Below are 71,866 nucleotides of genomic sequence, written 5' to 3' on the forward strand. Positions count from 1 at the left end.
ATTCACTGTGTACTTAGTGGGTGCTTAGCGAATAAAACAAAGTCACCGACCAGCCTAACATTATATCCTAGAGCTACACATTCCAATATGGCAGCCACAAGTCACACGTGGCCGCTGAGCACTTGAAATGTGGCTCGTCGGGTTGAGGTGTGCTAGGAGTGTAAAATAGACACCAGATTTTGAAGACCTGGCCCAAAAAATAAATACCAAAATATCTCATTAACAGTCATTTCATGGCGATTTGACGTTCCAATGACAATGACACATGGAGTTGAATAAAACATGCTATTATAATGAAGTTCATTGGTTTCTTTTCACCTTTTTGATGGGATCCCTAAAAAGTTTTGAATTCCGTGGGGCGCCTGGGTGGCGCAGTCGGTTGAGCGTCCGACTTCGGCCAGGTCACGATCTCACGGTCCGTGAGTTCGAGCCCCGCGTCAGGCTCTGGGCTGATGGCTCGGAGCCTGGAGCCTGTTTCCGATTCTGTGTCTCCCTCTCTCTCTGCCCCTCCCCCGTTCATGCTCTGTCTCTCTCTGTCCCCAAAATAAATAAACGTTGAAAAAAAAAAATTAAAAAAAAAAAAGTTTTGAATTTCGTATGTGGCTTGCACTGTATCTCTCTTGGGTGGTGCTGTTCTAGAAGTGAATGCTTTGAAGGAAAACACAGCAGGTCAAGAAAATGGGGAGAGATGGGAGGTGGGGTCCTGGCAATCTTTCACGGAGGTTGTTCAGGATAGGTCTCTCTGAGGAAGTAGTATTTGATTATCCTAAGAAGTAGACAAATCTCGATTCCTAGAAAACCTGCTTAGAGCCTGCTGTTTCGTTGCATTATCAGCCAAAATATTGCCCGAAAACTCATAAGGAGCCTGCGGGGATAAAAACGGTTGAAGTGCGTTGTACTTCCTTGTGTGATCGTCTTCTAGACGTAAGAGCCAAGAATAATGGTTTTCTCCTACAAACAGTCAGCAAATGATCAGAGAACAATCTTCTTTAGGCACAAGTAATAAAGATGTTGCAGATAGATTTTCTCTTCTCTGGAGTTCTTTGCAACCACATCATCCATTTTTATTTAATTCTGATACAACTCATGTCCGATGCAACCAACAGTGGCGGCGGGGGGGGGGGGGGGGGGTGCGGCCGGCAGGTGTTGGCGGGGGGGAGGGACTGAACAGAGCTTCATGTCCCTCAGGGTCTAGTTCAATGCCAAACAATAATTGTGTTTCCTGGATCTACGGAATAAATGTACTGTAGGGGCAATTCTGTTTAAAGTGAGCAGAGGCACTTAACAAAATCTGCCGTAGTAAGAGGACTGCTGTTACTGGAACGGGGTAATTTGAGCACCTCTCAAAAGTATGGGATAAAAACTTAAGCCCAGATTAGAAAGTTCTGCCCAGGGGAAATGAAAGTAAACAAAAACTGAAGCAGTGGCACTGTTGAAACAATAAACTATGGCCGAACTTTGATCATCAGGAAGCCCTTAAAATGTCAGCAGTGCACAATCCAAGAGCTGTTATTAGGTGGTGGGTTCCATCACAGACCGTTGCCACGGGCTCACCGCCTTTTAATTGAACTTGACACTGGACACAGGCCTGATCGCAGAACAATGCGATTTTGTACATGATTCAAGGGCTGTATTTAGTGAATTCAAACCCAATAAAATAAATCATTTCAGCGCTTTTGCTTTCATATTTAGGGAAGCCCAGGTACACCGCAGATCGTAGTGTGTTGTTGACACAAAGCCAACACACTGAAACCTTGATGTAGACCAGATCCCGAAGCTGTGGGAAGCCGGGCCGTGTCTACCACTTAGGAGAGAATTCTACTGTATTTGTCTTACTCCTAGATCTTGGCCGTACTTGAATCAAAGACTCTGTCTCTCCTCATCCCCCAAAAGAACAGGGCGGGGGGGAGAAAAGACAGGACAAAGAGTATTTCCTTTATTTTCTGAAATTATTTCCAGTGATTCCCAGTGATTCTGAAAAAATACAAGTGTGGCCAGTGGCTTAATGGTCAGCTCCTGAGACTGACTCATACATTTGAGACATTTTTTCGGGAGGCATTATCTCAGGGAGCCCTGGGAAAGAATTTTATTCGAGTTACGAATACGTTCTGCTTTTAAAAATAAGGTTGTGGCCAAAGTTCTCAGATATCCTTGAATAAGAGGAATGATTTGGGTTATTTTTTTCTGTTGGCTGTCATGTCAAAAAGCCCAGAAGCAGTTGGAATAACCGGTTCTACACTCCACTCCGGGTGTAGACGGCTATGTGCGTTTGAGGACCTATTTGGAAAAGCAGAAGTGATGACTTCCTCCCCGCCCCCCCCCCCCCTTCCACGCACTGATCCTCAGTGTATCCCCAATGTCTGCAGAAGTCCACAAAGGATCAGCTCTCAGGTCAAGGTGACAATGCCAGTAAAGGAAACCACTCCCCCCCCACCACTCCATCCAAGGACCCAGAAACAAACTATCAAACCAAAAGGTCCTACCTAAATTTCATTAGAAAGGAAATGGGTCCTTACAACAAAACAGAAACTGGTGACAGAGGTAGAGAGGAGGAGTGTGCTTAACTCGAAAATGATTAATCAGTTCCCTTGCTTCCTTAATTTCCAGCTGTAGAAATAATCCGGGGGGGGGGGGGGAGGGGGCGGTAAAAAAAAAAAAATTAATAAGTGTAGGAAGAGTGTTATTTTGACTCCGAGGCTGTGGATGGGGGTGGGGGGTGGGACGGGAATGTGGGCCCTCCCTAACAACAGCAGAAAGGCTTTTGCTGTATCCGTTCCCAGACTATAAACATTGTGAGACTCCTCGCCAAGCACATAATAAAATTTTCCTCTCTTTCTCTCTCCCTCTCTCTCCTGCGCCCCCCCTTCTCTCCTCTCTCTCTCTCTCTCTCTCTCTCTCTCTCTCAATCTCTCTCTGATTTCCTGTAGTTTGTACTATTCACATGTAAATCGTGACGAGGATCAGCGTGGTCTCCTACTTCAAAACTGCTGAATTTTTCCGGAAGTATCCAAAGCTTCCTGCTGAGAAGAAAGCATCTTTTAGGAGATATTTTACTGGCTGAGAAATGTATGTGTTCATTTCAGCAATTGTTAGATCTGAAACCAGAATATGAAAAACGATCCACCGATAAATGATCACAAGAGATGTTACCCAGGAAAAGCCTGTTTCTACAACAGAAAAGGAACAAACACAGCATTCTTAACTGAAAACTCAAAGGAGGGTCTTGCATAATAAATCATGAATCTAATCCAAAAGTCAAACAATGTTTGCTCCAAAAGGTGACACTCTGAAATTTTTCTACAACTGGTTTAGATCAAGAAGCAAATTTTCTCTCGTTCACTTGGGAAGTAAACATTGAGTCTAAGTGTCTTTTAAGAGATGAATCATTTAGCCCCTGCATCTGACATGGGATGAGGTCATTTGTTTGTTTCTGGGATATATTCTACCCTTGACTCTAACTGGGCTCCACGATTTGTTCAAACATTTTCTAGCAATTTCTGATTTGTTCAGACAAAGACCAGAAGCTTAAATCCCACGGAATTAACCGGTTGGGTTATTACCCAGGTGGAACAGAGCCAGAAAACAGAGAACATACCTACCATGCAGTGTTGGGACATAATGTCTGCCTTCATAGGGATAGTATCTTTTCTGGGACTCTTACCCACAGTTAGCTCAATGAACTGGAATTTTTTTTTCCTTTTTTTTTTTTTAACAGGAAGAACAGGAAAGAATTGTCAATAACCAGGTGAGCAATTCTTTTGCCTCTTGGAATATACTAGAAAAAAAAATAGCTATCCTCTTTCTCATAGCTTCGACATCTCTACGTTAACCAACAAACCAAAAAGAAGGTGGGGGAGGAGAAAGAGAGGGAGAGAAGGAAGAAAAGAAAGAAAGAAGGAAATTAAAAAAAACAACTATGACGCTGAGCAGTTACAGAAGAAATAACATGTGGATGGACTATTCTCGAAAATCAGAAATCACCCAAGTAGCTTCCGTTTCAATGAATTGAAGAGTACGGGTTTCCTCCTCGAACCCTCCATTTGCACGACATTGACAGCTTAGCCAAGGCTCTCACATACATTATCGATTGGTTTGTCTGAAACCACTCATCCTCTTTTATATTGAAGGAAGCCAATGATTAAGGAGATTGAGGAATTTAAGGAAGATCCCACACCTAGCACTAGAACGAACCAAAATAAACCTTGCTGTTTCAGTCTTGGATTAAAGTCCTCACCACGACACTGTGGCGTGTTCACCTCGTCTGCTTCTGCTCTGACCTTCGTGTATGTAGCGTCACAGGGGTCCCCAGCCCTTTATGAACCTCTTCCCAAAATGACTTTGTGAGGCAAAAGCAGCACACTGAACGGTGACCTCCACGATGGTCTGTGGTGTGGTTCCAGATGCCGGGTGCAGTCTACCTCCTACTGCTGTCAGCAAACACGCCGGGTTGGGCGGGAGCCTGTATGTCTACCCAGCGTCCCTTCCTATAGAAAATTCCTCTCCCGCCATAGAAGTGGTTTTCCACGGGGCCGATTTTGCCCTCCAGAGGACATCTGGCAACATCTGGAGACAGTTTGGGTTGTCACAATGGGTGAAGGGGGTAGGAAGTACCCGTGTCTGGTGGGTAGACACCAGGGAAACTTCTAGACATCTGCAGCGCACAGGACGGCCCCACAACAACGAATTACAAGACCCAGGAGATCTGTGCTGCCAAGAATGAGAAAGCTTTCTCCCCAGGAGCCTGGCTCAAGTCCCATGACCCTGTGGGCCTGACCTCCTGACCCAACACCAAGGGTGGGCATGAAACCCAAGCCTGGCCAGCTGGGGTATCCCTCCACATAGGACTTTGGCCGGAGATATCAGAAAAAGTGTTCTCTCTTCCTTTATGAAATCAAAACCTTAGGGCCAACAAAAACTTGGTCTTGCCAGGCTGGTAATGAAGACGGGGAGAGACAGCTAAGAACTAAGCGGAGGTGTAGACAGGAATCTGAAGACTTTGTTTGACTTAAGCCCTACCTCCCTATCGCTAAAGCTTTTGAGCTAAGCAAGCCTATAAATTCCATTTTTGTAGTGGGGAGGAGGTCTGTTTAAAGAGTTTTGCTTAAGCTAGTTTGAATTGGACTTCCACTTTTAGCAAGCAAGAGTCTTGGCTAATCCAGAAGCTGGCAAGCGAGGGTGATATTATTACAAGAATCCCTTAAATGTGTTCTAATATCTCTGGAAGCATATCATCTGCCAATGCCTCTACTTGAGCTCCCGTGAGTAAAAACAGCCCTGCAGCCCCTCAGCCAAAAGTAAAATCTCTTTCATGTATTTTTTCTTATATATTTTCTCGTGTTTATTTATTTATTTTGAGAGAGAGGAGAGAACATGAACAGAGGAGGGGCAGAGACAGAGGGAAAGAGAGAATCCCAAGCAGGCTCTGTAAGAGCCTGATGTAGGGTTCGATCTCACAAGCCAGGAGATTATGACCTGAGCAGAAATCAAGAGTCAGGTGCTTAACCGACTGAGCCACCCAGGCGCCCCTCTTCCATGTTTATTATTTTCTTTCATGTTGATTTCTTTTTGAGAGAGACAGAGACAGAGCAGGGGAGGGACAGAGAGACAGGGAGACACAGAATCCGAAGCAAGCTCCAGGCTCTGAGCCATCAGCACAGAGCCCGACGCAGGACTCGAACTCATGAACCATGAGACCATGACCTGGGCGGAAGTCGTCGCTTAACCGACCGAGCCACCCAGGCGCCCTTCCATGTTTTGTTTTGTTTTTAAACAAAGGATTACCAGAGGCACCAATCTACTGTTTTCCTTCAGCTGAACAAAGAAGAGACAAAGCTCAGTGGCCCAATCAAAGACCTAATACTTGAACTATAAGCAGTTACAGATGCCAGCTTAATCCCAATGTCAGATTCCCAAATGTCAAGGCAATCACGTGGTAGGCAGCATCACATTCCAGAGGAGACCCACCGGAGTCTTTGACTCATCTGGAACGTTAGCAATCTGGGTGTTGCAAGGACCCTCTTCCAGACAAATTGCAAGCAACCTCCGGGGGGGGGGGGGGGGGTGGTAGGTGGGAGGGGATGGTTAAGAGGCATCTCACACTCAGTGTGTGCGGGGAGGGGAAACCCAGCAAGAGGAGGACAGGCTCTCTTGGGTTGAAGACACAGAACTAAGAGGCCTGGAGTCACTGGCCTTCAGCCACCAGGGACTGGGAGAGCAGAATGCCAAGAGAGAACGCCAGACATCCACAAAGGGCCCACCTGAGGTCTTCCGCTGAGTACCCATCGCACACAGGCCAGAAGAAACTTCTGAGGTTGCACAAGGACCCGCCGTGGGTTACAGCCAACCGCACTGGAGCTCCCCCAGCCAGCCTGGACAACCTCACAGCTCACGGAGCCCCGAGCCGGGACCTCAGAAGGGTCCTGCCTCAGTGGCGGGGTGGGTGGGTGGCGGGGGGGGGGGGTGGGGGGTGTAATGCCCCCAGGCACTAAGCGCAGCTCTGGGCACATCTAACAAAATCTTAAAAGCAAGACCCGAGAGCACCAAACCGTGTCTGGGTAACTGAACTCCCGGCCCCACGGAGCCATGTGACTTTAGCAGGATGCCTGTGGAGAAGGGTTTCATCCTCAGCAGCCACTGAGCAAAGCTTGAGAATATTAAGAACAAAGCTTGAGACTAGTCACAGAAACACAAAAACATCCTGCAGCAAAGTAAAGTGCACGTCTGGCAACCAATAAAAAAAAATTAGTAGGCATGCAAAAATGGAGGAAAATACGACCCAGCCGATACTTGCGAAGCAGAACTGCCCAGGAGGCCCGCAGAGCCCCCGGGAAAGAACAAACCATTGATGTTTTCAGCCACAAGTTTGGGGATGGTTTCTTAAACAATAAATAGCTGGGGGAAAAAGCATCTTCCCTCACCTGGATGGTTATACTCACCTCCAGACTGGTTTTCCTGATTCCATTCTTCCCTCCCGTAAATACCTCAATAGCAGTCAAAGTGGTTTTGTGATCTAAACCAGGTCTTGTGCTCCGGAGCCTCCCATGGCTCACCATTTCCCCCAGAGTAGATGCAAAATCCCAAGACAACCTAGAAGGGCCTCCGCGGTCTGGGTCACCACCTGCCTCCACACACACCTGCCCCCCCCCCCCCCCCCGTTTAACCCCATCTTCAGGCTCCTCCTCCGGCTCATCTGGACCCTCTGGCTCCCACCATGTGGGTCCCATTCTCCTTCCTCAGACACGGCCCGCCTCTTCTTGGGCTGCTCGTCATGCTACCCAAGACCTCCTTGTACGGAGCCCTCTCTGACCACCTGTAGAAAATAGGGCCTTTCACGTGGACTCACTGGTATTCCTGTCCCCTCCAAATACTCCCAACATTTTAGGTAGCACTAGGCCCACCTAGCATGCAGTATGTCTTTCTTATTCATTTGTTTGTCTGTGCCTGAGGGCAGGCGCTTTATCGATTTCGATTCCGGCTCTATCTCCCCAGCACCCAAATTGTCTATATGATACAGGAAATCAATCAAAATATGTGTTGGATGGGAGCACCTGGGTGGTTAAGTCAGTTAAGCATCCCACTCTCGATTTTGGCTCAGGTCATGATCTCAAGGTTCGTGGGATCGAGCCCCACCTCGGGCCCCGTGCTGACAGCGTGGAGCCTGCTTGGGATTCTCTCTCCTTCTCTCTCTTCCCCTCCCCTCTCTCGAAAACAAACAAATAAACTTTAAAACTATATGTGTGTTGGATGGAACGAAAGAAGGAAAATGAACTGAATGTATGATCGATTGCTAAATACCGAACGAGATAATGCCGAGTATGAATTTTCCCACGGGGGTGTATACCAAGAGGTTAGAAGGATGACATTTTTGTAGGTGTTCTCAGCCTCCAACTGCATACCATCAGGTGTTCTAAACGGCTGAAGTTTTGTTGGATTTTTGTCTCCTTCCATTTGCATCAACAGCCCCCCTTATCTGCCCAGAGCAACTTTTCCCAGCAACAGACCGGTAGGAGAGCTTGCTCTCCAAGGCTGTGGGCAAGATTCCATCTGCAAAGGCTGAATCTGAAAAAGAAAGGAGAAGAAAAAGAAAAGGCACCTACGATGACCACAAAAGAAAACCGAGTGAAACCAAGCAGAAATGTACGCATGGACTATAGGGGAGTACACGCGAGTTTCTGGAAAGCTAGACTATTTTAGCTCTCTCCCTTAGCTGGTCACTCAGGCTTGTTTCAGGTCTGTTGGAACATGTCTGTTTCCAAATGTATGTATGCATAATAAAAATTTTAAATAAGGTCAACATCGTTCTCTTAATAATCTACTTCTTTTATTTATTTATTTTTAATTTTTATTTATTATTTTTGAGAGAGAGAGAGAGAGAGAGAGTGCAGGCAAGGGAGGGGCAGGGGGAGGGGAGGACAGCAGGCCTGACAGCAGCCAGCCCGATGTGGGGTTCGAACTCACAAACCAGGAGATGAATACCTGAGTCGAAGTCGGACGCTCAGCCGACTGAGCCACTTAGGTGCCCCTACTTCCTTTTTTTTTTTTTTAACAACTTTATTTTTTTCTTATTTATTTGTTTTAAATAACCTATACCCAACAGGGGCCTGGCACTCACAACCCAGAGATCAAGAGTCGTGTGCCCTACCGACTAAGCCCACCCGATGCCCCAATCTAGTTCTTAATTAAAAAGGCAACAGGCTGCGATCAATGTTATCAAGAGGCTTTAACAATCAGGGGCGACCTGTCACCGCTTCCCGTCTGATGTCTCCGCAGAGCGGCCACACGTGTTCAAGGGTGCGTCCACGTGTACTCAGAGTGGTACAGGGTAGGGAGACCTCGAGGCAGGAATGAGGAACTGTCTTCGCCCTCAGAGTCCTTCCTATGGGGTCAGGGCCAAGAGAGCGACGCACTCAGATAAGCTAACGGTGACAATGCAAATAACAAAAACATGAAAACCTTACATTTCCACATGGCTTTTCCCAAACACTATTTCATTTGGTAAGTAGGTATTTTTATTTTTATTTTTATTTTTTTTAGTACTCTCCACACCCAACATGGGACTTGAACTCACAACCCCGAGATCGAGAGCTCCAGGCTCCACCGACTGAGCCAGCCAGGCACCCCAGTAAGTAGATATTTTTAAATGCCGGACTGGACCGTAATAAATGGTGACAAACGGGAAACAACCTGCATAGTTCACTGTGGAGCAATATTACTTTATAGTCCCACATGAAGCAGAATACAAGATAGCCGTAAGAACGGGGGGAGTTGAAGTATATTTCATGGCATGAAAAAGTGCTCCTAGGGGCGCCTGGGTGGCTCAGTCGGTTAAGCGGCCGACTTCGGCTCAGGTCACCATCTCGCGGTCTGTGAGTTCGAGCCCCGCGTCAGGCTCTGTGCTGACCGCTCGGAGCCTGGAGCCTGTTTCGGATTCTGTGTCTCCCTCTCTCTCTGATCCTCCCCCATTCATGCTCTGTCTCTTTCTGTGTCAAAAATAAATAAACGTTAAAAAAAATTTTTTTTAATAAAAAAAAAGAAAAGGTGTTCCTAATGTGTTTGACTAGAATGTGAGGGAAATCATGTGAACAACATGATGCCACACACACACACACACACACATATACACAAACACAGAATTTTTTCAATTTATTCTTTGGGTTTTTTTTTAAGTTTATTTATTATTTATTTTGAGAGTGAGAGAGAATGCGCAGGGGAAGGGCAGAGAGAGAGAGGGAGAGAGGGAGAATCCCAAGCAGGCTCGGAGCCTTCCAGGCTGAGCCCTAGCAGGGGCTCAGACTCGAGAGCCATGAGATCATGACCTGAGCCGAAATCAAGAGCGGGTCGCCCAACCGGCTGAGCCACCCAGGCGCCCCCGCAGAGAACGATTCCCAAGAAAATGCACAGCCACGTTGTCAGCAGTTATTTCTGGACGGTGAGCACAGTATGAATTTTGTTTTCTAGAGCTGAGTTCTGACATCTGCTGCTTCTTTGTCCCGCTTCTTTCCGTCTGGAGTAGGTTTTACTCCCCGGTGCATTTGCCCATTCACACATAGAAAGATGGAAACGCCACTGACACCCACGGAAGACGCTGACGATTCTCCCAAGCCAGGAAAGTCCTTGGATCTCTGTCCCCTCTCTTGTGGATGAACACACATCCGCTCACCAGCCTCAGATGCCTTTGCTCACTCTCGCCCACGCACTCTCACACATCCAGCACGAGCCCTCCTCCGCTTCCCCAAGGCTTCCTGGATGTCGTCTGCCTATGAGACCATCGGGACCGATTTCAGGATGCCACCGCACATCAAATATTTGAGAAATAAAGCAAGATGCCTGTTTGCACGCCTTGCGAGAAGCAGTGGTGATGAGGACGCGGGAAGAAATCTGCGTGCCTAACAACGTGATTGAAACTTGGGTTTCTGTGTCCCAGCCACTGGGCGAATGACTTCTAGGGTCTGGGTACCATATGGCGAAGCCCTGAGCGGTATTAACCAGCACTGTTGTTCCCGTTTCCCTAGATCTTTTCTGGCAAGAACTCCAGCGGTGGGGCCAGTGCTCGGTGCGGGGTGAACACGCATAATGCTGGACATTTGCACAACTCTTGTCACGGGATATACGGTGCGTGGTCGAAGATATGCCCGTGGAGGGACACGTTCCCAGTTCAGTCCTTCACTCGCCCCTTCCCAGACTTCCCATGGAGCACGGAGGCACACACGTGCTGCCTTTGGGTGCCATATCAAGGGAAAGCCACACAGGTCTGCCCCCGACTTTACCAAGTGCACCCTGAGTCTATCCATGCCGAGTACCTGCCTTAGATATTAAGGACATAGTTCGGGTCACAAAACGCGGCTGGCTGCCTTCATGTGGTGCATAGACCGAGGTGGGGAGAGATGACCAGGCAGAACGTGCGGACTTGTCTTTCAGGCAAGGAGCGTAGATAGCGAGGGCGGCGAGGGCCACCAAGAGGTTTTAATCCAAGGACGGAAGTGGTTCCTGTTGTGTCCCGGGAAGGCCACGCGGGCTGCAGTTTGGGGAAGAGACTGGGGGTGGGGGTGGAGGCGGGAGGCGGTACCACTTTAGCGGTGTGTACGTTGTGATGGAATATTTGGGGCCATTTTCAAGCACATAAATATAAGTGCCAAAGGTTAACCGTAGACTGCATTCAGTCAACTTTCACTTTTGCCCTTGTAAAACGTCATCATGTTTTCTGAATGTTTTTCCGAGTACATAAGAATTTGTTATCGAATTGGGGAAACAAACGTTTGGACTGGTATTAGTGTGACTGGCGGCTGGCAGAGGGCATCGTTGGATGGGACGATCCTTCAAGGACCATCTTCCTCCTCGGTTATGGTTTTATGACATTATGTCCTTGGAAGTGTAAGGGGAGGCCCTTGGGATTGCACACAGACCTAAGAGTAACCGTGAGTTGTCCTGTGGGGCCACAGGCATCTCATATGTGTTAACTTAATTCAGGTCAGTGGCTCTGCTGGATCAGACTGCTGTCCCCATTTCCTGAGGCGCAGGAAGGTCAAGTCTATGTCACCGGTGTTGGACGTGCCCTTCATTAGGCCACCAATTCCCGTTGAATGCGACTGGCATTTGTCTCGTTCTTTTGTCTATTTTGTCATCCCGGGCTTCACCCCAGCTTCCTGCCTCCATCTACCTCAGAGCAGGTGCACACGCGCCTGTTCGCGGAAGCTGCGAGCCTCCCTTTCATCTTGTCATGTTCCACCGGGATTTAGAAAGTCCATAGAACGGCAGCCGCCGGGCGCTGGGGAAACAGGCTCGAATCCCACCATGGCTTTGGAGTCTCACTTTCCCCATCTGTAAAATGGGAGTGACAAAAGTTCCTGTCCTGTAGCACCTCGGGAAAGATGGCAGGCTGCGTGATCCAGGAAGCACTCAGCTGGGACTTAGCTCTCGTAAATGCCATTATGGTTTTTTTTATTCCCCACCAAAAAAAAAAAAAAAAAAAAGACTCCAAGGAAGAGTTTGCTAATAGGCCAATTGAAATGAAAAGAGTTCATACCATTTGTCCCAGGAATTCCAGGATTCGAAACCTGTGGATATACTCAAATAGGGCCAATATTCGAGAAGGATGGGCAGGAGGACCATCATGGTGGTGGAAACATAGGAAGGTTTCCACACCAGTTGGCCAACAGCTGCTTCCCCGAGCCGGTTCATCCTGGGCCGCCACCCAGGCTGCCTTCACCTCTCCCCGGAACCATCCGGAACTTCCAGCATCTGGGGATTGAAGGGTTATCTTGGGCTTCACGGGGGACCCCAAGACCCTGCCCCCACCCCCACCAACTGCCAGCCACCATCGGATCGGTGTTGATGAGAGCCCTGACCTGCCCTCACCTTGAAGCTGTGTCCCCACAAACTCAAGGGCGTTTCCACATTTCCTTTGCCTCTTTGCATGTTATTTGCTTCCTGGCACAAATCTGGAAGTGGCCTAAAGGCTTCATTAAATAAATTATGACATGTCCCTCCTCATCAAATATCGTGCGGCCTTATAAAAAACAATGAGTCGGCTCTAACGTGCAGAGAGTAAAGGCGGCCGGGATGTATGTTCAGCGACCAAGGCGGGTCACCTCTGGGTGTACCTTGTGTAATTCCCTTTATGCAAAATCAACTGTGCAGACATTTACGGGTGACCATATCTACATAGAACACGCAACGGGCTTCAAGTGAATGTACATCAGCATTCAACTTCGGTCGTGTGCAATTATTCAGAAAAACAAAGTATCGCTAGAACAAAGACCGTATTTCCCAATCTGGTGCTGTACATCAAAAATTTAAATACATCCCGCATATGCACATAGGCTTACAGACTTCATATTTGCATCGACGGTTGGTGCGTAGAACATTCCTGTGTTTTTGAGAAACTGGGAACAACTGGGACCTTCCAGGGAGTAGAGCTGAGATGCAGGTGACCAGCGTTCCGGCAACCCCTGGGTCTCACGTTACACTTGGTCCTTTTTAACCTTCTTGGCCCCGAGTATGTGTTGCTGTTATTATCACTCCACTGTTGCTGTCGTTGTCGTCTTGTAAAAAGCAGACTCAGGACAGGCGAGTGTGTTTTCGCCACTCCAAGGGAACGACTTGGCAGACAGGCCCCATGGGACGCTGGGAGGCTGGGACGGGCCTGGGGAGCTCGGGGTTAATACCCCTTCCCAAAGGGGCCTGCTGCCCCAAGCCTGCAATCCTGCAATTAGGCTAATTAAGCAGTAGTTTCACGAGGAGGATGGAAATGTAATGGGTAGCGGACACCTGAGCTCTCAAAGGTAGACGCTAGAAGCCTGGAGGGGTCCCGCTGGGGAGAGGCACTCGCTGCAGGGACTTATCTAAAAGTATTCTCTTTCCAGGCTTCAGAGAAGATTGCAACCAACCGCCCCTGTGCATTCAGGGGCTGCAGCCGTGAACGCGTCAGCGCAGAAAAGGAGGGGAGGTCTCTATTGGATGAATAAATACCGGATTCTTTCAGGATGAGCAGGCCCGCACCAAGCCCGGGGGGGTGGAAAGGTGAGCCCTCAAGGAGCTCCAGGCTGGTACAAGTGGGTCTGTTAAACTGGCTCAAGCTACGGGCACCTGGGTGGCTCAGCGGGTTAAGCACCCAACTCTTGATGTGGCTCAGATCATGCGAGGGCTTGTGAGTTCGAGCAGCCACGTCGGGCTCTGAACTTACAGCGCAGAACCTTCTTGGGATTCCCTCTCTCTCTCCCTGTCTCTCTGCCCCTCCCCTGCTTGCATGCACATGGTCTCTCTCTCTCTCTCTCTCTCTCTCTCAAAATAAACAAACAAAAAAGTGTACAAGCTGTCTTATAACAACCCCTACTTTGTATCGAACACCTACTCTGTTCCAGACCCAGATCTAAGGCTTTTCCTCCATTAATTCACCCCCAACCACACCTTCCAGTGAGACAGACACTACGGTATTTCACTGAGTCTAGGATATATATTTTTGGCTTTGTAACTAGAGTTAGCAGACAAAATGCAGGACTTCAATTGAATTGGAAATGCAGATAAAAGTTGCGAAATTGTTTAGTGTAGGTATGCACCAAGTAGCATGCCCCAAATGGGATTAATTTATCCTAAAACATTGTTCGTTTCTTTATCTGAAACTCAAATTTAATTGGATGTCCCATATTTTACCTGGCCACTCTACTGATAACACTTCTAAAGTCTATATAACTCTTAGAATCAGTGGGCTGTTTATAATCAGTAACATTGTTTTCTTTCTTTGCGGTTCATACAATAACGTTGCTTTTCAGTGGCTTCTCGGATTGGGGGACATGTGACATCGTTATCCCCAGTTGACAGATGCTCAGACTGAAACTCGCGGAAGTTCACTCACTTCTGCAATGGCACAACCTCCACAAAGCCAACGGTGCAGCCGGGACTTGAACACGGGTTCTAGGAGCCACATGTAACTACTGTGCTTCTAAGCAGGGAGCCAGTAGGAGCCTAATGTCAAAGAGCAGGTAACACTGGATGGTTAGGAGCGCTTTGTTACATTTCTGATATCTTTCTTTTTGCTCAAAATTCCATAGGGCAATTTTTGACCTGTACCTTTATTTATTTTTCAGTTTATTTATTTTGAGAGAGAGAGAGAGAGAGAGAGAGAGAGAGAGAGAACACGAGTGGGGGAGGGACAGAGAGAGAATCCCAAGCAGGCTCCATGCCAGCTCAGGGCTTGAACCCACAAACTGCGAGATCATGACCTGAGCTGAAATTAAGAGTCAGACACTCAGGGCACCTGTGTGGCTCAGTCAGTTCAGCGTCCGACTTCGGCTCAGGTCATGATCTCGCAGTCTGTGAGTTCGAGTCCCGCCACGGGCTCTGTGCTGACAGCTCGGAGCCTGGAGCCTGCTTCGGATTCTCTCCCTCTCTCTCTGCCCCTCTCTCGCTCACATTCTGTCTCTCTCAAAATAAATAAATATTAAAACAAATCTTAAGCGGCACCTGGGTGGCTCAGCCGGTTAAGCGTCAGACTTCGGCTCAGGTCACGATCTCACAATTCGAGCCCCGCATCAGGCTCTGTCCTGACGGCTCAGAGCCTGGAACGTGCTTCGGATTCCGTGTCACCCTCTCTCTCTCTCTCTTTCTCTGCCCCTCCCCTGCTCAGCCTCTGTCTCTCTCTCTCAAAATAAATAAACACAAAAATAATTTTAAAAAAAAGGGGAGAGAGAGTCAGACACTTAACCGACTGAGCCACCCAGGTGCCCCAATTTTTTCTCTGTATCTTTAGCTTCTCGGCCGTGGAGAGTTGGGATCCAAGTTCCATTCAGAGGTTACAATCTTTAGGAGCTTCTCTGTCATTAGAACATGAACTCTGTGAGGCACGCCCACAGCCTCTGAGTGGATTCAAAAGGCGCCAGAACCCGCAGGTCAATCCAGAGCACAGACGCGCGGCATGAACCACGCTGCCCCTACTTGAGTCAGCAAGGGTTGGTGGTTAAGGAAACAAGTTTTTAAATCATCGGTCAACACCTAACAAGTGCTCAAACCCCAGCGTTCACTCATCCAACAAATATTTCCTGAGGCCTCCCCTAAGCCAGGCATAGTTCTGGAACTAGAGACATGGCAGGGAGGGAAACAGGAAAAAAAAAAACAAAAACAAAAAAACAAAAAAACAAGTCCTTGCCCCCATAGAAAGTAGCCTTATAGTGATAAAGACAGAAAATGAAAAATCAAATTATAGTGTATTTAGGAGATGATTAAAACTATGCAGAAAGGTAAAACAAGCAGGAGAGAGAAATGGGAAGTGATGGGAAGTGGCCATTTTAAATGGGCAGGGCGTCCAGAAGAGATCTCAAGGTAAAGCCATATGAAGATCTTAGAGGAGAGCATCCCCTGCAGAGCCAATGCAAAGGCCCTGAGGCCAGCAGACATTTGTGGTATCTGAGGATGCCGGTGAAGCAGCTCTAAGGATACGAGACAGGAGCTGCCGTGGGAAGGGCCATGCAGAGGGAAAAGTGATCTGTGGGACCAGAACAGACTTTGGCTTCTCCCTTGATGGAGACAGGACATTTGCCAACCATATGGCTTCAGGCAGGTGGCTTGATCTCTCTAAGCTTTACACATGTGGCTTCTTTTTAAAAACAGAGCTGAGGGCCACTGGCATGGCCCAGTCCATTAAGTTTCCAACTCTCGATTTTGGCTCGGGTCATGATCTTGACGTTCGTGAGACTGAGCCCCGTGTCGGGCTCTGCCCTTCACGTGGGCCTGCTTGTGATTCTCTCTCTCTCTCTCTCTCTCTCTGTCCCTCCCCCACTCACGTTCTCTCTCTCTCTCTCAAAATAAATAACTAAATGAACATTTTTTAAAAATTGAAAAATGGAGCTGATAACGGAACCCACCTCTTGGAGTAGTTCTATGAAGTAGGCATTACAGTGATCCGTACGAGGGGAAAGCCTGTGCCGTGGTGCTGGGCTTACTGGTGAGCAAATACACAGCCTCTTGGCCCCTTGGCAAGTGCCTGCTTTTGTTCGCGCACCCAAGGGAAAGCAGATAGATTGAGATGGTGTATGTAGGATGGACAGAATTTTAATCTCCTGATGGATGCGTTTGTTCGTTGAGTCATTCAGCAAACGTTTCCTAGATGCCTCCTCGTGCGAGGTTCCGTGCTGAGCGCTGGGGACTTGAGGATGAAAAGGCCGCTCTTCAGACTCAGCAGAGTTTCACCTTGAACTGGTAGCCTGTCTGTCGGGGGTCTTTTTACAATCTGGAACAATTGCCGCATCGAAGGATAGAAATCTGGCCCCCAAATCCAGATTTCCGGTTCTCTTTATTTAAAAAAAAAAAAAGTTTATATATTTTGAGAGAGAGAAAGGAAGAGAAAGCGTGCGAGCGGAAGACAGGCAACGAGAAAGGGAGAGAGAATCCAAGCAGGCTCTGTGCTGTCAGCGCAGAGCCCGATGTGGAACTCGATCTCACCAAACCGTGAGATCATGATGCGAGCTGAAATCGAGAGTGAGAAGCTTAACTGACTAAGCGCCACCCCCCCCATCGCCAGGCGCCCCAGTTCTCTTTAAAGATCAGGAGTTTTGGCTACACGGGGCCCCGGTCCCACATGGCAAGCAACAACCGGCCTGAGCAGCACCGTGGGACCCAGGTGGGTCCCTGTTCCCTGTTGTTCATACCAAGTGCCCTTGGTTCTTTTTTTTTTTTTTTTTTTAACCTTCTGGGGACACCACCCATCTCGGACGTATTTTGACCTCTAGGAGACGTGTCACGCAGGAGGCAAGGATGACCCTGGCCGGCTTCACGGTGGTGGTAAGCTGGAGCTAGGACTCGTCAGACACTGGACAAGAGGGAGTCCTTCGTGCAAAGCAGGGGATTCATCCACCGCCCCACAAGGACGCCACAGGCGGGCGATTTCCAAGCTGGTAGCTTCCACGAGTGCTGGGCTCAGGGGCCATCAGTTTGCAAGCCAAAGCACAATCAGGAAGATGGTAGGCATTAGAATCAGAAAATGTGCTTGAACTAAATGACACGAGCTCCGGGTGGAGCAGGAGGAGAGAGGGAGAGCCGCTTGGGTCTGAATCATTCTGTCCGCCGTTGTGAGCCCAGGAATGAGCCCGAGTTTCCTTGACGGGTCCCGGGTCCTTCCTACCTCTTGTGACCGGAACACCTCGCCTCCCTGAGTGTGATGCCGGTGAAGGTTCGGAAAATTTGAATGAGGCGGCCCCGAAATACAACCCGCCTTCTCCATCCAGCGCCAAATGGAAGAAATCGTGAGGTTGCGCAAAATAGGGGACAAAATGGCCGTGTCAGACACCGGGATCGTATCTCTGGCGCCGGAAGGAGCGTAAGTCACCTCGACTTTGCGCCCAGGATGAGTTAGTCACTTGAAGGACCCTAATCAGGAGCTCACCTGCCAGCAGCAGGCCCTTCAGTACTTCCGGTGTTGTTCTAGAATTCTACACCAGAGGCTTTGCTGGAAAGGGACGCTGCCACGGGTAGGGATTTTCCCTGGTGAAACAAGGCTGGAAACACGGTCAGTTAGACATACCGCACGGGTACCGCTATCCTCGCATGGCTAAGCATCCCGCAGGCCCCACCTGTGACAACCTCGAGAGCAGGGCTGGAGGTATTTCTTCCCTTTGCTTTTAGTATAATTTAATTGTAAGTTTATAGGACTTAATTTTTACTAACGGCTGTGTTTAACGACCGACTTACACAATTCCTGAAAAGTTGACAGTCAGTCCTCACGAGCCTGCGTGGGCGGCCCCAGCCCAGCACAGCCTGAGTCTGGGGTTTCCCCCCCTCCCTCTTCTTGGCCTACTTAGCGCCTACACAGCCATCCCGGATCTCAGCCAGGCGGTACTTGGTCAGGAAATTCTCCGTGCATTCTGCCGCAGGCCCCATCACACTGGTGGGAGCTAATTAGACACGTGATGCTTGTTCTGTTGTTCTGGGCCCTTTACGGTGTCAGCTCCGTGGAAGCAGACTTCTGGTCTCCCCTGGCTCCCATGCCACCCAGAGGGCCTGGCACACGGTAGGTGCCCAAATAATATCGTGTAAGGAATGAATGAATGAATGAGTGAATGATGTGTGAATAAATGAATGAACGGATAAAATGTTTCCATCAAGGCTTTCTCTACCTTTTACGCGTCCAAGTTTGGTTGATACTGTGCAGAAATTATGTAAAATTCTGTGCCCAAAGAGTGAACCATTTATTAAATAAATGGCCCGCTTCTCAGCTCTTTGCAAGAGCTCAATCTTTTTTTTATTTTTGAGAGAGAGAGAGCTCAAGAGGCGGAGGGGCAGAGAGAAAGGGAGACACAGAATCCAAAGCAGGCTCCAGGCTCTGAACTATCAGTGCACAACGTCGGATGCCCAACCGACTGAGCCCCCCAGGTGCCCTGATAGGTTATTCATGGAAGCCGCTAAATTCGATGTCGTTTTTACTCAGCGATACCCAGAACAGCTGCTTACCTTTAAGCTTCGATCTGAAAGAAAAATCATTTTCTACCGCATTTACACCATTAAAATTGCTGTTTGTCTTGCATCCAACCTGAAACCTCACCAATTCAGGTTGGACAAGCATTACCAAGTGATTTAGAAACCTAGATTTTAACCCCCTAACAGGCTATGTGACGTCGGCTGTCCTCTTTCTCTCTGGACATCAGGGTCCTCATCTGTAAAATAAGATTCATTCATTAAAATTTCCTGGGGCGCCTGGGTGGCTCAGTCGATTGAGCGTCCGACTTCGGCTCGGGTCACGATCTCGCAGTTCGTGAGTTCGAGCCCCGCGTCGGGCTCTGTGCTGATGGCTCGCAGCCTGGAGCCTGCTTCCGATTCTGTGTCTCTCCCTCTCTCCGCCCCTCCCCTGCTCGTGCTCTGTCTCTCTCTGTCTCTCAATAATAAATAAACGTTAAACAAAATTTTAAATAAAATTTACTAAATGCCGTCGTGTGGGGCATCGCTCAGAGTTTACCTTTTCTGATGAGGCTTGCAGTGTAGCGGGGTCAAACAGTCAAGACAAAGACCAAGAACTAAGCCACTGAGGGGCACCTGGCTGGCTCAGTCAGTGGAGCATGTGACTCTTGATCTTGGCGTCATGAGTTCAAGCCCTGCATTAGGTGTACAGCTTAAAAAAAGAAAAAAAAAAAAAAAAGACCATTGAAATAACACTGGAAAAGTGCATGAAGAAAACACAACCAGAGGAAATAAGACAGCAGTGGAGCAGAAGGAGGACCGAGGAGGCCTCTTTCAGGAGGCGATATTTGAGCATCAATCTGAATATAAGACCTTAGAGATGAGCTTTACAGGCAGAGGCAAAGAAGGGCAAAGAACTAATTTTGCACGGTTAAGAAACAGCCAGAAGGCTAGCTAGCATGGATGGAGCAAAATGAGTAAGTGAGAGGGTGGTAATAGATGCATTTAGAAGGATAAGAGCCAGAATTAAGCAAGCCCGAGGAAAGCCTGGTCCATCCAGGGCCCTGTAGAACAGGCCACTGTTGACTTTGGTCAGTGCTTTCCAACTTTGGGCCACAGTCCCAGTGGTGGTGGAAGTTGATGAATTTGCAAAGGTAGGAAATTACTCTAAAGATCCCATGATTTGGTATCCACTCAAGGTAATGTCTGTCAAGTAAATAAATGCATCTCATATTTTGGATCCCACCAGCTTTGAAAGGTATTGGCAATGCTATCGTCATTTCCAGAAATACAAGCCCACTGCAAAAGCACTTGAGAATTTATAATTATGCATTTGCCATTATGTTTTTCTCAATCAATGAAAATGAAGAGCTCAACTCTATCATGTGACTACGAACTGTCTGGTGGGAAAAAAAAAACACACACTCATCTTCCTACGTGGAAGGACACGTTTTGAGACTGTCCAGACCCTTCTATTGCTAAAATCATAGAAGATTCTGCTACAAGAAAATGTGTTAAGGCAAAAAGAGCACACAGTGATTTTTTTTTTTAAAAAAGGTGGGGCGGGGGGGGGGGGCACCTGGGTGGCTCAGTCGGTTGGGCATCTGACTTCGGCTCAGGTCATGATCTCATGGTTTGTGGGTTCGAGCCCGGCATCAGGCTCTGTGCTGACAGCTCAGAGCCTGGAGCCTGCTACAGATTCTGTGTCTCCCTCTCTCTCTCCCCGTCCCCTGCTTGTGCTCACTCTCTCACTCTCTCAAAGGTAAATAAACATGAAAAAAAATTAAAAAAAAATTTAAATAATAAATAAATAACATTATTATTACTATGGCAAGAATTTAGTGAGTACCTACTATCAGCAAGGCACTGTTGTGTTTTTCCCTTCAGTTACGAGTCTAATCTCCAAAACAGTTGTGTAAGATAAGCATTACAATTCAAGGTATCTTTGGGTTCAGAAATGTTCGCTAAATTGACCATGTTCACACAAGTGAATGGGAGAGAAGAGGCAGAGATCTGTCCTCATGGAAATGTGTCAGTTAGGTATGGCCGTGTGATGTGTATCACCCTGAAACTCAATGGCTTAAAATAATAAATATTTCTTACTGTTTATGGATCGGTGGGCTTAACCAAGGGGTCCCCTTCACAGCTGAGCTCACCCATGCGTCTGTCGTCAGCTGCGGGTTGAGTGGGTAGCTCTACCAGTGGAGACGACGCTCTCTCACCTGGTAGGATATCTGCTGGCTGTTGAGTAGGCAGCCCGTGATGGCTTCCACTGGGATGGAAGTCTCCAGAACGGCGGTGCCAACCTTGTGCATATGGCGGTAGCAGGCTTCCAAAATATGCATAGGATGGATGAGGCCTCCGGAGGCCTCAACTGCTCACTGCCACTGCATTTTGTTGGTCAAAGCAAGACACGAGGGGGCGCCCAGGTGGCCCAGTCGGTTGAGCGTCTGCCGTCGGCTCAGTTCACCATCTCGCAGCTCATGAGATTGAGCCCCGCATGGGTCTCTGCACAAGTGGGATTCTCTCTCTCTCTCTCTGTCTTTCTCTCTGCCCCTCCCCCCTTGCGCTCCCTCTCTTTCTCTCTCAAAATAAATAAATAAACTTAAAAAAAAAAAAACCAGCAAGACATGAATCCAACTGATATTCCAGGAGTGGCAGGCAGACTTTACTCCGTGACGGACGGCCTCACCAGAATGATATCGCAAAGGGTATGGCTGTCGGCAGGGGTAAAGAGATACAGCGTCTTTTGACAACCCATCTGCCCAAATAGAAACAAAACAAAATAAATCATGTGCTATTAGAGAGCAAGTAATGAAGACACAGTTTGATCGGGAACCTCAAAACCAAGTAAGCCCCCCGCTTTGGAGAAGAGTTGGCAGTTTCCTTTCTTTTTTTTTTAAGTATTTGTTTTAAGTTTATTTATTTATTCTGAGAGAGAAAGAGTGAACAGGAGAGGGGCAGAGACAGAGGGAGAGAGAATTCCAAGCAGGCTCCGTGCTGTCAGCACAGAGCCTGACACGGGGCTCAAACCCACAAACTGTGAGAACCGAAATCAAGAGCCAGAGGTTTAACCAACTGAGCCATGCAGGCACCCTGGCAGTTTCTTATACATACATTAAACACATACCTACTCTATGACCCAGGAATTCAACTCCTAGGTTATTTCCCCAAGGAAAATAAACATGCATGCCCTCCAAAAAGAGTTACGCAGATACGTCCACCGGAGCCTTGTTCACAGTAGCCAAAAACTGGAAAAGAAATGATAAATATCCTTCAGCCACAAATAGATACACAAAGCGCTGTACATCCACACAATGGCCCGGGGAATCATTTCAGACGGAACTAAGGGTGCACACATAGAATGAATGAATCTCAAAAACATTATAATACTGAAAGAAGCCAGACACAAAGAGTAGACATCTCGACTGGTTCCATTTTCATGAGACTCTGACGCTGGCACGTCTGAGCGATGGGGCTGGAAATCAAAACCACAGAGGCGGGCAGGTTATTGCTGGAAAGAGGGATGAGGGATCGTACAAACACTGTGGAAGATTCTCTACCAATTAGGACGGCGGTTACAAGGTGGTTACAAGGTGGTTACATTTGTTGAAACTCATAAAAGCATACTTGGAATCCTTGTGATTTATTGTATGCAAATTGGACCCCGATTAATGATAATAATAATAACAATAATAATAATAATAATAAAGACAGGCTCCCCAAGGCTTTCAAAGAGAGGTCTGGAAGAACCGGCAGGGTTTCGTTGTGATGCTCCGTGAGTCACAGCATTAGAGAAGCGGTCTGATGGGGGCCCCTGGGGGAACGCGTAAGCCTCAATGTGTCCTTACCTGATCCGACTACGATAGAAAGAAGGATCATTCATTTACATTTCCAAGAGACACACAGGAAACAGCAACAAAATGTGCAGGTAAATTCCCTGCAGCTAGCTGGGGTCGTGGGGATTTAAGTTTGCTGGTAGGAGGAGGCTTGGATGCATCCTGGAGTCAGATGGCAGGAAAAAGAGGAAAGATCCACGGGGAGCCTTCTGTAGGAGTCAGACCTCACACAGAAAGTTGTGAATCAGGTTCCTGGTGTTTATGCTGCATAAAAGCCAATAATTCCTTTGGTTGGAGAATTGCTCACAAGGCATCTGACTCTTTGATCAGGGAGACCGAGAAGACTTCTCTTGCTCAGATTGAATGTACCAGTGACAATAAAATAAATCCTGGCAGAGAACCGTCCTGCTAGCCCTAGGCTAGGGGCAAAGTGGGGATCATGGAACATTGGATCTTTGTTTTGGGAGCTTCCCCCCTCCCCCCATATAACTCATCCTCCTGTTTTAAATTTTTTTTTTTTCAACGTTTATTTATTTTTGGGACAGAGAGAGACAGAGCATGAACGGGGGAGGGGCAGAGAGAGAGGGAGACACAGAATCGGAAACAGGCTCCAGGCTCCGAGCCATCAGCCCAGAGCCCAACGCGGGGCTCGAACTCACGGACCGCGAGATCGTGACCTGGCTGAAGTCGGACGCTCAACCGACTGCGCCACCCAGGCGCCCCTCATCCTCCTGTTTTAGAATGCAACGTTCTTTTCCGTAAAGACAACAGAGTCCAAGTTATTTTAAAATTCCTCCGAAACCGACTGAGGCCCTGAGAACATGTTTTAATAATAGTTTGCATGTTTTCAGCGGCCCGTGTGCTCCCATGACACAGATACTGTTTGCTTCATTTTACAGACAAGAGGATCGCGGCTTCCTCCTGCTCACGGCGTGGCCGCTCCTCCCTCTACAGGCTTTCAGAGTTGAACCGAGTACGGTTTTTGAGGTGCCTGTAAGAAAACAGGGCGCGTGTCCCGTTCCCTTTTGCAAATAATCTAAAAATAATCTTTCCAGACTCAGCGTCCTGCTTCCTCCTGAACTTGGGTTTACAATTACTGGCCCCGAGTACTATTTGAGCTTTATTTGTGGGTCGAATGGGAAGAAAGGGGAGGCAGGCTGAACGCGAACAAGATGCATGCGTGTCCCAGGAAGGCTTTGTCTGTCTCTGGTTCCGAAGGAGAAACGTGCTGGGCGGGCTGAGTCACCGCACACGACAACAGAAAGCATGGTGACTCCGTGGCCTCGGTCCTGCCTGCAGAAATTGCAAGAGTTCACTTCCTTGCAGTTTTCCAGCCACCGTGTTAAATCATTGCTGCCAATTTGGGTATGACAGTTTTCCTAGTTTTGTTTGTATTAATTGGTCAACTTGCTTTGCTTTTGTTGTTCTTTAAGAACTACAGATATATTGGGGCGCCTGGGTGGCGCAGTCGGTTAAGCGTCCGACTTCAGCCAGGTCACGATCTCGCGCTCCGTGAGTTCGAGCCCCGCGTGGGGCTCTGGGCTGATGGCTCGGAGCCTGGAGCCTGTTTCTGATTCTGTGTCTCCCTCTCTCTCTGCCCCTCCCCCATTCATGCTCTGTCTCTCTCTGTCCCAAAAATAAATAAACGTTGAAAAAAAAAAATTTAAGAACTACAGATATAAGGAGCAGTCTCATGTTGCTGTGCATTTACGTTGTATAATGAAATACATATAGTAACATTCTGAGTCTACGAGATTTTTTTTTCTTTGAAATGGGTCTGAATATTCCCCATATTACAGAAGTCTGTCTCTCACCAGTACGGGGGCCCCACTGCTTTCTTTTAAGTGCGTAAATGTCTCGTATGTTTCCTAAAGAAATTTCAAAATCCCTAGTAGTCAAAGAAATGTAACAAAAACCAAATATGATTTCCTCTGTTATATCTGCAAGCTAGGTGTGTTTTAAGTTAAAAGCCCTGTGTTTCTTGGAAGAAACAAATATACCCCTCTATACAATGCAGGTAAAATATACATTAACACAACCTTTGATGGGAATGCAATTTGACAGCATGTATCATGAGCCTTAAAAATATGACAACTATGGGGCGCCTGGGTGGCTCAGTCGGTTGAGCGTCCGACTTCGGCTCAGGTCATGATCTCACAGGTCGTGAGTTCGAGCCCCCCCGTCCGGCTCTGTGCTGACGGCTCGGAGCCTGGAGCCTGCTTCCGATTCTGTGTCTCCCTCTCTCTCTGCCCAGAACCCACTCGCATTCTGTCTCTGTCTCTCTCAAAAATAAAAATAAACATTAAAAAAATATATATATGACAACTATGACTCCAGCATTCCATCCTGGGTAAATGACACGGAAAAGGAAAGAAGGAAGGAAGGGAAGGAAGGGAGGGTGAGAGAGAGGGGAACAGAGAAAAAATACAACCAGAAATTCTGACAACGGGAGATTGTTTAAATGTTCCCCCCTACAATATGATATAGTCCTTTTAAATGATGCTAGTGAAGAATATTGAACATCGTAATGGAAAAGTAGTCCCAAGTGTCAAAAGAAAAGCATGCCCCATCTTTTCTAGAGTGCATATGTTTTTAAAAATTTTTTAATGTTTATTTAATTTTGAGAGAGAGAGACAGAGCAGGAGTGGGGGAGGAGCAGAGAGAGAGACACACACACAGAATCCAAAACAGGCTCCAGGCTCAAAGCTGTCAGCACAGAGCCGGACGCGGGGCTCGAACCCGTGAACCGTGAGATCATGACCTGAGCCCAAGTCAGACGCTTAAACGACTGAGCCGCCCAGGTGCCCGCAGAGTATATATGTTTTTAAATGCTCAGAAAAAAAAGACTGGATGGATTCACAACACAATGTCGACACTGGTAACTGCTAAATGGCAACATTAGCCACGACTTTATTTTCCTCTTTTTGTTTTCAGATGTTTTTAATGCGCTACTGTGAATGAATACTGACCTCGGAGATCAGCATGGTGAATGAACCCGGGCGTAAAACAAATTGGGGTGAAGTTCTCCCCTGTGCCCGCTTCTCTGCGTGTCCTCGGAGCAGTTATTTAATCTTCCCGAATCTCTGTGTCCTCATCGATAAAATGGGGTGAAGTTTATGTCTACTTTAAAAAGCTGTATTAAATGAGATAACATGCATCCAGGGACTTAGCACTGAGATTGGCAAATATCCTGAGCTCGGTAAGTAGCATTTGCAATGAGCGAAGGCTGATAAAAATGTTTTCTTTTAATCAAGCGCATGTTTAAGTAAACATTTCGCAGTCTTCTAAGTGTGCTCACCAAACATTTAGCTTCCACTAGGAAGTTCTGCTAAGGGAGGGGAGAGAGAGGAATAAACGTCCCGGCATGTTTTCCACTGGCCTTGTAATCGAAAGATGTTTCTTTGGAGCTCTGAAAGTCACCGGAAGCCTTTATTAATCATGGACTAGCGGTTCTTCACCAGGGGCAATTCTTCCTCCCGGGGGACCTCTGGCAACGTCTGCAGACGTGTTGGGCTTTCACAACAAGGTGTCTAGTGGGTAGAGACCACGGATGCTGCTGAACGGCCTGTAACCCACAGGACGGCCCCCACCGCACAGAACGATCGGCCCCAGAGGTCAAGAGCGCCCCAGTTGAGAGGCTCTGCTCATGGTGTTAACGGCACACCATCTGATGATTGAAGGGGTGTGTGACCAACTGAGCCTACTTCCTTATCACTTTTTGATCCACCATATATATTTGTGGGTAGAGCTGGAGTGAAAACCTTTCAGAGGCACCTGCTCAGCCCCACCCCCTCCCGCCCCCGCCAGCCCCCGCCGACCGTGATTTTCCCTGTTCAGCCCGGTTAGATCTCAAGCCTACTCTGCACAAAAATCTCAGGTTCGTTATCGGGGGTAAAAAGATGAAGCCCGTTTCTGTCTTTGGTCTTTTGAGACAAAGAAAGACGAGCTCATAAGCAGCTCGCGGAAACCCGGGGTGGCTAAGTGGGAGGCAGTCTGAATCTTGGAGTCTGGCCAATGTGAGTCAAAACTCAGTTTCCCTCACCTCCTCCCTCTGTGATCCTGAATAAGATTTTTTTTTTCGTTTACTTCTTCAAAAACTTAGTTTCCTTACCTGAAAAAAATGGAGCCCACAGTACCAAGACTGAAGGGTTCCAAGAATTAGATGTAAATGACATACAAAGCTCAGAACCCAGGGCCAGGCACAGGCACACGGACGGGGGGTGAGCCCTCAGGAAATGATGGCAAACACTGTAAGTGAAATGAAAGGAAGAGAAGAAGAAGAGAAAAGAGGAAACACTCTTGGCAGTTATTTTATTGAGTTGGTTGTTTTTTTTTTTTTTTTGGGAAGTCCCTCAGAATGTCCACTGGAGCCTAATGCCTTCGGCCCGTAAGCCCGCAGCACAAAGATCGCAAAGCCAAGTTGCTGAACAAACCCGTTTCTAAATTACAAGTGCTCCTCGGTGCCAAGAAAGGAATTCACGGGGCAGCGTTTGCCAAGAAATCATTTATCAGATCAGAAGTCGATGTCACTGGTTCCCCAGCATCAAAATTCACCTCCAAACCACAAAGCTGGAGAGCATTTTCTTTGTAACTGGTCTGACACTCTCCCAGCCTTCATATGTAAAGAGAGCTCATAGATGAGTTTTTTTTAAGGCAACGCCCGTAAAAAGAAACAGGGGAGGCTAATAAATGAACGCACTGTAATGCTCAGCTCGTTAGTAAGGCAATTATACCCACTGCGCACCTCCGGGGGGGGAGGGGGGGAGGGGGTGCTCGCACCCCAGTCTATTGGGGCTGCACTCTCAGAATCGTGTTGTTCACAGCCAGTGTGACCATACTCGGTATTCCTGCTTAGAAAACAGCAGGGGCGCCTGGGTGGCGCAGTCGGTTGAGCGTCCGACTTCAGCCAGGTCACGATCTCGCGGTCCGGGAGTTCGAGCCCCGCGTCGGGCTCTGGGCTGACGGCTCGGAGCCTGGAGCCTGTTTCCGATTCTGTGTCTCCCTCTCTCTCTGCCCCTCCCCCGTTCATGCTCTGTCTCTCTCTGTCCCAAAAATAAATAAATAAATAAATAAATAAATAAATAAATAAAAAAGAAAACAGCAACAGCGATTAGAGTAATGAAAGTGAGAACAAGAACGTTGAAATATTTTTGTTAAAGTCTATGTATTGCGTGTGAGAAAGAGAGACAGAGAGCGCGCACGCACAGGGGAAGGGCAGAGAGAGAGGGAGAGAGAGAGAATCCCAAGCAGGCTCTGTACTGCCAGTGCGGAACCCGACTCGGGGCTCGAACTCGCAAACCGTGAGGTGAGGACCTGACCCGAGATCAAGAGTCAGATGCTTAACGGACTGAACCACCCAGGCGCCCCGAGAGAGCATGCAACTCTTGATCTCAGGGTCATGAGTTCAAACCCCACACTGGGCTCACTTAAAAAGGATATTTTGGGGTCCGGGATGGCTCAGCCGGTTAAGCGTCCAACTCTTGATCTCGGCTCAGGCCATGATCTCATCGTTCATGAGATCGAGTCCCGAGTCAGGCTCTGCACTGACAGTGCAATGCTGCTGGGGATCCTCTCTCTCTCTCAAAACAAATAAACTAAAAAAAAAAAGCTTACATGCTTTCCTGACTAAGCCAGCCAGGCACCCCTGTTGTAATATCTGGTGGGATTTTTTTTTAATGTTTATTCGTTTTTCAGAGAAAAGGTGAGTGGGGGAGGAGCAGAGAGAGAGGAGGACAGAGGACCTGAAGCAGGCTCTGCACCGACAGCACTGAGCCCGAAGCAGGACTCGAACTCACAAACTGTGAAATCATGACCTGAGCTGAAGTCAGACACTCAACCAACTAAGCCACCCAGGTGCCCCTATTTGGTGGGATTTTAACATTTATTTATTTTTGAGAGAGAGAGACAGAAAGACAGAGCATGAGCAGGGGAGGGGTAGAAAGAGAGGGAGACACAGAAGGAGAAGCAGGCTCCACGCTCTGAGCCATCAGCACAGAGCCTGATGCAGGGCTCGACCTCACAAACCATGAGATCATGACCTGAGCCGAAGTCGGACGCTTCACCGACCGAGCCACCCAGGCGCCCCAATACTTGGTGGAATTTTTAAAAATGATTTTATTGGTATGTACATAACGTACGGTAAACTGTGCATATTTAAAAGATAAAACTTGCTATATTCTGTCGTACGTATATGGACATATAGGAAACCATCACCCTCAATCAATTTAGTGAGTATATCCTTCATTCCCAAAAGTTTCCTCGTAATCCTTCCCTTCCCTCCTACCCCTCCAGTATAGGCAATCAAATCTGCTTTCTGTTGCTACAGATTAGTGTGTACTTTCTAGAGTTTTATACAAATGGAATCAAATAATATATGCTCTTTTCTGTCTAGCACCTTTCAGCATAATGATTTTGAGATTCATCCAATCTTATCACATTCACCAGTTGACGGGCATGTGAGTTATTTTCAGTTCGGGGCTATTGCAATTAAAGCCACTATAAACATTTATGCTCGCCTAGTTATAGCCGTATATTTCGTCTTCTCTAGGGTAAACGCCTAAGGGTAAACGGGCTGGATCTTAGATTAGGTGTATGTTTAACATTGTAAGAAACTGGCAAACTATTTTCCAAAGTGGTTGTACTCTTTTGCGTTCCTACCGGTGGTGAAGGAGTGTTTTGGTTCTACATTTTTGCCAACCCTTGGTAAGGTCAGTATTTTAATTTTAGCAGAGAAGATCATAACTAATAAAGTAATATAACAGTGAGAATATTTTTAACTGTAAAGCTGATAGAAGAAAATCATCATTGTTAACACCCAGCGTTGGCAAGGGTACAGAGGAAAGTACTCTTGGTTTTTGTTCGGTTTTTTAAATTCATTTATTTATTTTAAAAGAGAGAGACAAGAGAGCAATCAGGGGAGGGGCAGAGAGAGAGATTGGGAGAGAATCCCAAGCAGGATCCTGGCTGTCGGCACAGAGCCCAATGTGAGGCTCGGACTCACGGTTCGTGAGATCATGACCTGAGCGGAAACCAAGGGCCAGACGCTTAACAGACAGAGCCCCCCGGGCACCCCAGTACTCTTGTTACTGAGGATGGAAATGAAAATTAGCATCATTTTCTGGGAACCAGGGTGCGCGTTGTGTCTGGACTCACAGTGTGTGTCTTGAAACCTCTCATTTTATTTTATTGAACAATTCCCCTTCTGAAGATGTATCCTGAAGACGTAAAACCCCTTGCAAACACACACCGGAGCCCTGCTGTCGGTGGCAGGAGGTTCCGCATCCATTAGTTTCCTCGAGAAGCAACAAAAATACAGAACGAGAGAGCTGAGAGCTGGCAGTCCACAGGCTGGACCTTTAGATCTGAGTTCTTCGACCCTCAAACGGTTTTAAGTTTGTGGAATTTCTTGCCGGCGTTTCAAAATGAGGAGCTGTCACAGAAAAAATCTATTTTCCGGGGACTTTTTGACAAAGTAGAAGATCGGACACACCCAGGGCCCACAGGAAAACAAAAAGCTGGGAGAAGTGACTTTCTGCGCCAGCCGAATTCGCAGAATTTATCGCACTGTCGTGCAAACTGTGCTTTGGCTTGTCTCTTGTGCGTTGAGAGTACCCTTTGAAGGTAGACACTAGGATTTGTTCTTCTCCCCCTGACCCCGCCCTAGTGCCCGACACAAAGAACAGATATTTGCCGAAAAATGAATGGCTGGGGCCCCTGGGTGGCCCAGTCGGTTGAGCATCCGACTTCAGCCCGGGTCGTGATTTTGTGGTTCGTGGGTTCGAGCCCCACATCGGGCTCTGTGCCGACAGCTCGGAGCCTGGAGCCTGCGTCCGAGTCTGTGTCTCCCTCTCTCTCTGCCCCTCCCCTGCTCATGCTCTCCCTCTGTCTCTCTCAAAAATAAATAAACATTGAAAAAAAAAAAAGAAAGGAAAAAAGAAAGAAAAATGAATGGCTGGCAATTAGAATTGGTTTACAGCGTGTAATTGCTTGAAGCTAGGTCACCTAAAAGACAGAAGGTGTACAACATAATGATTCAACACTCGTATTTCCTCATCTATGCCTGCAGCAGGATTTCTAAATCTCAGCCCTAGGGGCATCTGGGGCCAGGCAGTTCTTTGCTATGGGGGGCTGTCCTGTGCCTCGTAAGATCTCTGGCCTCCCCCCTCCACATGCCAGTGGCCCCCCTCCCTCAGCTGTGACCACCAAAACTGTCTCCAGATATTGCCAAACGTCCCCGAGAGTTCAACTCCTCCCCAGCTGAGAACCACTGGCCTAGAACATCTCTGGAAGAACATACTAGAAACCTATAACTGTGGTGTGACCAAGAGAGGAAGGGAAACTTCATTTTCACCTGTTCCAACTTTTGACTCTTAAAACATAAATATTACCAAAGTTCGGCTTACGTTTTTTTTCCTGGTGTCCAGATACCTTCAAAACGGAAGCCACTTTTTAAACACTGAAATATATCACCTTATGTAAGTTTAAGGTGCGCGACATTTCGACGTGATAAATGAATATATGGCATGTGTCACTGCCATGGTGGCCTTAGCTAACACCTGTATCACGATCTGTAATTAAGGCTTCTTTTTTTGTGTTGGGAATAATTAAGACCCAGTCTCTAAGGAAGCTTGATGTTTCTAACAGTGTTGTTTTCTATAATCACCTCCCTGTGCATTAGACCTCCAGGATTTATTTCTCTAGCAGTTGTAAGTTTGTAATGGTAAAGAACGTCTCCCGTTTCACTATACCCCCAGCCCCCGGTCACCACCATTCCACTCTCCAAAACAGAAACCACTTAAGAAAATATAAAAACTTCTAAGATTCACTGGCAAGGAACTTCCTTGTGTCTTTTTAGTTTGTCTTTTTTAAAAAAGAATTGTTTTTAAGGTTTGTTTCTTTATTTTGAGACAGGGAGAGAACAAGGGGGGAGGGGCAGAGAGAGAGAGAATCCCAAGCAGGCTCCGAGCCGTCAGCACAGAGCCCCACACGGGGCTCGATCTCATGGACCGGGAGATCAAGACCTGAGCCAGAATCGGGAGTTGGAGGCTTAACCGACTGAGCCACCCAGGCGCCCCTTTAGCCTCTTTTTAAAAATAACAGAATCGATCACGGATTACGTGAGCTCCTCCGATTTGCCCCATTTTGCCGGGTGGGAAATGGAACCTCAAAAAGGAAGAAGTCCTACGCCCGTCCAATTAGCGACCACTCTGCAGCTAGCGCCCAGAGGCCCTGAGACCCGGCCTTCGCTGCCATTTCAGATGTGTGTCCGCTGTTGAAAGCGGATCTTTCCAAGGGAGTAGAAGCTCAAGAAGGCACCTCCCGGGGCCCTGAAGTAAAACCACAGCAACTTCCACTCAACACGTGTTCATCTTTGCTTCAGGGCCGTTGAAGTTGTGCAGTGGAGGCTCCCGTACCGCCCTGAGCCCTGACGTGTGCCTAGTCCTAGCTGAAAACTTTGCCTCTCATCTCAAGGGTTTTTGTGTTGTGTTTGTGTTGCGTTGTGTTTTTGAATCGCCAATTTTTATTTACAAGAGGGCCACAGTCTCTGTTTACTTGCTGATTATGTGCTCGGGGTGAATTATCTATGAATCGCAAGCAGTATTTGTAAGTGCTTCTACCTACAATCGTGTCGTCACAGAAACCCCGCGAGAGAACTAGGAACAAATTTTGCAGATGAAGAACTAACTCCGGGGAGATGCATTCACTTACTTGCCCACCATCACACATGCTGGAGCCAGGTTCAGAAACCAAGATCAACCGAGCCTTTACTCTTTCAGACCCTTCGTAGAAGTCTTCAACTTGCCAATAAAAATCCTATAAAAACTAAAAGTAATTCCCCAGTCGAGGAGTTAAATTCTTAATTGAGAACATACTAGTGGAAAGTGTTTAGCCAAGGGATACCAGTGTGCTGTCTCGAAGGGACACATGCACCCCCGTGTTTATAGCAGCACCATGGACAGTAGCCAAAGTATGGAAAGAGCCCAAATGTCCATCGACGGATGAATGGAGAAAGATGTCGTCTGTATATACAATGGAGTATTACTCGGCCATCAAAAAGAATGAAATCTTGCGATTTGCAACTACGTGGATGGAACTGAAGGGTATTCTGCTAAGTGAAATTAGTCAGTCGGAGAAAGACAAATATCACATGCCTTCATTCATACGAGGACTTTAAGAGACAAAACAGATGAACACAAGGGAGGGGAAGCAAAAAGAATATAAAAACAGGGCGGGGGACAAAACAGAAGAGACTCTTAAATATGGAGAACAAATAGAAGGTTGCTGGAGGGGTTGTGGGAGGGGGGATGGGCTCAATGGGTCAGGGGCACAAAGGAATCTACTCCTGAAATCATTGTTACACTCAAGGCTAACTAACTTGGATGTCAATTAAAAAATAAATTATTAAAAAAAAAAAAAAGAACGTCCTAGTGAATAAGATAAGACAGCAGAGCCTGTGACAGCATGCCAGACATACAATAAATGCCACATAACTGTTAACCATTATGATGAGTCACATAGCTTCAAATATTTTTTTAAAAATAGTATAGTAGTGAAGATAGCTTCCATTGGTCATGTACAGCAAGATGAACCCATCTGCCTATATTACGTGGCTGCACCACGTTTTTTTCTTTTCTTTTTTTTTTTTTTTTAATATTTGGGTTGGTTTCTGGCATTTCCAACTGGGGACGTTTCACATGAATAACCCAACGTACGGCGTCTGTTGGAAAACTGGCGCCTCTGGGCTGGGGTTATGGAACCACTGCCCCCGTAAGACAGCGCGAGGCCTCCCCGTTTACCGCAGGCTCTCCACCCGCCTGAAGTAAGGCCTGTGGGTTTGCCATTTGTCACTGGTGGTTACGAAGGAGGGCTCCGGAGTGAAATGAGGAGTCTCAGTTCTTTTCAGTGCTGCTGCCCAGCTGGGTGACCTAGAGCAAATAATTTTACCTTTCTAGGTCCATCTCCCGGAACTGTGGTGACAAAATAAAACCATCTGCCTAAAAGCATGGAGCTCAGGGCCCAAGGCGTGGACGGCTTTCAATAAAGGTTAGCTCTTTGCATCACTAGGCGTGGGAAGCAGAAGAATGGCCTCCTGAAGGTGTCCCCATCCTCATCCTGGAACCCGTGCCTAGGGTACCTTGTATGGCAGAAGAGATGCTGCAGATGTGATTAAGGGAAGGGTTTTTATTTATTTATTCATTCATTCATTAATTTTGCTTCAAGAAAGCTTTCTTTTTGAATGCTTGTTTTTATTGGTTGATTGATTATTAAATCTATTTATTCTTATTTCTTTCACACGGCAAGCAGGGGAGGGACAGAGAAAGAGGGAGACAGAATCCCAAGCAGGTTCCGTGCCATCAGGGCAGAGCTTGAACTCACGAACTGTGAGATCGTGACCTGAGCCGAAATCAAGAGTCAAACGCCTAACCGACTGAGCCACCCAGGCGCCCCGAGTTGAGGATTTTTAAATGGAGAAATTATCTTTGATGATCCAGATGGGTCCAATGTAACCACAGGGTCCTTGCAAGTGAAAGAGGGAGGCCGGAGGTCAGTGCCAGAGGAGTGTGAGACAGGAGGGGTTGCAGCGGGGGGGGGGGCGTGCAGACAGAGGAAGGGGCCGCCAGTCAAGGAATGCACTTGGTCTCTAGATGCAGGAAAAGCCAAGGAAGTGGGTTCTCCTCTAGAGCCTCCAGAGGGACACAGCTCTGCCAACACCTTGGCCTTAGCCCAGTAAGGCCCCTTGGGGGTCTCCGACTTCCGGAATCATAAAAGAATACATTTTTTCTGTCTTAAGTCACTAATTTCGTGGCCGTTTCTTACAGCAGCAAGAGGAAACTCTACACGAGGCCGTCTCGTCCTCACTGCAATTCCGTATGGTCTATTGTCCGCATCCTACAGAAGAAGTGGCGTCGGTAAAGGTTAAGAAGATTGCCCCAAGTAGAAAGTGGCAGAGCCCAGAATCAATTCCAGGTCCTCCTGAAACCCAAGCCCGGCCCAACCCAAGTGACTCCCAGTTCTCTGGTCATTCAGCTTCTATTTGAATGATCCCAGAAACAGAAATATCCTTCCTTCCCGAGGCTACTCTTTCCACGGCTGGACAGGATTTACCATGATGTCTTCTGCCCACTGAGCTACTTTCTACGGCACTCGGAAGGAGTTAAGGCGCTTTCAGTTACAAACGCAGAAACCCAGTGCACCTAGCATAAGTAAGAAGGGGACATTTATAACAAGGACATAGGATATCGCGTGAAGCCCATGTCCAGGAAGGCAGTTAGGCTTTAGGGAGAACTGAAACCAAGAAATGGGAAGCTGGAAAGAATCCGGCCAGGCAAGACCCGCTGTCTTCCACCTCTGCTTCTCGGCACGGCTGCCTCATTCTTTTCTCTCCGTAGATCGATTTTCTCGGCTACTCCGTTGTCGTGTTGGCACACGGCCGCTCAGGTGCCCCAGATTGACACACTACAGGTCCAATTGTATGGACAGACTGCCTGGCAGTACCTCAAGGTAAATCTCAAATTCCCCAGAGACAGAATCCGATACCTCTGGCTTCCAGCAGGCCTCCCTCCCTTGTCCGATCAGCTGTCAACAGGAAGGCAGGATTGTGATGAACAAACATGGCGGCCAGGGACTTCTCACTTGCAACTGTGAGCTTGGGTGCAAGGGGGAGGGGTGGGGAAAGTGTGAGCTGAGCTGATACCCTCAAAATGGAGTACCTCCCATTTATCTCCCTAAGGTTTCCCCCCCACACACCCTCCCCCAAAAAAACCAATAAAGATAGCAAAGCAGCTTCAGAGCTTTTGAAAAGCTCTTTCTGGGGCGCCTGGGTGGCGCAGTCGGTTAAGCGTCCGACTTCAGCCAGGTCACGATCCCGCGGTCTGTGAGTTCGAGCCCCGCGTCAGGCTCTGGGCTGATGGCTCAGAGCCTGGAGCCTGTTTCCGATTCTGTGTCTCCCTCTCTCTCTGCCCCTCCCCCGTTCATGCTCTGTCTCTCTCTGTCCCAAAAATAAATAAACGTTGAAAAAAAAAAATATATAAAAAAAAAAAAAAAAAGAAAAGCTCTTTCTTCCCTTGTGGTCATCTCCTTTCCTGGGAACCATCCGTAGAACCTTCAGGCATTTCCTCAGTATGACGGTTCCCAGATTACTCAACAACCGGACCATGCCCCCAGCTCCTCCTCAGCCTACACAACTTCGGCAACATCTCCACTCAAACGTGTGATTTGTCTCCATAACTAACGTTGCTTCTTCAAATGTGGGCTGTCTAGCTCATTTCAGTTGTTTTCTTGCTTTACCTTCCTTGAACCCACAAGGCGTATACCGACTCCGTTAATGCAGGCTAAGACTGTTTCCATGTCAGCTGTATACATCTGGCTCAAATTGAGTTTGTGGCCAGCTAGAAGCCCCAGATCTACTTCCCAGGAACTGCTGTCTGGCCAAGTCTCCCAATTCCCAGACTTAAATAATTGATGCCAGAATCCACATCAATCCCTGGTAAATATTCTCTTGTTTCCTCCAAATCCTTTATTTGACTCTACGGAGACCACTGTGAATCTTGATCCCCTCATACCAGTTTGTTTGTGTCCTAGAAATTGCACCTGTATACCTTAATGGTTTAGTCTCTAACCGAAACGAGATCCCAACTAGACCAAAGACATACCAATGGACAGTTCCTAAGCTGCCACGGGCTCCACTAATCAACATCAAATACACCGAAAATACGCTGCAAGCATTTCGGGATCTTTTATTCCTGGAAGGAGAAGGGTGGCAGCCCAAATTCCTCAAATATTTTTGACGTTTAAATTTTATAACGACAGAAAAGATCCAGCATGATTATAATCCAGGGCATCAAGAATATGGGAAAAACTCGGGAAGTCTTTCATTAAAATGAATCATGATAATTATTGAATTTACTTCTCACAGCAACTCAGGAATATTCATATTTCCATTTTATAGGTATGTAACCAAGGTTACACAGAAACAAGTAACCTTGAGATTGGAAGGCAAGCTGTTGATTCATAGCTTCAGTGCTTAATCCCAACCCTAGCGGTGGGCAGGGTCAGTTTTTCCTGTAAAGGGCCAGACAGCAAATATTTTAGGCTTGGGGGAGCATACGGTCTCTGCCTTTGCAGAGCGAAAGCAATTGTAGGTAATACTTTAACAAAGGGGTCTGACTGTGTTCACATAAAACTTTATTTACAAACACAGGCGGTATGCCTCATTTGGCCCTCAGACTGTAGTCTGCCAACCCATGCAAGGGTGTTCTTCCTCCCCAACCTGCCTGGCAAAATCCTGCTCAAATATGCAGCCCCCACATGACCATTAAGTTACTAAACTGGACGTAAATGGGATTCGGCCCGTGGGTCATAGCTTGCTGGCCCATCTCAACCATCATGCCTTCTGACTTGGTAGGTTAATGCATCTCACTGAAGAACCTTGAGTCAGTGCCTAATGTAGGTCATAGCCAAAGCCAGCAAGACTGACACATGTCAAAATACATAAAGATTCACCAATCTATGTAACACTGCCCTGCACGGCAGTAATTCCTTGTGAGGCTATTTGTTTTAATATCTTTTTCCACAAGTCCCCAGATAAATTTGTAGCCATCCAACACACACACACACACACACACACACACACACACACACACCATGATCTGAGCCCAGCATATGATCTCAGCTTCTTGGTGGCCATGCTGTTCTCCTCTGGCCAGAACGTTTTAGTATTCCCTCACGCACACCTAAGTGCTGCACTGAGCCTGAGTCCTGAGTCACACGCATTAAAAAAAAAAAAAAGTGTTCCACTGGAAATTAGCATGCAAGCAAGTTGCAAGGAAATGGCCCAGGAAGCAGAGTGAAGAAGCTTGATTCAGGCACGATGGATGTCCTACGGCAGACGTAACCAACCAAGGCACCCGGGAGAGAAGTCACCTGCAATTTTGAAAAGCAGGTGGAAGAAATCAGGACCAGAGCCCTACCAGGAATTTGAGCAACTTGAAAAGAGCCAAGCAGGCCTTTCATGCCGATCGAGAGAAAGCTACCATTTCCAGAGACAGGTCCTCTTGCTAACAGGCAAAGCAAGCCCTCCCAACATGGGCTGGGCACTTGGCAGGAAGGGCTATCATACAAGCGTGTGGCCGGCTTACCCTTAACATTTCCCGGTGTAAACAGCTTTCAGGCAAACTGGTGGGTTGCTTTAACCTTTAGAAAAAGAGAAAATACAAATAGTAAAAATGAGCTGGTTCTAATGACATAGAAAGACACGTGTGACAATTACAGAAGCCTAGGCATCTTTCGGCAGGTTTACTTGTATTTTTTTTTATGCTAACGTAAGATTTGTTTATTTGTTGCCCAACAGCCTTTAACAGATGTACCATGGCAGAGCGCTTAAAAAAAACAGGGGGTGGGGCCCCCGGGTGGCGCCTTCAGTTAAGCGTCCAACTCTTGGTTTCGGCCCAGGTCACGGTCTCACGGTTCATGAGACCGAACCCCAGCGCAGAGCCTGCTTAGGATTCTCTTTCTCTCTCTCTCTGTCCCTCCCGGCTCACGTGCACACGTGTCTCTCCGATAGGTTCGGGAAAATAATGGACACCGAGGTTCTTCGTGTCAGCACTGTTCATCACAGACAAGAAAGAAACAACCCAAATACCCCACAACAGAAAACTGGTTGAATACATTTGACTGTGATCCTAAGTGGAATATTCTGCAGCTCTAAAAAAGAAGGAAGGAGCCCCCGGGCGGCTCAGTCGGTGAAGCGTCCAACTCTTAGTTTCAGCTCAGGTCACAATCTCACGGTTTGTGAGTTCGAGCCCCACGTCAGGCTGTGTGCTGACCGTGCAGATTCTCTCTCTCCCTCCCTGTCTGCCCTTCCCCACGCTCTCTCTCTCTCAAAATAAATAAATGAACTTTAAAAAAAATTTTAAAAATTAAAAACAATTTTAAATAATAAAACCTTAAAAAAACAGGGGCGCCTGGGTGGCTCAGTCAGTTGGGCATCCGACTTCGGCTCAGGTCACGATCTCACGGTCCGTGAGTTCGAGCCCCGCGTCAGGCTCTGTGCTGGCGGCTCGGAGCCTGGATGAAGCCTGCTTCGGATTCTCTGTCTCCCCCTCTCTCGGCCCCTCCCCTGCTCGTACTCTGCCTTTCTCTGTCTCTCAAAAATAAATAAATGTTAAAAAAAAAAATTTTTTTTTAATCTGAAAAAAACAAAAACGAAGAGACAGATGTGAAGGACACCCAGCAAACTCATCAAAAGGAATCAGAGGATGGGTCCGATGGAAACGGGAATGGGGCTTCTCACTATATTCCTCTTTATACTGTTTTCTTTTCAAACCATGTGGATGTGACAACTATTCCAAAGCTTGAATTGTTTTAAAGAGCTAGCAACGTGTTTACAACCACAATAATTCTCTCTGTAAGAGGGTGTTGCTACCAGATGTCAAAACACTATTTTTATTTCTCGGCACTAGGTACAAAGTAGATGAAATCCGCTGAATAAGGTGCTGAGAATGGTCTCTCCTGCACAGAATGTAGGGTAAATCGAGGCCATTGACGGTGGCACTCCGTGGTGCTTGATAAGGAGAGGCCTAGAAAGCATTATCATCATATTGGCTGCGTGTTCACGTGGCCTGAAGCAAAGAGATTGAACTTAGATGTCTGACCACCTTGGGTGGCCTCCAGCTCCCACATCTGTCGGCTGTGTCCCCAGGCAGGTCACGCGGGTTCCGGGGCCTCCGCAGCTCTGTGTGGTGGAGACGGGATCACCTACTGTGCCGGGTAGGAACGCTCTTTCGCTCCGACAAGTAAACTCCTACCTACTCATTCCTGTGCCAGGCGTTGTTTTAGGCCAAGGGAAGACTTCAGATTCTAGACCAGCGTGTCTCCAACGAGACCAGTTTTGCCCCCCAGAGGACATTTGGCAATGTCTGGGGACATTTTTAGTTGTCACAAGTCGGGGGCGGGGGGTTGAGTGGGGGGCACAGGAGAAGTGCCACTGGGATCTAGTGGGAGGACCTAGCGGGCCACGGAAGCAGCTAAACACCCCACGATACACAGGACGGTCCCTCCAACGAAAAGTTAGCCCGCGCCCCATGTCAGTAGGGCTGAGGCTCGGAGCTCGCTCCGAGAGAAAACGAAGCCAGAATAAACAAATAAACGGCAATGCCACGTGCTGTTCGGTGCTCTGGGACAGAATGACCAGGGCAGCTGTTTGAGCTGGGGCAGGGACAGGCCGTGCCAGAGAAGGCTCTCGGAGGACAGGCCAGTGTTGCTGACGGCTCACAGGTACTAGGGAGCCCGGCAAGCTAGTGTCTGGGACAAGGGCTCTTGAGGCCCAAAGAAAAGCAAGGGCAAAGGCCCTGAGGCCAAGACAAGTCTGACTTGTCCAGGAGAGAGGAGGGGAGTGTGGCTCCAAGCGGGAACAGGGGTGGCTGGAATCCATGTGTTGAGGGAGCAAGGGCCAGACCTCCTGGAGAGAAATTTTCATTTTTGCCTGAAGTACAAGGGGACCCATGGAAAGGTTTTCAACACTGAGCTGGCATGATCCGCTGGGCGTTTTTCAGAGCCGTTAGGGCTGCTCTGTGAGCGATGGATTGAGGAGAGTCAGCACGAAGCAGGTAGGTTGAGAGCGGATCACGGTAGTGGGAGCGGAGTGTGGGGGGGGAGCACATTTTTGCAGGTAGAACCCGCTAGATGCTGTCGAGAACTGGAGAATTAAGTGGATAGCTCAGATCCAGCGAATCACATACGGGAGAAGCCCATAAACACGAGCTCCAATGAACAAAAGGAGACTTTTTTTTTAAATGTTTACTTATTTATGGGGCGCCTGGGTGGCGCAGTCGGTTGAGCGTCCGACTTCAGCCAGGTCACGATCTCGCGGTCCGTGAGTTCGAGCCCCGCGTCGGGCTCTGGGCTGATGGCTCGGAGCCTGGAGCCTGTTTCCGATTCTGTGTCTCCCTCTCTCTCTGCCCCTCCCCCGTTCATGCTCTGTCTCTCTCTGTCCCAGAAATAAATAAACGTTGAAAAAAAAAAAATTTAAATGTTTACTTATTTAAAGAGAGAGAAAGAACAGGAGGAGGCAGAGGGAGAGGGAGAGAGAGAGAATCCCAAGCAGGCTCCACACTGTCCGCGCAGAGCCCAACACGGGGCTCGAACCCACGAACCGTGAGATGGTGACCTGAGCCGAAATCAAGAGTCGGATGCTTACCCGACTGAGCCACCACCCAGGCGCCCCAAACAAAAGGGGGGTTAATCCCTCAGTTTGAAAATTAAAACTTAGTGAAAATTGCAGTGACAAACGCACCTTAAGATACCCACTTCTGCCCAGTGGCCCCAGGGTGCTGACGGGTCAGGTGAGCTGACAATTTTGACTTGGAAAGTACCGGGAGAAGGACACTGAGGGTGAATACCGGGGAAAACAAGAAATCTACGAAAGCACCAAAAATGCCCATCTCTGGAAAGTTACAAGGGATAGCTGATGTGCTGAAAACGAAGGAACTATTTCAAGCAAGAAGCTTCTGGAAAACGTGGGTCTCTGCTTAGGAGTCCGGCGCTGGCATATCCAGTTGACCGTCAGCCCCACGGACAAAGGAAGAGCCAAGTCAAACAAGGCATTAACTGTAGTCCACGTCAAGCCGCTTACAAGTGGCCGTTTAAAGATTTTTAAACATAGGGGATATTGTTTATGAAACGTAATCTGATCACCCAAGCAAAAACGACACAAATTCCATGGCAACTGTGGAGATTAAGGAAGTGTTTGAAGGACGAAATCCCTTATCTAACACCCCTCTTGTCAATTCACTCACCGAATAAGAGGTCTCAGAAGCATCAGGGGTAAAGACAATTCACTTTATGGAGAAAGATTTTCAGAATCTCATTTTGTAGACTGATGCATAAACACCACCCAAACTGTGGGATTAAAAGGCAGAGTCGGGCATTATTATGTTTTGCACGGAGTCAAACAGTAATAAGAAGTCATGATAATAGCAGCTGCCGCTTACTGAGCTAAATTGACTTGAATTCTCCAGTAGATTTATGAGTTTCCCTTTATGGATGAAGGAAACAGGGGCCCAGAGAGGCCATCTGACTTGCCAAGGACACACAGCTGTTGGGCAGGGTCCAGGCTTCTGGACCCTCTTGTCTAAATCCCCCTCCTCGTCACATCTCGAGCAAGCAGTCCGGTGCCTTTCAGCCCAGGGGAGGGAAAACAACATGGTTATCACATTCAGAGACCGGTGACGACGATTACACTTAATGAACACCCTCTTTGTGCCTGCCTTTAGGAATCCTACCTGGCCATGGGGCATGGTGGTGCCTAGTCGGTAAGCCAAGGTTAACGGGATCCACACCTAGGATTCAAAGCTCAAGACCTTTCGTCCCAACTGGCTGCCTGCCTGAAAAGCTAACACTTCCTCCGTCTGCCACGTTAAAGAAATAAACGTACCTGGAGGCACACCTGCCTGCATCCACTTCTCCTTAGATTTTTCGAATCAAATGCACCCAGCTTCAAAATCTGGCTCTGCCTCTTTACAGACTTGGACAGCACTTCTCCAAGCCTTGTCTGCATGGGAATATTAACTGAACCTCCTCACGGTGTCGGGGCCCATATCCAACGAGATAAAGACTAGAAGGCAGTTAGTGCGATGGTTAAAAACAATAGTCGTTTGATAACCCGTTGCCAGTAGTGATGGTTGGTATTACTAACATGCATTCATTTCTAGAAAGAGGTTTCCAAACTTCCCACAAAACAAAAATCTTCCCTCTCCTCGTGGGTTTTTCTTCCCCAAAACGACATGGAAATTCCAGCCAAGACACAAATGGTAGAAGGGCTCCAAGCTAGAGTAGTAGTTGACTTCTTAGGTCGCCCTGTTTCTAGTGGGTCCAGACTGGAGAAGCTGGTAATGCCTAACGCAAAGAGGAGTACAGCACAGACCCACCTTCCAAATGGCATCCCTGAGTTTCATTCTGTGCAGTGCACTTTGTATCTCTTTCCTCAGCTCCGTCTCCTAGCGATCGGCTGTGTTTTTCAGGTCTGGTTTTTCTGGACACATCCCACCCACCCCACATTTTTGTCAGCGTGAAGATCAAGGGGACAAAGACAAATTCAATTAAGCGGCAGGCTTTGGCGACCAGCAGCTATCTTTCTGGAGGAACTGAATGCAAACGGCTCAGGGGTGGGGTCGCATAGGCATCGTGCTCCTGAAAGGAAAGGAGGCAGCATTTGAGTATAAATCACGCGACAAACGGAGCCCTCCTGTATTAATCTTTATTCGGAAACAGGCACTGTTTTAAGGGGGAAATTAAAGGCCATCAATGAGTAGGCTTGCCTGGGCGGCTTCTGAGCTCGAGATGCAAATATTATTCCCAATTCTAGATTCCGAAGCGATCCCTCCATTGATATGTTAATAGCCTCCTCGTGTTTCTCTGACCTCAAATCCTGGAAGGGGGGGAAGCTATACTTACAGGAAACAAAAGAAAAGTGCGTGGTAGAATAAACATTTGCTAAGTGGACTTTGACTGCAAACCCCAACTTGTCATGTGTTAAGGATGGAATTCTCTACGAGCCAGCCCTCTACTGACGCCCTGAATGTTTAATATGTGTCTATGTCCAAGGAGCTGCCAGGACCGATCCTTTCTCTGGTGTCACCTGACATTTCAGCTTCCCACTCATGCTGCACAAGACGACAAATGCTTTGGTGCTGTCACGCCAAAGAAGGCAGCCCTTGGCAACCGGAAATAAGCAAGATTCAGCTGCCTATAAATCAAAGGTGATCGCAACCCAATGTGGGTCACCTATGTGTAAACTCACAGAGTCAAAAACAAAGTCAGAGATTATTTATTTAGCACCTGCTGTACGCAAGATATTGTGCCAGGATCCTGGGGATACACAAACATGTTTGACAAGGAGCTTATGTTTTTAGGGCAAATGGGCAATAAACAATTTAAAAGGTAAAGATAAATCAGGTTGTGGCGATGCTCTGAAAAGCGAGAGCAGATAATGAAAAAGAAGGGGCTGGGAGAAGGCATCTGGAGAAATTATGAGTGTACAGAAATTCAAGGAGGCCCCGGCCACTGATACGTGGTCTGCAGGACTAGCATTCCAAGCAGAGGGACGGTACGTGCAAGGGTCCTGAGGTAGGAAAGGGCTTGTATATGAGCGTCAGGAAGTCTCCTGTGGCAGCTAGACGGTGGTAGATGAAATTATGTCACAACACCGCGTAGGAGCAAGATTATGCAAGGCCTTATAGCTAATACAACTTTCTAAAAAATTAAATGTCATCATCAAAAATTCACGTCTTCCTATCAGCAGAGGTAAGACTCTCAAAGGGTAAGCAAACATGTACTTTTAAAGGATTCAGATATACTAATGTTTACTAATTTACCATATTCTTACATTACATACGGTAAATTCTAGAACCACATGTCTGATCTCTGTTCACCAAAGTGGAGGCTTCTAGCTAATGTGCTTTTTAAGATCTAAATTCAAGTAGAGGCTGACCTAATAGGCTGTGTTTCTTATCTTTTACATGAAAGGAGTTTATAATATTTCCCGAGAGCGCCTCTCCAAGTGAGCTAATCATCTGCGATGTGAGGTTAAATCTTTCATGAAAATGGACTTTGTAGTCGATGTCTGTACTCTGTTAAAAGTTTCCTACAACAAAGGGCGCCCGGGTGGCTCAGTCAGTTAAGTGTCCCACTTCGGCTCAGGTCGTGATCTCATGGTTCATGGGTTCAAGCACCATATTGGGCTCACTGCTGTCAGCACAGAGCCCGCTTCGGGTCCTCTGTCTCCCTCTATCTCTGCTCCTCCCCCACTTGTACTCTCTCTCTCTCCTTCTCTTAAAAATAAATCAACAAGTAAAAAATTTTTAAATACAAAAAATAAAAGTTTTCTACAACGAAAACACTGAAAGCCCACCTACATCGCAGCTTTATTTACAATAGCCAAGGCATGGCAGGAAACAACCCAAGCGTCCATCGATAGACAAACAGACAAAGAAGATGTGGTAGATATATTCAACGGAGTAGTAGACAGCCATCAAAAAGAATGAGATCGGGGCGCCTGGGTGGCTCCGTCGGTTAAGCCTCCGACTTCGACTCAGGTCATGATCTCGCCGTTTGTGAGTTCGAGCCCTGCATCCGGCTCTGTGCTGACAGCTCGGAGCCCGGAGTCTGCTTTGGCTTCTGTGTCTCCCTCTCTCTCTCTGCCCCTCCCCTGCTCGTGCTCTGTCTTTCTCTGTCTCTCAATAATAAATAAACGTTGAAAAAAATTTTAATAAAAAAAAAAAAGAATGAGATCTTGCCATCTGTGACAACGTGGAAAGGGGAGGGGGTGGGGAGATGGATAAAGCAAATGAAGGGAGGAAGACTATAATGTGCCAGGTACAAAAATAAATAAGACATGGGGATGTAATGTACAGCGTAAGGAATATAGTCAATAATATTGTAACAAGTTGTATGGTAACAGATCATAACTGGACTTACTGGGGTAATCATTCCATGATGTATGTGAATATTAACTCACTACATTATACACCTGAAACTAATACTGTATTGTGTGTCAATTATTCTCCAATTAAAAAAAAAAGTTTTCTCCAACACTGTATGTTAACTAACTGGAATTAAAATAAAAACTTTTTGTTTTAATGTTTATTTGTTTTTGAGAGAGAGACAGACAGACAGAGCATGAGTGGGGGAGGGGCAGAGAGAGAGACACAGAATCCAAAGCAGGCTCCAGGCTCCGAGCCATCAGTACAGAGCCTGACGCAGGGCAGGAACTCACAAACCACAAGATCATGACCTGAGCTGAAGTCAGATGCCTAACCGACTGAGCCACACAGGTGCCCCTGAAATAAAAACTTTTAAAAAGCTTTCTACAGGGGTGCCTGGGTAGCTTAGTCAGTTGAGCATCGGACTTCAGCTCAGGTCATGATCTTGAGGTTCCTGAGTTCGAGCCTTGGGTCGGTCTCTGTGCTGACAGCTCAGAGCCCGGAGCCTACTTCGGATTCTGTGTTTCCCTCTCTCTCTCTGCCCCTCCCCTGCTCGTGCTCTGTTTCTCTCTCAAAAATAAATAAACATTAAAAAAAATGTTTAAATAAAAAAAAGAATTCTGGGGCGCCTGGGTGGCTCAGTCGGTTGAGCATCTGACTTCGGCTCAGGTCATGATCTCACGGTCTGTGGGTTCGAGCCCTGCGTCCGGCTCTGTGCTGACAGCTCAGAGCCTGGAGCCTGCTTCCGATCCTGTGTCTCCCTCTCTCTCTCTCTGCCCCTCTCCCACTCTCACTTTGTCTCACTCTGTCTCTCAAAAATAAATAAATGTAAAAGAATTTTTAAAAAAAAGAATTCTGAATAATATAAAGTAAACAAGATGGCAGGATAGCAGAACGGTTGAGAGGGCTAACTGTCATGCTCTTTGCTGCTTTCGTGTCTCCTAGTTGTGTGGCCGCCCCCCCCCCCCCCCACCAACCCTCTAAGCTTCAGGTTCATTACCAACATTACTCTCTAAGCTTCAGGTTCATTACCCACAGACTGGGAACAAAACAATAGTTATTCGTAGGGTCATTTGATCAGTACTTGAGTTAAATTTGTGGAAAGCACTGTGCCTGGCAATATGTTTTGCAAATATGAAGAGCCCACAATAAGTGAATGTTGCAGGCACTGTGCTGAGTTAGGTACGATGGTAACTCCCATTTACAGATGAGGAAACTGAGGTTTGGGGGTGTGAAGTATCTTGGCCACCGTCACATAGCTCAGATTCAAGTCTATCTTTTTTTTTTAAATTTATTTTTATTTATTTATTTTTGAGAGAGAGAGAACCAGCGAGGGAGGAGCAGAGAGAGAGAGAGAGGGACAGAGGATCCACAGCAGGCTCTGCACTGACAGCAGACAACCCGGTGCAGGGCTCGAACTCATGAACTGTGAGATCATGGCCTGAGCTGAAGTTGGACACCTGACCGACTGAGCCACCCAGGCGCCCCCCATCATTGCTGATCTAGGAGATTTTGCTCTTAGTATCCGTGCTATGGTTGGGTCCAAAGGGTATTTTGATCTATAAATTCAGACGTAAGAAAACTAGTTTTCAAGGGTATTTCATAAAACTTTTGTAGTGATAGATAGGAGTGCTTTGTTCTAATTTGTTTTGGTTTTACTCTGCCCATTTGTGTACAATTCCTTCCTTCCTTCCTTACTCCCTCCCTCCTCTTCCCCTTTTCATCCTTCACTCTTCTGCTCTCTTTCTCTTTTTGCCCTGCGATAAGGGTATATAATTCAATATTGTTTTTAACAATAAAGCTAAAAGGTATCACGTAGTTTGTCCCCCAAGGGACACTTGACAACTGGTTGTCATAATTGTGGGGACAGGGGTACCACTGGCATCTGGCAGGTAGGGACGAGGAATGCTGCTAAACACCCTACAGGTCACAAGACACCCCACAACGAAGGATCGTCTGCCCCAGAATGTCGATAGAAACCCTGCCATTGCGCAAAGCCCCTTTTGTAAGGGGGCAATTCTCTGCAAGGGCCTCCCTGGTTGCTGCTCTGTGGACCTTGAGATCACCACTCCACCCCCTCCCGAGGTCATCCAGAGACGTGCCATGGGACAGCAGTGCTACAGCCACAGACGGAGGGCCGGAAGGGGTGAGATGGAAAAAGAAACATATAGGGGCGCCTGGGTGGCTCGGTCGGTTGAACGTCTGACTTCGGCTCAGGTCATGATCTCACCCTTCGTGAGTTCGAACCCCGCGTGGGTCTCTGCGCTGACAGCTCGGAGCTTGGAGCCTGCTTCGGATTCTGTGTCTCCTTCTCTCTCTGCTCCTCCCTCTCTCATGCTCGGTCTGTCTGTCTCTCTCTTTCTCAAAAATAAATAAACATTAAAAAAATTAAAAAAAAAACACATAGAAATGTTTATTGAGGTCTTATACTAGGCTCTGAGCTAACTTCTTTACATCAGTATGTTGTTGTTTGTCGTTGTTGTTTTTAAGTAAGCTCTATGCCCAGCATGGGGCTTGAACCCATCACCCCGGGACTAAGGGTCACATTCTCCACTGACTGAGCCAGCCAGGCACCCCCCCTTCTTTAGATCAGTTTAATCAGTTATGAATTGATGTATCAATTATCCTCAGGACAACCCTGCAAAAAGTAGCTGCTGTTTTCCTGCCCATTTTGCAAATGAGGAAATGGAAACACAGAGAGGTTAAGTAACTTCCCAAGGTCACATAGCTGAGAATCAGGAATCTGGGGATTCTCACTCAGGCTGCCCGGACTCTTCATTTCCTCTTAACAAATGTGCTGTGAAAATCCCCAGATATTACCCTCTGAAGAGCAACCAAAATGGGCTGTCAGGACCGCCAATGTTTTCCAGCTGTTCTCCTCAGACTATTAACCAATTACATCAATTCCAAGCAGGGCCAGTGAATAATTTCTTCGTTGCAAAATATTTGATCATCGGCCGGGCTATTTATTTTTCCTGCATTCACACCTGTTACCTACCTGTGACAGCCAGAGGTCCACAAGGAGTCCCCGCTCCGGAAGCATACACAGCTGACAGTGAAATCGTGATTCACTGGAAACCAACTGTATGAAGTTCACCTTCCTTTCTTCCTATTTTTGGCCCCTGGGCCCCATTTTTAGAAATCATGTAAATTAGGGGCACCTGGGTGGCTCAGTTGGTTCAGCCTCCAACTCCTGATCTCAGCCCAGGTCTCGAGGTCAGCGTCGTGAGTTCGAGCCTCCCGTGGGGCTCTGCGCTAAGCGTGAAGCCTACTTCAAAAAGAGAGAGAGAGAGAGAGAGAGAGACGGAGAGAAATACTAGGAAAATAACCTGGGGTTCAGAATTTGTCTTTAAACCACAACCAAGAAAACATCGCTTCGGGGAAGTCCTGAGGTTAGCGTTTAAGTGTGGCGCAAACCGTTACAAGTTCTTTAGAGCTAATCTTAGGTCACCGGGTCCGGAGCTGTCGCCCAGGGCAGACCACCAATCACTCCAGAGAGACTCGATTATGCTCAGATGCTCAGAAAGGAAAGATTCGAAAAGGTTTTCAACCACAAGAGATGATGTGAAACAGGTTTTCTGCATCTCCTGGAGCGGTGCCCCAAAGGCCAGCCCCCACGAGCCGACGCAAAGCCTGAGCGAGACGATTCATCGAGCGGCTTTCTTCCAGGAGTGGTATCTGAATTAGATCCCCTTGCCTACCTGTGCACCCTCGGGTCCCCAGAATAGGCTTGTCCCCATCACACCCACCGGTCATGTGAGCCTGCCGCTGTGCCTGAAATTGCTTGGCTCCTTCCTGCCTGCCTCTGGTGTTTGCATTTGCTGTTCGCTCTCTGCACCCGCAGGGCTCTCCTCTGACCCCTTCTTATCTTTGCGGTCTGTGCCCGGCCCCCTCCCCATCCATAAGCCAAGTCCCCGTCATCACCCCGCTGACGTCTTCACGGGACGTGACAGGTCCTGACTCCACCTTGTCACTTGTTCCACGTGCTGTCTTCAAGATCATAGGGAGTGTGTGGTAGGGGTTCGAGATGCACTCTAAAATCCACGAGGCTGACCTTCAAATCCCACTGGTTAGTAAACCGGCCGTAGGACGTTTAAAAGATACTTAACACTTGCTTTGGATTCTGTGTCTCCCTCTCTCTCTGTTCCTCCCCCACTCACTCTCTCTCTCTCTCCAAAATAAATAAAGATTAAAAACTTTTTTTTAAAGATACTTAGGTTTTGGTTTCTTAATTTCCCCTACTTTATAAATGGCATGACATGAGTTGGTATATGAAGAGTTTCGGATACGACCCAGCAGGTAATAAGTCCTATATTGAGGTTGTCGTGTATTAATAATAGTTATTTTATTCATTGTAATTAGAATAAATATAACGGTATTCTGTTCAATTTGGGATTGATTAAAAAAAATTTTTTTTTACTTATTAGTGCTTGATTAGCTCTCCTATTAGAAAGAGGTGCCATGTTGCTAACTAATTTGGATGTAAATTTAAAAAAAATAAAAAATAAAACAAGTTAAATAGTTAAATAAAAAAATTAATAAAAATTTTTTAAAAATTTAAAAAATTAAAAAATTTTAAAAAAAGAAAGGTGTCATGAGAACAGGGACTTTTTAAAAAAATTTTTTTTATGTTTATTTATTTTTGAGAGAGAGAGAGAAAAAGTCTGAACGGGGGAGGGGCAGAGAGAGAGGGAGACACAGAATACGAAGCGGGCTCCAGGCTCTGAGCTGTCAGCACAGAGCTCGATGCAGGGCTCGAACTCACGAACCATGGGATCATGACCCGAACCGAAGTCGGACACTCAACCGACTGAGCCCCCCAGGCGCCCTGAGAACAGGGACTCTTGAACACAGTATCTGGCATGCAGTAGGCACCTGATAATTATTTGCTGACTTGCAGAATGAATGAATGAATGAATAAAAATGGTGCATTTTCTTTCACCAGGTATGGCAGTGATACTCCCAGCAGGGGACAGGAAAATCCAAAGAAAGATTTTATGGAATCTGAATAGAAAGTCCTGAAAGATTATGGTCCAGAGGATTATCTTGGTGGGGTGGAGAAAGCTGGGTGCTGAAGGAAGCTTGGCCTCTTACAGGATCCTCTCGGAGGCCGACACCCTCCCAGAACATTCCACAGGGAACGTGGCTTCCTTGCCTGCTCCCTGGAGAATCAGAAAGCAGTAACCTGCGTCCTTTCATTACTGAACCTGGTTTATTTGGGTTGGAAGGGAACTTTGCAAACAAGCTCAAAATGTGAAATGTAAGACATCAAGGGGGAGCTAAAAATAGCCAAGTGGGATAAACCTTTCCCCTCATTGCTGTCAGCAGTGTTTCTGCTGGTCAACCTGGGGAGGTGGGGGGGTTGGGTGGGGAGAGACAGCAATGCCTTTCTTGAGAGGAATTCCAAGATTTGCGGTGCAGACGGCCGGTGGCCCCACGCTGCGGCAACACCCCCTGTACTAACATCTGTTTGTGCGGAATGCACACAGCTTCTTGCCGCTGACCTGGGCGGAAGGCAGTTTTGAGATATTTGTTTAGGTTTACATCTTTTTCTCAATTCTCCCACATTTCGCCCGATGAAATATTTCAAAACACTCACTTTGGGAAAAGCAAAGAGGGCGGTTCCCGGGTCCAGGGCAAGTGCCTTTAACTATTGTCTGTTGAGCAGTCACGCTCCTGCCGAGCAGGTGCGGGGCCCCAGGACACCTCAGAACTTGACACTCCTTAACCCTGGTCTCGAACACCTCGAGTGACTCGGGGATGCAGCAGGCTGTTGCGAAGATTTGTTTTAATACTTTTTTAAGTTTCATTTCCTTATTTTAATTTTTTTTATTGTTTATTTATCTTTTGAGAGAGAGAGAGAAAGAGAGACAGACAGACAGAGCACAAGCAGGGGAGGGGCAGACAGAGAGGGGGACACAGAACCCCAAGCAGGCTCCAGGCTCTGAACATCAGCCCAGAGCCTGACGCAGGGTTTGAACTCAGGAACCTGAGCCGAAGTTGGACACTTAACTGACTGAGCCACCCGGGCGTCCCAATTTTTTTACTTCTTTTATTTTTATTTATTTATTTTATCCCTTTTTAAATTTATTATTGTATTTATTATTTTATTTATTTATTTTGAAAGAGAAAGCGCGAGCAGGGGTGGGGCAGAGAGACAGAGGGAGAGAGAGAATCCCAAGCAGGCTCCGTGCTGTTGGCACAGAGCCCGACGCAGGGCTCGAACTCACAAACCATGGGATTGTGACCCACTTGGAAATCGAGAATCAGCTGCTTAACCGACTGAGCTAGCCAGGCACCCCAGAGATTCTTTTTAAAGCAACCACTACACCCAACGTGGGGCTTGAACCCACAACCGTGAGATCAAGAGTCGCGTGTTCGACCAACGGAGCCAGCCAGGCGCCCCGAGACAGGTTTTGGGAAAACATTTTCCTGATGAAAAAGTTGAGGCCCAGCAGCACCCTCGACCAGGCCCACATTGCTAGCAAGTGGCAGGGTCAGAGTTCAAAGTCAGGTGTGTTTGAACCAAATTAATTCTGCACTCAATCACCAGAGTATATACATTCATTATATGCAGAGAGAGAGAGAGAGAGAGAGAGAGAGAGAGAGAGAAAACAACCACTGTGTACCAGGCACTATATGAAAGCTAGACCTATCTATCAACAAGAACCAAAAAGTTCTTGCTCTCATGAACCTTACACGCTACAGAATGAGGCAGTCGAGAAGTAAAGAGGGGCGCCTGGCTGGCTCAGCCAGTGGGGCGTGCAACTCGTGATCTCGGGGTTGTGGGTTGGAGCCCCCACACTGGGCACAGAGACTACTTTAAAAATAAAAAGTTCAAGGGGCGCCTGGGTGGCTCAGTCGGTTGAGCGTCCGACTTCAGCTCAGGTCACGATCTCACGCTTCGTGAGTTCGAACCCCGTGTCGGGCTCTGTGCCGACAGCTCGGAGCCTGGAGCCTGCTTCGGATTCTGCATCTTCCTCTCTGCCCCTCCCAGGCTCGCACTTTGTCTCTCTGTCTCTCTCAAAAATAGGCATTTAAAAAAAGAAAAAGAAGACGAAGGAGAAGATAAATAAATAAATAAATAAATAAATAAATAAATAAATAAAAATTCATAAAAATTTAAAAAGAGGGGCACTTGGGGGCGCCTGGGTGGCGCAGTCGGTTAAGCGGCCGACTTTGGCTCAGGTCACGATCTCACGGTCCATGAGTTCGAGCCCCGCGTCAGGCTCTGGGCTGATGGCTCAGAGCCTGGAGCCTGTTTCCGATTCTGTGTCTCCCTCTCTCTCTGACCCTCCCCCGTTCATGCTCTGTCTCTCTCTGTCTCAAAAGTAAATAAACGTTAAAAAAAACAGAATTAAAAATAAAAAAAATTAAAAAAAGCGGGGCACTTGGGTAGCTCAGTAGGCTAAACGTCTGACTCTTGATTTCAGTTCAGGTCATGATCTCACAGTTCGTGGGTTTGAGCCCCGAGACGGGCTCTGTGCTGACAGTGTGGAGCCTGCTTGGGATTCTCTCTCTCCTTCTCTCTCTGCCCCTCCCTCACGCACATGAGCACACACACTCCCTCTCTCAACATAAATAAAAATAAACTTAGTAAAAATTTAAAAATAGAGGCGCCTGGGTGGCTCCGCGGCTTAAGCGACCGACTCTTGGTCTCAGCTCAGGTCACGATCTCATGGTTTCAGGAGTTCAAGCCCAGCATCAGGCTCTGTGCTGGCTGCTGGGAGCCTGCTTGAGATTCTCTCTCTCCCTCGCTCTCTGCCCCTCCCCCACTTGTGCTGCGTTCAAAATAAATAAAGTTAAAAAAAATTTTTTTAATTAAAAAATAAATAAAGAGAGAAGCAGTATGGACTCTGTCCGCTGACAAAAAAAAAAAAAAAAAAATCTGGAAGAATTGGAAGAAGCTTCAGCTAATTCAGCAGCTCAGTGGCCTCTTGAATAACATGGGTTTTTACCAGCTTTCTGTTCTTTTTTTTTTATTAAAAAAATTTTTTTAATGTTTATTTATTTTTGAGAGAAAGAGAGAGAGACAGAGTGCGAGCATGGGAGGGGCAGAGAGAGAGGGAGACACAGAATCCGAAGCAGGCTCCAGGCTCTGAGCTGTCAGCCCAGAGCCCGACGCGGGGCTCAAACCCACGAACCGTGAGATCATGACCTGAGCCGCAGTCAGACACTCAACCGACTGAGCCACCCAGGCGCCCCTACCATCTCTCTGTTCTACAAACCCCAGCAGATAGGCCTGGTCTTACCAAGCCAGCCCCCCTCATGTTCGCAATACTGTTGCATGGCTCCAGCCATCACGTCCTCATACAACCACATCCAGAGGCAGAGAAATTACTCTTTTTTTCTTCAGTTTCTTGAGCCTCTCTTTACGAAGAAAGTACCTTTTCCCTGAGACCCTTGTCACACTTTCCCTCAAATCTCATTGCCCAAAATGATGTCATATATCAATGATGTCATATATCACATAAATTAATCACTGCTAAGAAGAAATGGACCACTCTAAACAGTTTAAGCTAATTAGAACCCACCTTCGGGAGCCGGTACAAATATTCTATAAAGCAAGGGTGCAGGGTGGCTCAGTAGGTTAAGCAACCAACTTGTGATTCTGACTCAGGCCATGATCTCACGGTTTGTGGGTTTGAGTCCCATATCAGGTTCTGCATTGTCACAGTGCTTGGGATTCTCTCTCTCTCCCCCTCTCTCCCTGCCCTTCTCGTGCTCTCTCTCTCTCTCTCTCTCAAAATCAATAAATGAACTTCAGATAAAATTAAAAAGAGTTGCATGTTCCACCGACTGAGCCAGCCAGGTGCCCCCTCCAGCTAACATTTTTTGAGCACTTACTATTTGCCACGGATGATGTGACACATCTTAGATGAATTTTTCTCATTTACCCCTCATAGGTCTATGAGAGAGGCTGTTATTATCCCCATCTCACAGAAGAGGAAACTAATACAGAGCATGGCTAAGAAACGTGTCCAGGGGTGCCTGGGTGGCTCAGTTGGTTGAGCGTCCGACTTCGGCTTATGATCTCGCGGTTCGTGAGTTTGAGCCCAGAGTCCGGCTCTGCGCTGACAGCTCGGAGCCTGGAGCCTGCTTCGGATTCTGTGTCTCCCCCTCTCTCTGCCCCTCCCCTGCTCGTGCTCTGTCTGTCTGTCTGTCTGTCTCTCTCTCTCTCTCAAAAATAAATACACATTAAAAAAAATTAAAAAAAAAAAGAAATGTGTCCAAAATCCCACAGCTATTCAGGGGTGGCTCTGCAATGCACAGGGGGGGCCGTCTGATACTCCCACACTCTCGCGTGTAGCACCCCACATAATATCTGTAAGGATTCAGACTCACTGAAAGGCATTCTGAAGACAATTCCTAAATTTAGTGTTATTGACCCTGTTACTTCAATATAGTGCATTCAAGGCAGCAATCCAAGGAAGGCAGTTTCCTGGGAACACAGCTTAATTGTACAAGTGATTCAAGCACCAACATCTTTCAATGGTAAGAGTGGAAGACATGTGGGAATGCAAACTGGTGCAGCCCCTCTGGAAAACAGTATGGAGGTTCCTCAAAAAACTAAAAATAGAACTGCCCTACGACCCAGCCATTGCACTACTAGGCATCTATCCAAGGGATACAGGGGTGCCGTTTCCAAGGGACACACACACCCCCATGTTTATAGCAGCACGATCAACAGTAGCCAACGTATGGAAAGAGCCCAAGTGTCCATCGATGGATGAATGGGTAAAGAACATGTGGTCTATGTATCCAATGGAGTATTATTCTGCAATCAAAAAGAATGAAATCTTGCCATTTGCAACTACGTCGATGGAACTGGAGGGTATTATGCTAAGTGAAATTAGTCAGAGAAAGACAAAAATCATATGACTTCACTCATATGAGGACTTTAAGATACAGAACAGAGGAACATAAGGGAAGGGAAGCAAAAACAATATAAAAACAGGGCGGGGGACAAAACAGAAGAGACTCTTAAATACGGAAAACAGACTGAGGGTTACTGGAGGGGTTGTGGGAGGGGGGATGGGCTCAATGGATCAGGGGCACTAAGGAATCTACTCCTGAAATCATTGTTGCACTCGATCCTAACTAATTTGGATGTCAATTTTAAAAAATAAAAAATAAAATAAAATAAAATAAAAACAGAATGGAAGACATGATCTGCTTCTTAGGAAGCACCACAGCCTTTCCTGTGATATACAGTCCATGGCATTTCAAAACGAGTCTCTAAATGACTCCTTCCTGTTGCCAAGGAGTTTATGACCCCACAGAAGGTGCGATCTAACCATCTCATGTTTGATTTTGCCTCCTTAGTTCTTCCCACAGGCCAGGTAGATTCAGCGCGGACCCTCACCACCAGCCTCTGTCTGAGGTGACGTAGCATCATCCTGACTTTTTTTTTTTTTTTTTCTTCAACGTTTATTTATTTTTGGGACAGAGAGAGACAGAGCATGAACGGGGGAGGGGCAGAGAGAGAGGGAGACACAGAATCGGAAAGAGGCTCCAGGCTCTGAGCCATCAGCCCAGAGCCCGACGCGGGGCTCGAACTCACAGACCGCGAGATCGTGACCTGGCTGAAGTCGGACGCTTAACCGACTGCGCCACCCAGGCGCCCCTCATCCTGACTTTTAAACGAAGAAACAGAGACTCAAAGACACGGAGGGTGCCGCTCGTGGTCTCAGAGCTAGCATGTGCGGGAGCCACGCACCCCCGCAGGCATACAGGGTGGCCCAATGCAAGGACACCCAGGGCAGAGAAGTGAGTTTCTGCCCAAACTTCGTCCTTCCTCCGCTTGCCAAGTGGGAGCCATCAGCCCACCTGCCCTGAGGGAGCCGCTTTTTCTCATCAGCACATCATTTGTGCTCATCAGCACAAAGCCACCAAATGGACCAGTATGGGCCCGGCCAACTAAAACTGCGATCGTAGATGCCAAAACTTACGTTCCTAATCATCTCCAGGGCAAAGATGAGGCCATTACCAGCCTTGGACAAGTTTCTTAGCCTCTCTGAACTTTGGCTATCTCAACTGCAAAGTCGGGTAGTAGCAGCATCTCCCGGGGCGCCCGGGGGGGCTCAGTCGGTTGAGCATCTGACTTCGGCTCAGGTCATGATCTCTCAGATTGTGAGTTCGAGCCCCGCGTCGGGCTCTGGGCTGACAGCTCGGAGCCGGGAGCCTGCTGTGGATTCTGCGTCTCCCCCTCTCTCTGCCCCTCCCCTGCTCGTGCTCTCTCTCTCTCTCTCAATAATACGTAAATGTTAAAAAAAAAATAAAAATTAAAAAATAACAGCATCTCCCTTTGAGGGTTTGATGCGAGCATGAAGTGAATGAGTACCGGCAAAGCACCTACAGCACCTAACATACAGCTGTAAGTGAGCCGTGATTGTTACTTATCATACGTTTTGTCATCATCGTTCACTTTACCTCGCTTTTGTGCATGCTGGAAACCGATCCCTTGCCCTCCCTAAATTGCATAGGAACCAGATCGCTGTTACCTGTTTTCTCTCAAGCAGAGACAGGGAGATCACCCACAGAGACCTGGAGATCCTGTCCTTCGAGTTAGCGTGGCAATGGAAAAGGACTCAAGTTTGGGATCAAAGTCTACCTTTAAGACAATGCTGACTCAAAGTGAAGCAGGGAACGGCCATACTTTTGTTTTCCCGCTCTGCTGGAGATGGGCTGTGTGTCACCGTTTTCCATTCTGTGATTCAGCCTTCCTTTCTGTAAACGAAGAGCCACACCTCTGGAGGAAAAGAGAGCCTGCGATTGTCCGGGATTATTAACTCACAGCAGCCTCGTGCGGTCCTCAAAAATCCACAGCTGTACAGCCACCTAGGGTAATAAACAAAGTATAAATAGACAAGCTGCTGGCGGGGCTTTGCAAACGCTGCTGCTGTGTACCTGATGACAGAGGGAAAATTAGTCCCTTCCTCAAAGTCCGAAGTAGGTGTTTTAGGGTGACTCATGCTTCGGTAAACCTCTTCTTTGGATTTTAGTGTGCTCTTGGGACTTTTCCAGAACCTTTAGCATGAGAGGAACCCTGGAGGTGCCTGAACTCCACCTGCATAACATCCGATTAAAAAAAAAAAATGTATGCCTGTCTTTACTGAAAGTGTTGAGCAAAAGAGATTGGGAATTCTAACTGCTCTCTGGCCAATGGTTTACATGCATGAGTTTAGTTTCTATGGCGTGTAGGTTGCTAACTCTGACCACCTCCGGGTTGCTATGATGATCCAATAAGAAATAATAGGAGGGGCGCCTGGGTGGCTGAGTCGGTTAAGCTTCCGACTTCGGCTCAGGTCACGGTCTCGTGGTCCGTGAGGTCGAGCCTCACATCTGGCTCTGTGCTGACAGCTTGGAGCCTGGAGCCTGCTTCGGATTCTGTGTCTTCCTCTCTCTGCCCCTCCCCCGCTCACACTCTGTCTCTCTCTCTCAAAAATAAATAAACTTTTAAAAATTAAAAAAAAAGGGGCGCCTGGGTGGCGCAGTCGGTTAAGCGTCCGACTTCAGCCAGGTCACGATCTCGCGGTCCGTGAGTTCGAGCCCCGCGTCGGGCTCTGGGCTGATGGCTCAGAGCCTGGAGCCTGTTTCCGATTCTGTGTCTCCCTCTCTCTCTGCCCCTCCCCCGTTCATGCTCTGTCTCTCTCTGTCCCAAAAATAAATAAACGTTGAAAAAAAAAATTTTTTTTTTTAAAAAAAAAATTAAAAAAAAAAAAGAGGGGCGCCTGGGTGGCTCAGTTGGTTGGGTGACCGACTTCGGCTCAGGTCATGATCTCACAGTTTGTGAGTTCGAGCCCCGCGTCGGGCTCTGTGCTAACAGCTCAGAGCCTGGAGCCCGTTTCAGATTCTGTGTCTCCTTCTCTCTACCCCTCTCCTGCTCACTCTCTGTGTCTCTCTGTCTCTCAATAATAAATAAACGTTAAACAAAAAAATTTTTTAAAGAGATAATAGGAGAATAATGCTTGGAAGAAGCAACCAAATCTTATATTAAGATCATTTCAAAGGACATCTTCATCTCATTTGATGAATACAAGCAAAGTTTCTTGCAAGATTCTCATTTAATAGAAGCATATGCCAAAAGGTGGGTGCAAATAAGCTTTTCTGGTACTATTCTGTAAATCTGGAAACCCGAGGGACACAGACAAACTTTTTCCGACCAGTGGTGCATCCTATAGAGTTAGAAATCCCAGCCTTGAGAGAATAATGTGTCCGCTCCACAAATCCTAATCAAGATCCACCCATGCTGGTCATTTATTCTTCCAGCGCCGACGATTAAAGCTCCAGTAATGAAGCATGCTGTTCTCCCTCGAGACGCCAGTTTCAGACCCGCAAGCTGGAAACGCTTCTCAACCCGGGGCTTGTCACCAGCCACCTTGTGTTGAGTTCCTGGTATCTTGCAAATAGCGGTGGGTGTGCTCCTCCCTTTCACCATCCCACCCTCCCCAGGCTCCTCACCCACCTCCTATTTTCTATTTAACAGATTTATAAGGAATAAATCAGACAAAAGTAACAGACAATCCAAAAAAAAAAAAAAAAAAGCCGCAAACAATCTAGCGATACTTCTACGAAATGACCATCTGAAAGTGACAAGGCAAACAGGTTGTTTACAGCAGGTTAACCAAAGGCCAAATATTTTTGTGCCTAATCTAAAGGCCCCTCCAGGATCTACTGCCTCCCTGTCTTGGTCTTTGAAAGAGATCCGATTTTATATCGGATTTATATCATTTGCGGAATTATATCCGCAAAGATATAATTGGAGGTCTTAGGCGAGTAGGCTGTGTATTCTGAAAGATACATTATAAAAACCATCCATCATTTTAGATGCTTCTTATTTCTCAAAAAAAGAAGGTTAATAACTTTAAGCCGAGTACGAGAGAGGGAGAGAGGACAGAGAGCAAGGGAACCGAATGTGTCCCTTTTGTTCAACAAGGAAGTGCCAATAACCGTTTTAAGTAATCTACCGTCTAGGGACAAGAATTCTGTCAAGTTTCCAAACATGATGTAACTAGGAATGCCCAAACCAGGAAGTCACTGTGCCTGGGGCTTTCTAATTCTTAGAAGCTATAAGGCTTTCTGATTATTATAAAGCTGATTCCTTGAGGGCTTTTTGTTTGTTTGTTGTTGCAAGTTAATTTTAATCTGTTTTTTTTTTAGAGCCCACAACCAAAGGAAGAATATTGCAATATATACGAGTGAAAATATAAAGTTGCCCTCCTCTCTCTCTGACACATACACCTTCCTCCGCCCCCGCCTGCTTCTCATCTACTTCCTGTGTTAACGGGGAGTGTATTTTTCCTATTCTTTTTTCTATATTTTTACAGAAACACACACACACACACACACACACACACACACACACACATGCAGATACATGCCTTTTTAAGGAAATCCTATAGTAGTCACCTGTCTATAACCATGTTTTAATCAACATCAGCCTCTGTGAAGCTATATAGCCCATCTCACGCCTCCAAGCCTTTTTTGAAGGCACTCTGGCTTACTTAGAACCACATTAATTTTCCACTGCCTTCTAGAGGCAACTTCACATCTTCTCAAGGAAGCTTTCAAGCGCGCAAGGGGAGGGCTCACTTCCTCTCTCGACTAGAGGAAATAATGCTTTCGCGCTTTGGAAACAGCATTACTATATACCCCATTGCCCTATTCCAGGCTGAGTACCCAACAGACAAATTACACTCTTCCTATTGGCCGTGGCTTTGAGTTTTCAGGACCAGAGCAGCCCCCGAACCCAGAGAGAGAAATCAGTAATAGTTTTTGGTTTTTTTTGCAAGGTGCCGTGCCCTGATGGAGGCAGAAGAGGTTTAACCACAATGACAAACTGCTCAGCTCAACGCTGCCTGGCTGGAAAAGCATCTGTTTTCTTTCCCCCGCCTGGTAACTAGTGGGTTTTGTCACCTGATTCATAAAGATGAGATTGCTGGAAACAACAGGCAGCCACAAGGCTCTAGGAAATATAGTAGCATAGAGCTCCTTTCTGAGTCTTGGTGTGTCTGTGTGTGCATGTGTGTGTGCGCGCACGCGTGCATGAGTGTGTGCGCGTGCGTGTGCAAGCATGTGTGTGCGCGTGCGCGTGCATGTGTGGGTGTGTGCATGAAAATGTGTGCACGCGTGAATGTGTGTGCACACATGCGTGTAGGGGTGTGCATGAATGTGTTGCACGCTTGCACGAGTGTGTGCGCACGCGTGCATGAGTGTGTGCGTGCGCGTGTGCGTGTGTGCAAGCATGTGTGTGCGCATGCGCGTGCCTGTGTGGGTGTGTGCACGCGTGCATGTGTGTGCACACATGCGCGTGGGGGTGTGCGTGGATGTGTTGCACGCGTGCATGAGCGTGCGTGCGCGTGTGTGTGCGCAAGCGTGCATGCGTGCGTGTTTCGCATGCACATTTACAGCGGCAGCGCTTGGCCTGGAAAGCTGTTCTTTCCCGGAAAAAGCAGGAGTCTCTCCAGCAGCAGGTAAACAGCCCAGGGTTTGGAACAAGGCCCAGTCAGCTGCATTTACTGGTTAATTCAACCAGTCGACGAGCACCAGCACCCGCCTCTTTTAAGATAGCCTCCCGGTTACGGATGCATCCTAGGGATCGGATTCCGGGATTCAAAGCGGGGCTCTGCCACACGCGAGCACTGTTATTCAGCCTCTGAGTTCCTCAGCCTTAAAATAAAGGAAAGTACACGTCCAAATCTCTCATCCAAATCCTCGGCGCCGAATAGGATTTGGAATTCAGAATTTTCAGATTTTAAAAAGGTAAGGTGGGGCTTCCGCCCGTTACACAGGATCTCCGGCCGGGGCGGGCCCCGGGGATCTGCCTCATCCACAAGTCTGCAGAGAAACCTGCAAACATTGAATTAGGGAGAATGGATGCCCACGGTCAACAGCCTCGCCTTCATTCGTGTTCTGTAGCCAGATGAGGGAGGTCAGCTCACTTTGCTGCCGAAGTTGTTTTTTAAAAGTATATACAGTTTTTGGAATTTCAGGTTTGTGGACCCTTACTGGCATCTGCCTCATGGAGGATTAAATGGGACGATACCTGTAAAGCGTACTTAATACATGCTCAGTAAGTATTTGCTGAGTGTCCACTATGGCCAGACTGTACCAGAGCAGCTGACGACAGCCAAGGTCAGCACAGGTTTTCTGAAAAGGGTAGATACCTCTTGTTTTAAATTTTTTATTTTATTTTATTTTATTTTATTTTATTTTATTTTATTTTATTTTATTTTATATTAGAGATGGGGGAGAAGCACGAGCAGGGAAGGAACAGGGAGAGAGAGACACAGAATCGGAAGCAGGCTCCAGGCTCTAAGCTGTCAGCACAGAGCTGGAAGCAGGGCTCGAACTCACGAGCAGTGAGATCATGAGCTGAGCCCAAGTCGGATGCTTAACCGACTGAGCCGCCCAGGAGCCCCAGAAAGGGTAAATATCTTCACTCTGTGAACAATACAGTCGCTATCACACTTCTCCTTCGCTGTTAGAGAGCAAAAGCAGGAAAGAACGGAACAGGTCTGTGTTGTAATAAAACTTCATTTACAAAAAAGGAGACAAGAGGCCAAATCTGGACCACAAGCTGTAGTTCATGAGCCCCTGACCAAGACGGACATGACTCGAGCTCTGCATGGGTACTTGCATTTGAATGCAGAAGACAGTCAACGAATCAAATAATAAAAGGAAATGGCCAGTCTGATCGTGATGGATATTGAAAGGAAATAGAATGTGCATTTAACAAGATCTGCAGGTGATCTGTGTGCACTTTAAAGTCTCAAAAGTGCTGGTCTGGGCCACCCCCTTCTTCACAGAACAGGGCTTTATACTGAGCTCACAGTCAGGGAGGACTTTTAATCTCTAGAATTCCCTAAAAGGTGGGTCTTATGATACCCACTTCACAGACGAGAAAACCGAGGCTCCGAGGGTTTAAGCCACTGATTTCATATCACCAGCTTTGCGTGCTCTGGAAGAAAGGTTTAGACTCAAGCCTTCAGAATCCCAAGCCTGCACTCTTCACAATTTTTTTTTCTTGCTTTGTGGGAAATGACAGGAAATCGTCTCCCTTCAGTAAAATGTCCAAGAAAGGAGGCAAGACATTGCCCTAAGCCAACAGTTCTCAAATGTTTTGGTCTCAGGACCCCTGAACCCCCTTCAGAATCACGGATAACCCCAAGGAGCTTTTATCTACGCAAGTTAGACCTATTTATGTTTACCTGCTCAAAACCAAATCTGAGACATTTTTGAAATGTTAATTTTTTAAAATCATTTTAAAATAACCATAACAGGAACCCCCGGGTGGCTCAGTTGGTTGAGCATCCGACTTCGGCTCAGGTCATGATCTCACGGTACGTGAGTTCGAGCCCCATCTCAGGCTCTGTGCTGACAGCTCGGAGCCTGGAGCCTGCTTCCAATTTTGTGTCTCCCTCTCTCTCTGCCCCTCCCCCGCTCACACTCTTGTCTCTCTCACTCTCAAAAATGAGTAAGTGTTCATTATAAATAAATAAATAAATAACATCTTACATATTAACATCAATAACGTATTTTCGTGAAAATTAACTATTTCCACCCCTGCCCCCAAATTTAGCAAGTAGAGTGGCTTTGTTTTTACATTTTTACAAATGCCTTTAGCATTCAGCTTCCCAAGGCAGCTTTTCTTTCAGGTAGTTGAATTTCACACGTCATACCGTCCTTGGAAACCCACTTCAGCTTGTGGAACAATGAGGGTGGAAACAGCAAAGAGCATTTTGCCTTTGGGCCCCAGCCCACTGCTGCTGTGGGCTGTTTCTTTCTATAGGTTCTGAGAGAGAGACCTTGGCTTCCTTGGCTTGTGGCTACATCACTTTAATCTCTGTCTCCATCTTCCATAGCATTTCCCCCTTGTTTCTTAGCTGGGGAGGGGCAGAGAGAGAGAGGGAGACACAGAATCCACAGAACCCGAAGCAGGCTCCAGGCTCCGAGCTGTCAGCACAGAGCCCGACGCGGGGCTCGAACCCACGAACCGCGAGATCCTGACCCGAGCCAAAGTCAGACAGTTAACCGACTGAGCCACCCGGGCAGCCCTGAATTTCCTTCTTCTCATAAGGATACCAGTCACTGAATTAGAACCCCCCACCCCCAGTCCGGTATCATCTCATCTTAAGTGGATTACATCTGCAAAGGTCCTTTTCCTGGGGCAGCTGGGAATTACGTCTGGAGCCACACTGACGTGATCTTGTGAAAACAGCACTGATGTCCTCTCAGGGCTCCAGATCAGGGGCCAGCCGACTATAGCCATGGACCGAATCGGGCTGCCATATTGTCTAAGGGCCCATGAGCTATGAATGGTTTTACGTTTTTAAATGGTTGTGTAAGTATCTGCATCATCAGCCTGATATTGCGTCTTGCCTAGCAAAGCCTCAAATATCTATCTGGCCCTTTCCCAGAAAAGTTTGCCAGCCCCCGGCCTAAACCCTGCTGTCTGCACCAGACCCACCACCCACACCGGTTGTGGATGTCGGGTTCTGCTATGAGAACCACAGTCAAGGCCACCAGGGATGAAGGAATGTTAGCGTCACAAGTCACTAATGCGGGCTCCACCCAGCCCGTCCTTCTTGGCATCGCTGGGTTCCAAACCAAAGTCTGGGGCAGCTGCCTCTGATTGGCAAGCCCTAGGCCATGTGTCCACACCCTGGCTGCAAGGAGCGCTGGAAATCGATCTACATTTTTCCCTCCTGCCGTGATAGGTGGGTTCTGCTTTCCAAAAGTCAAAGGGGAACAACTCCCCAGGTTTAGGAAACAGGTTCAGATGGTGGAGGAAAGACAAAAACGATAAACACACTCTACCTGACGCAGACACATAATCTCGGAACTTTCTCTGCTGGACACAGAAGACCAAGAACTCTGATGACTGGCTTTTCGACCTGACTCCGTCTATACCGGCCAAACGCCACGTTAGATATTGTTCCAGCTTTCTCCTCCAAATGCAAAACGTGAACCTCTGATAGATGGTCTTCACTTTCTAGAAAAACCTAAGCTAAAAGACTGACCCAAACCCCTGGAATATGACTTTTGTGTGGGCGGAACTACCATGTGGCTATTATTTTCACTGGCTCTGCCTCTGTCTTCAGGAAGATGCCTTCAGCTCTGGATCTTATCTGAAAACCAATGAAGAGCTAGGTGCCAGCAGATAAGTTACGGAGAGAGCTCGTTATGCGTGGGTGCTGGGCTGGTTCCCATGCCCGGCTTCCTTAATTGCCACGATCACCGTTACACCCATTGTATGGATGAGGCCATCGCTTTGGCCTCCAGAGGGCAAAACGTAGAGCACTATATTCTACCCGAGGGCATCCCTTGAGCGCATTTGCAACTTTACCTAGGTGCACACAGCTAGTAAGCGACAGACTAGGTTTGAACCTGGGTTCACTGACGGCAGAGGCTGGGATAAGTTTTTTTATTCCGTCTGTGCTGCATTTTCCTTATCTGTACCTACACCTCGGAAAGTGAGAAACTTATGTAAGCGCGGGAGGCCACAGGGCTGAAGGTTCACAAAACGAAATGATTTGAAATCTATCATCTCTCTTCCCGCAATGAGTCCTGTAGCAGACACAGGTGGTTACCTTTCATTACACAGTCTGTACTTGAGAAATACTTCAGTATGATCGTGCAATAAGCTGTCCACAAAGTCCAGTTAGTTGAAACTCAGCAGGAGTGTGGTTAGGTAACTGGCAAGCAAGAATGCATCGTTTGGGGATAGCTGGCAAACACCAAGGCAGAAAGGACCACGCTCCAGCAGCAGCTATGACAGGTGCTTTTTGCAATTCAGAAATGGGGTATTTGGGGTTTTTTGTTTTAATTTTTTTAATGTTTACTTTACTTTTGAGAGAGACAGAGAGAGAGAGGGAGACAGAGCGTGAGTGGGGGAGGGGCAGAAAGAGAGGGAGACACAGAATCCGAAGCAGGCTCCAGGCTCTGAGCTGTCAGCACAAAACCCCATACGGGGCTCGAACTCAGGAACCTCAAGATCATGACCTGAGCTGAAGTCTGACGCTCAACCGACTGAGCCACCCAGGTGCCCCAGAAATAGGGTTTTTATTGATGAAACTAGGGACTGATGACAACTAGCATGACCACACTGACATTAGAAATAGATTTGCAAGGGAGGGGTGAAGAAAGACGTGTATTTATTTGCATTGGTGAAATTAAAGGTATTCAAGACATGTGAGCCGACTAGCATGCTTCATAGGCTACAACAATCCACCCTTTACCCACCACTACCCTTCCCCTCTCCTTCCCCGATTGAGCCTGTGTCCAGCCACTGGACAGGAGGATTTCTGACCGCATCATGCCAAGCAGACAGCACAGAATCCTGCTTTTGATGTACTGTTATGCCTGCCTTGCGTGAACCTTTCATTTAAGGTACGACCAGGACCCCTGAAGGAATGGAGTGCTGAGGCTTTATGGAGCTTCCACAACACGTTGTATAAACTGTTTTGCGCGCGCTTTGCTGATCAGTGTTTGGTTATAAGGGTATCAAAATTTGGACAGACTGGATTTTATGGTAACTTGTAGCTAGGTTGTGTGGAAACGCTCGCCTCTGCCAGAAATAACCTAGGAATCATTCCATGTCAAATTTGGTTAGATCGCAACCGTTTCCCTGGTACCCAATAGCCATCACCCGTGTCTTCTTTCCTAAGAGAATCCCTATTGGTTCAGCTATCAGTCAGCTGAGCAGTTCAGAGAGCAGCCACGGGCACCAGGAGATGACTAATCTAAGCCAGGGGCCAGCAAACTATGGCCCACAAGTTAAATCTGGCCCATCACCTGGTTTCATAAATAAAGTTTTATTGGAACACAGCCCCAGCCACTTATTTATGTGTTTCCTGTGGCTTCTTTCAAGCTGCTGCAATAGCAGAATTGACTAGTTGCCACAGAAACTGCATGGCCCACGAAGCCTAAAATATTTGCTATCTGGCCCTCTACAGAAAAAGTTTGTCACCTCTAGGACAGAATAGTGTCAGTCAACACGTGTTCTATGGAACAGAAGCATTGGCATCACCTGAGAACTCATGAGAAAGGCGGACTCTCATGCATCACCCAGACCCAGCCTGGAATCAGATCATCTAGAGGGTAAAACTTGCCGCAAAGGAGGAAAGCCATGACTGGCTTAGACCGAATATCCTTCAACCCTTGGAGCTGGGTACATTGGTGCCCAGAGTAAACTCAGTTTCTGTTAGCAGAGAAGAAGAAAGAGAAGAAATCACTGTAGGGTAGGGGACTCCATTTGCTGTAGTGTTCATTCCCCTCTGGTTACAGAATTTTCATATAGACAAACCAAGCCCCAAGTGCCGAGAGTTTGTGTGTTACTATGAAGGGCGCTGGAACAGGGAAAGTCATCGGAGGAAGACAAACTTCATTTGATGCACACACCTTAGGCGAGTCCTTTTCCCTCCCTGAGCGTTGGGTTTCATAAATGTAAAATAAGGGCAGTAATTTCAGACATAAAGTTTGCATCGGGGGGACCGATGCAGTCGCAAGTAACGGGACAGCCTGCAAATAGAGACAAATTCTGGTCTAACAAATACGAAATCTGGAGGTAAGGAGTTCGAGCATTGTGCAGCATTGCATAGGACTAGCAGTGTCATCAAATACTTAGCCGCTTGGTTTCTTCTCCACCATCTCCCATGTATTTTATACTCCCTTTGTGGTTTCAAGATGGCCGCCTCAGCTCCAATCATCTTATTCTGACTCAGAGGCAGGGCAGCAGCCAGGGAGGTGACTGCCTTCCTGCACACTTCTTTCGATGGGAGGGTGGGATGGGGAACATCTTTCTCCAAGGTACCACGCGCCCCCAGCCGAATTCTGCTTAAATCTCATTGGCCAAAACTGGATCATAGAGTCATCCCTATACAATCACAGATAAAGATACGATTACCGTGATTGGCTTAGACCAGCAGGGGTCGGCAAACGTTTTTGAAAAGAGCTGGAAAGTAAATATTTTAGGCTTTACAGGCCATATTACATCTCTCACTACTACTCAACTCTGCTGGAACAGGAGAGAAGCAGCCATAGATAATGCGTGAACTAACTGGGTCTGACTGTTGCAGTACAACTTATTTTTTTATAAAAACAGGCCGTGGATGGGATTTGGCCCACAAGCCATACGTAATTTGCTAATCCCTATTTATACTCTACTCATCAAAAGCACAGGAGATAGAGTCGGACAAATTCAAGCCCTGGCTTTGCCAATTTCCAGGCATGCAACTATAAACAAATAGCTTAACCTGTGCTCCAGTTTCCTTATTTTGTAAAATTGAAAACGGGTAGACCTTCAGGAAACAGAGAATCCACCTAAAGATACGATAAATGTCCTCCTTGATAGGGCACCTTCAGGGTAGGTTGATTCAATGGCTGTAGTCCCAAGTTCTTTGGATCTTCTTGTTCTGCCCACCTCAGTGTATTGGCTTTGAACTTCAGATGTGCCCCTCATAGCCACAAAAAGGCCACAGTGCAGCTGGCATCTATTCATCTAAAGAAAATCTAAAAATTGAACATTCCTTCCCTTGTTTACCTTTTCAAGAGCAAGGATAACTTTCCCAGATATATACCCCCAGCCTGTTTACTTTATCCTGCTCATTGGTGATCATTACATTACATAATTCTTGAACCTGTTATTACCAACAGAAATAAAGTTATCTTGAGGGAGCCTGGGTGGCTCAGTTGGTTAACGGTCTGACTTCAGCTCAGGTCATGGTCTCAAGGTTCATGGGTTCGAGGGCCATGTTGGGCTCTGTGCTGGCAGCTCGGAGCCTGGACCCTGCTCCAGATTCTGTCTCTCTCTCTCCCTCTCTCTCCCTCTCTCTCTCTGCCTCTCCCCCACTCCCAATCTCTCTCTCTCTCTCTCTCTCTCTCTCAAAAATAAACATTAAAAGAAAGGAAAAAAAAAAAAAAGAAAATTCTCTTAACTGATTAGACTACTTTAATCACAATAGCTGGGGGTGAGATCCAGGCATTGACAATTTTTAAAAGCTCTGAAGAAAAGCTGACCTTATGCCCAGAATTGAGAACCACTCATAATGACCAGTCAAAACTCCATCCCTTGGAACTGTTGAGGTTTCAACTTTTCCTGAAGTACACAGCAGTTGAAAAAAATCAAACTAAATATATATGCATGTGTGTGCATGTAAATTTGAGTTTTATCTGCAAAGAAAATAATTAGCAATTACGATTAGGTAGACAACAACCAGGGTATGCTAAACTAATGATCTTTTTTTTTTCTCTTACATAATTTTGAGGACAAAATACCTAGTGTCTTGCATATTTTTTCAATTTTTTTTAATGTTTATTTATTTTTGAGAGAGACACAGACAGAGCATGAGCAGGCGAGGGGCAGAGAGAGAGGGAGACACAGAACCCGAAGGAGGCTCCAGGCTCTGAGCTGTCAGTACAGAGCCCGACACGGGGCTTGAACTCACAAACTGTGAGATCATGACCTGAACCGAAGTCAGGCGCTTAATTGACTGAGTCCCTCTTGCATATATTTTTTGTATATAAAAAAATGTGGGGTTCAAACTCAGCTCAGGCTCCAAGATCTAGATAAAGTTGCATGCTCTACAAACTGAGCCACCCAAGTGCCCCTCTTGCATGTTTTTAAGTGGACATCTTAAATTTTATTACAATTCAAGCGAGTTCATATTTTTAGTAGGAAAATAGTAAATATTTTGTTAAAAAAAAAGAAAGAAAGAAAAGAAAAGAGAAGAAAAGAAAAGAAAAACCTGGGAAACAAAAGCAAAAATGAACTACGGGACCTCATCAAAATAAAAAGCTTCCGCACAGCGAAGGAAATGGTCGGCAAAACTAAAAGGCAACCGACAGAATGGGGGAAGATGTTTGCAAATGACATATCAGATAAAGGGTGAGCATCCAAAATCTATAAAGTACTTATCAAACTCAACACCCCAAAAACAAATAATCCAGTGAAGAAATGGGCAAAAGACATGAATAGACACTTCTCCAAAGAAGACATCCAGATGGCCAACTGGCACATGAAAAAATGCTCCACATCACTCATCATCAGGGAAACACAGATCAAAACCACAATGAGATACCACCTCACATCTGTCAGAATGGCCAACATGAACAACTCAGGCAACAACAGATGTTGACGAGGATGCGGAGAAAGAGGATCTCTTTTGCAGTGTTGGTGGGAATGCAAGCTGGTGCGGCCACTCTGGAAAACAATAAGGTGGTTCCACAAAAAGCTAAAAATAGAACTACCCTACGACCCAGCAATTGCACTACTAGGCATTTATCCAAGGGATACGGGTGTGCTGTTTCAAAGGGACACATTGCACCCCCATGTTTATAGCAGCACGATCAACAGTAGCCAAAGTATGGAAAGAGCCCAAATGTCCATCGACAGATGAATGGATAAAGAAGATGTGGTTTATATACACAATGGAGTATTACTCGGCAATCAAAAAGAAGGAAATCTTGCCATTTGCAACTACGGCGATGGAACTGGAGGGTATTATGCTAAGTGAAATTAGTCAGAGAAATCCTATGACTTCACTCATATGAGGACTCTGAGAGACAAAACAGATGAACAGAAGGGAAGGGAGACAAAAATAATATAAAAACAGGGAGGGAGATGAAACAGAAGAGACTCATAAGTATGGAGAACAAACTGAGGTTACGGGAGAGGTTGTGGGAGGGGGGATGGGCTAAATGGGTGAGGGGCACTAAGGAATCTACTCCTGAAATCATTTGTTTTTTTAATTCCTGAAATCATTGTCGCACTACATGCTAACCAATTTGGATGTAAATTTTTTAAAATAAAAAATAAAATTAGGAAAAAGAAAAACCTGTGGTCAGTGTATGTGCTTAGAATCCATAATTCATTCTATGATTTGATAAAATAACTCTTAACTAATCCATTGAATAGCACTCACTAAATATGAAAGAAAACCATATCACATTTTTATCCTGAGGTATTCGGGTGTTTTTATCCCCAGTGTATGCTGAAATATTTGATGGTTCTAGAAAACATTCCAGTTGTATTTCTAAGAACCAACAACATTGTTACCCTTCTGTGATTGTTCTGAATGCACCTTAGAAAGAAATGTATGTAAGATAAAGTAATATAGGATGTCCACATTTAGGCACCTTGATTAATCATTAAAGGAAGGTTTCTTTGGGGCGCCTGGGTGGCTCAGTTGGTTAAGGGTCTGACATCAGCTCAGGTCATGGTCTCGTGGTTTGTGAGTTTGAGCCCTGCATCGGGCTCTGTGCTGGCAGCTCAGAGCCTGGAGCCTGCCTTGGATTTGGTGTCTCTCTCTCTCTGCCCCTCCCCTGGTTGCCTCTCTCTCTCTCTTTCTCAAAAATAAATAAATCTTAAAAAAAAAAAAAAAAAAGAGGAGGGTTTCTTTAACCTGTTACTTTGAAAACTGTTACACCATCTACCAGCTCAATGCTGAGTGCAGACCTCTCTGTAAGGTAGGAAGAGGGTGAATGTGAACTTAAGCACACAGCAGCATCCCCAGGCAGTTTCAGGCGTATGTAAATGTGATATAAACATGTAAATTCTAGAAATCAATTCCCTTAAGCCTGTCAGGGCAGCGACGTCCTATTCTAAGACCATTCTACAATATTCCATTGGTTGTTTTGCAGATTGAGATTGACACAGGTAAGCAGTCAGCCCTCGGTAACTGGTAACTATTATTATTATTTGCAGTCATAAATAAAGGAGGAGCACCTTACTTCCCTGTCTGATGAGGGGAAGGAGATAACAGTTGTTAGAACTGAGGATAAACTCTCCGCTAACCTGTTCCTTGAAAGCACCTATGACCTTCCAGCTTGGACAGCTGGTAATGATTGTTGAATTGGCGAGAGCCGGAAAGAATCAACTTAACTTCCCAACATGCTACATTTCTTCCCATCTCAAGGAACATGCCTCTGCTGCTTCTCTGCCTGGAACTTTCTTCCTGGGTCTAGGTCTTTACCTTGTGGCCTCCACCCATCACCCAAGCCTCTTCCTTGACCTCCCTCCCTCCCGCATTGCTACACCCAACTCGGACACTCTCCATCCTAGCTGGCCTGTTTCCTTCCCTTGCTAACATCCCTCATCGTCTGAAAATATCCTGGGTTGGACTTAGGTGTCTGATTTGTTCACTGCCGAATCCTCAGAATGGAGCACAGGGCGTGACACGCGGTAGATCCCAAAGTAGGTAAGAATTAGTTGAACAAAAGGATTAGTTGAACAATCAATGACAGACCTCCTCTTGGAGGGGAAAGAGAATGGAATTTGGGGTCAAGACTTTGAGGTCATCCCACCATGCATTAGCTGGGACACGGTATGCCCCAGGACCTCATTGTTCTCATCGAAAAAATAAAATAAGAATGCCTTCCTTGTAGAGTTATCAGGAGGACTTGGTAACACATAGTCAGGACTTTAGTCCCGTGCCTGGCATGTGGGAGACACAGAAGACACTATCATGAATTTTGTTTGCTAACATTTTGTGTTTTTTTTTAACCTGGATATGTCACTACACTGATCAATCCTAGAGACCTTGAAAAAACTAAGCCACCGTGACAACACCAAAATCGTAGCCTACCTGGCAATACAGATCAATTTCCAAGATCTCCAACTTGTCTTAGTAGGAAAGAAGAGAAAATAACCCCAAATACCCTTAGGGT

The 71,866-nt window shown here is 46.9% G+C and overlaps 2 long non-coding RNA genes across 3 annotated transcripts; one reads left to right on the forward strand and one right to left on the reverse strand.

The window, feature by feature from the left end:
• The first annotated feature begins 18,385 nt into the window (after positions 1–18,385).
• On the forward strand, positions 18,386–27,450 carry LOC123579983. Its single transcript, XR_006703045.1, has 3 exons — positions 18,386–18,496; positions 25,653–25,917; positions 27,067–27,450. It is a non-coding gene; the product is annotated as an uncharacterized LOC123579983 (long non-coding RNA).
• Positions 27,451–30,579: 3,129 nt separating this feature from the next.
• On the reverse strand, positions 30,580–56,829 carry LOC123579984. Of its 2 annotated transcripts, none has more exons than XR_006703047.1 (4): positions 56,701–56,829; positions 41,513–41,615; positions 37,856–37,910; positions 30,580–30,719 (listed from the first exon to the last, which is right to left on the reverse strand). It is a non-coding gene; the product is annotated as an uncharacterized LOC123579984 (long non-coding RNA). The 2 variants fall into 2 exon arrangements; XR_006703046.1 differs by lacking the exon at positions 56,701–56,829 and adding an exon at positions 42,644–43,961.
• Positions 56,830–71,866: the final 15,037 nt, after the last annotated feature.

Source organism: Leopardus geoffroyi, chromosome A3, assembly GCF_018350155.1.
Source record: "Leopardus geoffroyi isolate Oge1 chromosome A3, O.geoffroyi_Oge1_pat1.0, whole genome shotgun sequence".
Taxonomy (NCBI): Eukaryota; Metazoa; Chordata; class Mammalia; order Carnivora; family Felidae; genus Leopardus; species Leopardus geoffroyi.